Source organism: Hordeum vulgare, chromosome 4H (genome assembly GCF_904849725.1).
Source record: "Hordeum vulgare subsp. vulgare chromosome 4H, MorexV3_pseudomolecules_assembly, whole genome shotgun sequence".
Classification (NCBI taxonomy): domain Eukaryota; kingdom Viridiplantae; phylum Streptophyta; class Magnoliopsida; order Poales; family Poaceae; genus Hordeum; species Hordeum vulgare.
Window position 1 is genome coordinate 295,487,636 of NC_058521.1, and position 72,089 is coordinate 295,559,724.

The window sequence follows — 72,089 nt, forward strand, 5'->3', positions numbered from 1 at the left end:
GAACGCCTGAAACACTCTCCTTATACAATTGACCGTCAATGACAGTGAACGCCTTCGACCTGCGAACTATTTGTCGGGCTTGGACTTCATCTTCTGGAAGCTCTTGCTTTAGGATATATGCCATAATCGGCACAGTCCAATCGGGAATGATTACCAGAATCTCTGTGACCAGATCAACCATAGCAGACACATCGACTTCAGTCGGGCCTGTTGCGCTCTTGGGTTGTACTGGCTCTTCCGTGAAGGGATCTTCTTTTACTGAAGGAAGATGGAGGTGCTCGAGGCAGACATCACTCGGGACGGGTCTCCGAGTGGATCCGAGCTTCGCCAACTCGTCCGCCGCTTGGTTCTTTAGTCTTGGAACATGATGAAGTTCTAGACCTTCAAACTTCTTCTCCAGCTTCCTGACTGCATTGCAGTAGGTTGTCATAGTGGGGTTCCTTATGTCCCACTCTTTCATCACTTGGTTGACCACCAAGTCTGAATCGCCGTAGACCATCAGGCCACGGACGCCGAGTGAGATGGCCATGCGCAATCCGTAGAGAAGAGCTTCATACTCTGCCTCATTGTTAGAGGAATCAAAGTGTATCTGAAGCACATACTAGAGCTTGTCACCCTTTGGTGATACGATCACAACACCAGCGCCGGATCCATTCAACATCTTAGACCCATCGAAGAACATTGTCCAATGAGCCGAGTAGATGTGAGTCGGTTGCTGTTGTTCTACCCATTCTGCTATAAAGTCAGCCAGGGCTTGAGACTTAATAGCTTTCTTGGCCTCGAACTTGATGTCGCAGTACAACATCTCCATCGCCTACTTCGCCACTCGGCCTGATGCGTCCCGATTGTGGAGAATTTCCGACAACGGAGCATCAGAAACGACAGATACCGAGTGGTCTTGGAAATAATGAGCCACCTTCTTTCCAGTCATATAGATCCCATAGATAAGCTTCTGATAATGGGGATACCTCTGCTTGGAAGGTGTCAGGACTTCGGAGACGTAGTACACTGGCCGCTAAACTTTGTATGCTTTGCCTTCTTCTTCTCGCTCGACTGTAAGAACAGTACTGACGACTTGATTTGTAGCCGCGATATACAGAAGAAGGGGCTCTTTACTGAGCGGAGCAGTAAGAACCGGCTGGGTGGAAAGTAGGACTTTGAGGTCGTCGAACGCGACTTGGGCTTCGTCTGTCCACTCGAAGGTATCTGATTTCTTCATGAGCCGGTATAGAGGAAGTGCTTTTTCGCCGAGTCGACTGATGAACCTGCTCAAAGCTGTTAAGCAACCTGTGAGTCGTTGAACATCGTGTATTCTAACCGGCCTCTCCATTCGGACGATGGTCCCGATCTTTTCGGGGTTAACATCGATCCCTCGTTCGGAAACAAAGAAACCGAGTAACTTTCCGCTGGGAACACCGAATGAACACTTGGCAGGATTTAGCTTGATATCGTACCTACGAAGGTTGGCGAATGTTTCTGCCAAGTCAGTCAGCAGGTCGGAACCTTTGCGGGACTTGACTACGATACCATCCATGTAAGCCTCCACATTGCGACCGATCTGGTCGAGGAGACATTTTTGGATCATGCGCATAAAGGTAGCTCCTGCATTCTTCAGACCGAAAGGCATGGTGATGTAGCAGAAGCACCCAAACGGGGTGATGAAAGCTGTTTTCAACTCATCGGGACCATACAGACGGATCTGATGATAACCCGAGTAGGCATCAAGAAATGATAAACGCTCGCACCCCGCAGTCGAATCGACAATTTGATCTATGCGGGGGAGCGGAAAATGGTCTTTCGGGGAGACCTTATTGAGGTGCTTGAAGTCAATGCACATTCGGAGTGACTTGTCCTTCTTGGGCACCATGACTACATTGGCGAGCCACTCGGAGTGGTGAACCTCGCGAATGAATCTGGCAGCTAGCAGCTTAGCCACCTCTTCTCCGATTGCCTTCCTTTTGTGCGCGGCGGACCGGCGCAGGCGCTCTCGAACGGGCCGAGCAGCGGGATCCACATGCAGTCGGTGCTCAGCCAACTCCCTAGGTACACACGGCATGTCAGATGGCTTCCATGCGAAGATGTCCCAGTTCTCACGGAGGAATTGGGTGAGCTCGGCTTCCTATTTGGGATCGAGGGTGGTGGAGATGTTCGTGGGGGCAGCAAACTCGTCCGTCGGGTGGATGCTGACCTTCTTAGTCTCTCCTGCCGACTGGAACGCGGACTCAGAAGCTGGCTTCTTTGAGCGCATTAAGTCGGCAGGGTCGACTGTTTTCTTGTACTCTTCGAGCTCGAGTACAGCCATCTGCTGGTCGGCGATCCTCGACCCCTCCTGCAGACACTCCTCGGCTCGCTGGCGGTTGCCGGTGATGGTGATAACGCCTTTTGGACCCGGCATCTTCAGCTTCAAGTACACATAGCACGGGCGTGCCATGAAACTCACGTACGCCGGGCGGCCTAGAATTGCATGGTAAGCACTCTGGAAATCCACCACCTCGAATGTGAGCTTCTCCTTGCAAAAGTTCTTGTCGTAGCCGAAGATGACCTCCAATGCGATCTGGCCGAGTGATTTGGCCTTCCGCCCTGGGACGACTCCGTGGAACTGCATATTGCTCTCGCTGAGTCTGGACATTGGAATGCCCATCCCCTTGAGAGTGTCGGCGTACATAATATTCAACCCGCTGCCGCCGTCCATTAGGACTTTGCGCAGTCGGACTCCTTCCACCACCGGGTCGACGACCAGAGCCTGCCTTCCTGGGGTGGGGACATGTGTTGGATGATCCGACTGATCGAAGGTAATCGCAGTCTGAGACCATTTGAGAAACTTGGGGGCAGTCGGAACGGCCATGTTGACTTCTCTGTTTACTAGCTTCAGTCGACTCTTGCTTTCGACGTCAGCGAAGATCATGAGGGTTGCATGGACTTGGGGGAACGGATCCTCCTTGTCCTCCTCATCCTGTTCAGGATTCTTCTCACTCGGTTGCCCTTCGCTGAAACCCTGGATCAGGAGACGGCACTGCCGAGTGGTGTGCTTTGCGTATATGGGTTACCTTCCTCATCCACCTTCGTATGGATTGGACAAGGCTGGTCCAGGATGGGATTGTTGAAAGGCTTTTTCTTGGGGGTGAACTGTGCTTTCCCTTTGCCCTTGAATTTGGCGCTGGTGACAGCTGCAGCTTCTGCTTGCGGTGTGGGCGGAACCTTCGGTTTCTGCTTCCGAGTGTTACCTCCGTCGGCATCGCCGACTGTCTTGTGTTCACCGCTCCGGATGCGGTCCTCTTCTTCGCCATTTGCATAGCGAGTTGCTATCTCCATCATCTTGCTCATGGAGATGCCGCCGGTTCGACCAAACTTCAAGTACAGCTCCCTGTACCGCACGCCTGCCTTGAAGGCGCAGACTGCTTGATGCTCGGTGACGTTCTCCACCGTGTGGTACAGAGTCGTCCATCGCTGGATGAAGTCGCGTAAGGGCTCATTCGGCTTCTGGACACAGTGCTGAAGCTCCACAAGACCTGCAGGGCGCTTGCACGTTCCTTCGAAGGTTCTGATGAACACTCGGGCTAGATCTGCCCAACTGTAAATGCTTGAGGGGGCCAACTGGTTCAGCCAAGCTTGGGCCGAGCCATCGAGCATCAGAGGGAGGTGCTTCATAGCGACATGGTCGTCTCCTCCTCCGATCTGGACCGCCACTCGGTAGTCGTCTAGCCATGTTTCGGGCTTGGACTCTCCTGAGAATTTACCGATTCCCGCAGCCACTCGGAAGTTGGGCGGGATATCAGCCGAGCGGATGGCTCGACTAAAACACTCGGGGCCAGATACGATGGCCCTGCTTCCACTCGGACGGTCCATATTGCGGCCATCGCGGTGGGCTCGACCCCTGTCAACTCTTCTCTGGGAGATTCGGCCCCTTGCGTCGGGTCTTGGGTCGTAAGTGTCGCTGACTGAATGCCGATCATCATGATGCCGGGACCCGTAGGGCCCACCCCGCGGAGGGGTGCGTGAGCGACGGCGATACTGATGAGATCCAGGGCTGTGAACCGATCTATGCGTGTTTGCATGGACGGAACTATTGTGGATCCGATTGTGTGACTCAGAGACTGCCGAATTCTGCTGTTGCGCTGTGCGCAACAGGGCTCGGATTTGTTCGATTCCTCTTCCTGCCTCTGAATCAGTCGGCTGGAGGGAATCGGCAATCTGGGCAGCCGTGGCCAGGTTGAGGAGAGGTGTGCGGAACACCTCCACGTTGCTCCTCCGAGTGTGTCGGCTGGCAGAACGACGAGGCGGACGACGCGCACCGGATGCTTCACCAACTTCACCTTGGTCAGCTTGACGAGGATCTTCATGGGAGTTGGCCATGTGTACTTCTGCTGCAGGCCCACGACCCACGTACTCGGTAGGAAGCTCAGTCGGAACCGAGTCCGAGCAGTGGGAGCGTGGGGCGACTACAACAGACTCCAGAACTGCCACCTGAGAGGACGCAATCTGGCGTGCTCGGGCATGCTGCACCCAACGTTGGAGACGCGGACTGCGGAACCACTTACTGCGGCGAGTGACGAGGGTGTAATCTAGAAATGGAGCCGATTGCTGGAGAAGAAGAACGCCACGAGCGTCGGCACGGAAGTGCGTGGCCCCGCGACGGGGAAGCGCCTTGACGTCAAGGGGTGCCTCCCGAAGCCACGCCGAATCGTCGACGACGAAGGAGAGAGCACCGAAGAGGATCTGGTGACCCATGCTCGAAACTCCACCGGACGACATGACGAAAGGAAGTAGTCGCAAACTTGCCGGAAGTCGCTTAGACGCCTGCCCCAAGGTGGGCGCCAACTGTCGTGGGTATAAGCCTGACAGTAGATGTGTAGGGTACGAATGAGATGGGCAGAGTCCTAGCTACGGCGAGGTTGTATGAGTTCAGGCCCCTCTACAGTGGAGGTAATAGCCCTACGTCTCAGTGCTCTGGGAGTTTGTTACCGAGTGTAATATGGAGTACAATATTTTTCTAACCCTTTTACCAGTGGGGGAGGGCGGCTTATATGGAGTGTGCTGCCCTCCACAACGGTTCTGATTCAAGGGTGGAGTAGTGGCGATTGAATGCATGCGTTACAGGTAACGTATGCTATAAATGCTAGTTAATGCGCCCGGAAACGTACGGCAGTTTCCCTCCAGGGAGGTTACGACGCACCGAGTGTATCCAGTCGGTAGGTCCGGTGTCCTCCGAGCCTTAGTCTCCGACTGGATGATTCTGGGCCCGTTACCGACTGGATGATGGGGGCACCTTAATACAGTCGGGCATACTTAAGGTCCTGTCCCTTGCGTGGGGTAGTCCTTGGGTAGGACCTGTAGGACGGGCCTATGACCCTACCCTAGGACTATGACCCCATCACTTTTCGTGAGCAGAAAGTTTCTGTCTTTTCCAGCATGACCAAACGATCATCCCCAAGACTAATCATAACGGTTTTACTTGGCACAAACGCAAAATGAAACACAAAAAACACAATCATAACAGAATTATGAAAGTGTGGGAAACACAAAACAGAAAGAAAAAGGATAAATTCGTTGGGTTGTCTCCCAACAAGCGCTATTGTTTAACGCCCTTAGCTAGGCAAAAGGTGACGGAATCACGTATAGTCATCTTTGGTGCTCAAACCATAAGTAGCCCTCATCATAGATTCATAAGGCAATCTTATTTTTTTCTAGGAAAATGCTCCATGCCGTTCTTTAGAGGAAATTGAAATCTAATATTCCCTTCCTTCATATCGATGATAGAACCAATAGTCCTTACGAAAGGTCTACCAAGAATAATGGGACATGAAGGATTGCAATCTATGTAAAGTACAATGAAATCCACGGGTACATAGTTCTTATTTGCAACAATAAGAACATCATCGATCCTTCCCATGGGTTTCTTGACAGTAGAATCCGCAAGATGCAAATTAAGAGAACACTCTTCAATCTCATGAAAACCAAGAATATCACATAAAGACTTTGGAATTGCAGAAACACTAGCACCCAAATCACACAAAGCATTGCATTCATAGTTTTTGATTTTGATTTTGATAGTAGGTTCCCACTCATCATGAAGTTTTCTAGGTATAGAGACTTCTAATTCTAGCTTCTCTTCAAGAGATTTCATCATAGCATTTATGATATGAGCGGTAAAGGCTTTGCTTTGGCTATAAGCATGTGGAGAGTTTGCAATGGATTGCATCAAAGAAATGCATTCAAACAAGGAGCAACTATCATAATTGAATTCCTTGAAATCCAAAGTGGGAGTTTCATTACTACCCAATATTTTGATTTCTTCTACTCCATTCTCCACACCTTTATCATCAAGATAGGTGGACTCCGAATCATTGGGGCGTTTTTCAACCAAAGTGGATTCATCTCCAGCCCCTTCATCAATAGGTTTGACACGCGAAAACAAAGATTCAAGAGGAGTCACACCAAGCACTTTAAGATCTTCGTGATTTGCATCACTAGAACGCACCCTTTTAAACCATTCATGCCTAGCGCGAATTTGGGCATTTCTTTCTTTGCTCTCATTCATGGAGACACGCATAGCTTTTAAAGTTTCATCCAAGTTGACCTTTGGAGGAGCACATCTAACTTTCAAAGCATCAATATCACAAGACATCCTATCAATGCTCTTAGCCAAATCATCTATTTTGAGTAGTTTTTCCTCTATGGACGCATTGAAAATCTTTTGAGAGTTGATGAACTCTTTGATATTACTCTCTAAATTAGAGGGTAATTTTTTGTGATTTCCATAGGTATTGGTGTAGGAATTGACATAATTGTTAGAGGAGTTACTAGGAAAAGGTCTAGGAACATAGTTTCCTCTAAAAGCATTGTTGTTGCCAAAATTGTTCCTACCAACAAAATTAACGTCCAAACTAGTGTTGCTACTCTCAATCAAGGAAGATAGTGGCATGTCATTAGGATCTAAAGGAGCATTTATACTAGCAACCAAATTCATCAACTCGTCCATCTTAGCACCAAGCGAGTTAATTTCTTCTATAGCGTGTACCTTTTTGCTAGAAGGTGACCTTTTAGTGTGCCACTGAGAGTAGTTGGTCATGATATTGTCTAGGAGTTTTGTAGCGTCTCCTAACGTGATTTCCATGAACGTTGCACCTGAGGCGGAGTCCAAGATATTGCGAGAAGCAAAATTCAAACCAATGTCAAAGATTTGTATAATCATCCACAAACTCAAGCCATGAGCGGGACAATTTCTAATCATTAACTTCATCCTCTCCCAAGATTGTGCAACGTGTTCATGATCAAGTTGCTTGAAATTCATGATATCGTTATGTAGGGAGATAATCTTAGCCGGCAGAAAATACTTGGATATGTAAGCATCTTTGCACTTATCCCAAGAATCGATACTATTTTTAGGCAAAGAAGAAAACCAACTTTTTGCGCGATCTCGAAAAAGCTTCAACTTAATCACGTCATTATCCACATCTCTTTTCTTTTGCATATCACAAAGTTCAATGAAGGTATTGAGATAGGATGCGGCATCTTCACTAGGAAAGCCAGAGAATTTCTCTTTCATAACAAGATTCAGCAAGGCAGCGTTGACTTCATACGATTCCGCACTAGTGGCGGGAGCAATCGGAGTACTAATAAAATCATTATTATTGGTACTCGAGAAGTCGCAAAGTTTGGTGTTTTCAGCCATGATGACTTCAACAAACCAACAAGAACAAAAGCAAGCAAGAAAACTGGCAACGGAAAACGGCAAAAGGCAAAAGAAAATGGCAAAGGAGAAAGGTAAATGAAAACGACAAATGTGAAGTGGGGGAGAGGAAAACGAGAGGCAACTGGCAAAAAAAAGTAAATGCAAGAGATGAGTTTGTGACAACTACTTGGATAGATCTTGACTTGATCTCTCCTCGGCAAGCGAACCTCCTCCCTAGCAACGGCGCCAGAAATCCTTCTGCTACTGCGACAACAGACCTTCCCTTGCAACGGCGCCAAGAATCCTTCTGTCACGGGCTACGCTTATAGGGACTTCATTAGAAAATATGCAAAGGATTTCCCCGCAGCCTTGGAGCCTTGCGTTGGTGTTCCCTTGAAGAGGAAAGGGCGATGTAGAACAGCGGCGGTAAGTATTTCCCTCAGTTTGAGAACCAAGGTATCGATCCAGTGGGAGAATTGTGTCGAGTCACAAGTACCTGCACAAACACAAAGAGCTTGCACCCAACGCTATGAAGGGGTTGTCAATCTCTTATAGATTGTTTGCAAAGTGAGAACTGAAAGCAAAAAAGTAAACAAAGCAAAGTAAAAGCGAAAGTGGAGACGATAGTTGTGAACAGACCCGGGGGCCGTAGTGTTCACTAGTGGCTTCTCTCATGAAAGCAAGTAGACGGTGGGGAACGAATTACTGTCGAGCAATTGATAGAACCGCGCAAAGTCGTGACGTCATCTATGGCAATGATTATATCTATAGGCATCACGTCCAAAACAAGTAGACCGATACTTTCTGCATCTACTACTATTACTCCACACGTCGACCGCTATCCAGCATGCATCTAGTGTATTAAGTTCATAAGAACAGAGTAACGCCTTAAGCAAGATGACATGATGTAGATGGACAATATCATATCTACGATAAAAGCCCATCTTGTTACCCTTGATGGCAACAACACGATGCGTGCCTTGCTGCCCCTTCTGTCACTGGGAAAGGTCACCACACGGTATGAACCCAAAACCAAGCACTTCTCCCATTGCAAGAATCATAGATCTAGTTGGCCAAACAAAACCCAAGACTCGGAGAGACTTACAAGGATATCAAATCATGCAAATAAGAAATCAGCAAAGACTCAAATATAATTCATAGATAATGTGATCACAAATCCACAATTCATCGGATCTCGACAAACACACCGTCAAAGAGGATTACATCGGATAGATCTCCATGAAGATCATGGAGAACTTTCTATTGAAGATCCAAGAGAGAGAAGAAGCCATCTAGCTACTAACTATGGACCCGTAGGTCTGAAGTGGACTACTCACGAGTCATTGGAGAGGTGATGATGTTGATGTAGAAGCCCTCCAACTCCAAAGTCCCCTCCGGCAGGGCACCGGGAAGGGTCTCCAGATGAGATCTCGCGGAAACGGAAGCTTGTGGCGGCGGAAAAGTGTTTTCGTGGATACCCTGATTTTTTCTGGATTTTAGGGAATATATAGGCTAAAGAGCTAGGGCAGGGGAGCGCCAGGGAGGCCACAAGCCTGGTAGACGCCGGCCCCCCTGGTGGCGGCTACAGGGCTTGTGGGCCCCCTGTAGCTCTCCTGCCTTGGCCCTCAAGTCCCCCGATCTTCTTCTGTTCTGGAAAATTTTATTTCGGGGATTTTATTCCGTTTGGACTCCGTTCCAAAATCAGATTTGAAAAGAGTCAAAAACACAGAAAAATAGGAACTTGCACTTGGCACTGAATTAATAAGTTAGTCCCAAAAAAGATATAAAAGGTACATAAAACATCCAAAGTTGACAAGATAACATCATGAAACCATCAAAAATTATAGATACGTTTGAGACGTATCAGTGGTCATGCTCAATCAACTGGGAAGAGCTTGAGATGTGTGCGATCAATGATGCAGGGTTGGACCTGCCTTCCTTGGAGGCTGAGGTTTGGGCTGCAATCTAAGATTCCCCGATGGATAAGGCACCCGGGCTAGATGGATTATCGGCTGGGTTTTTTAGGGCATGCTAGGCCACAATCAAGGATGATGTTATGGAGGTGTTTCAATATTTTTACAACCTGTCCCACGAATATTTCAAATCGATTAACACAACATCATTTGTGTTTGTGCCAATAAAGTAGGGGTCTTCGAAAGTGGGGCATTATAGACCAATAAGCTTGATCCATTTAATGGGAAATCTCCTCTCCAAGGTACTCTCGCCGCGTCTTGCCAGGGTTATTCTAGAGATCATCTCGCCGACACAGAGTGCTTTCCAAAAGCCAAAAAGCATCCACAATAGCTTCTTATATATGCAAAACTGCGTTCGCTCGCTCCACTGCAACAAAAAGCCTTCGCTACTTCTTAACTTAGACATAGCTAGGGCCTTCTATTCGATGTCCTGAGAATACATGCTAGAACTTCTTCAGAAGCTTGGTTTTAGCTCTAGATGGCGATATTGGGTTGCCCTTGTGCTATCATCTTCTTCGTCATCGTGCTTCCTCAACAAAGTGCAGGGAATTATGTTCTCTCATGCACGGGGGATGCGACAAGGCGACTGTTAGAGCATATATCTCCATATGTGGTTTTGGTAATTGATGACAACTCCTATGGACTAATGGTTGCTTTAAGTTATATTTATAGGACTTGTCCATAGACACTTCTTGAAGTCCATCTGTTGGGTTCAAGGAGTTTATATGATGACCAAGATGTTATTCAAGGTATTATCCAAAGAATGGTCATAGAAACACTAGGTTGATCAAGATCTCTGACAAAGAGTAAATCAAGATGATCAACACACAAAGCGTACAAGATGTACCGAGAGGGATCAAGTGATCCCATGGTATGGTAAGCATTGTCCATTACGTGTTTGTGTACTAACCCATGGTCTTTGTGAGACTCCTATGTGGGGGTTAGGTGTGCTTCCATTGGGCTTGCGTCAAAAGGAAGATCTCATACAACCCATGAAGGATGACGTCAAGTGGTGATCGTCATCAAGATTGTGGTCTGCAAGTTCAAGCGGATCAGCACGAATATACCATTGAAACTATTGTCAATGATCATGTGCTGACAAGGACAACCTCATGTGCTAACAAGGACAAGATCAAGATAAGCATTCCTGAGCACTACATGCTTGATTCCTGTGGATGTACACATGGTGGACAGGACAAGATCAAGATAAACATTCTTGAGAACTTCATGCTTGATTCTCGTGGATGTTCACATGGTGGACAAATGAAGATGAATACATAAGCTAGGCTTTCCGCATTGTGTATGGGAAAGCTACTTGAAGACTTCATCATGTCTTGCTTTCAACTTGAGCCAAGAAGGAACAACAACATCAAGCTCAGGTGAAAGGGCTAACTCAAAGGTAACAGTTCCTTTGACGTTAGTGGTGCGGAGTAATGATCAGCGAATAAAAGTATACACTCAAGTATGGATCATCAGTACTCTTTTATGATTCTTGAGTCCTTAGGGATCCCACACTATTAAGAGGGGATCACAGGTTTTGTGATGAACTTGCTCAAACTACATCTTCACTTTCTGTTCAGACCACATCTCCACTGCTCTGCTGTTATCTGAAAACAGAACCAGTGCCTCGGACACCCGGCCTCCTCCGGACGTCCGAGGGCCGGACGACCGACAGCTTCGGAAATCCGGAATCCTATACCACAGAAATCAGAGCCATATAACTCGGACTTCCGGTTCTCTCCGGACGTCCGAGGCCCGGATAGCCGACCAGCTTCTGAATTCTGGAACTATGCACCAGAGAAACTTGAGCCATATATCTCAAACTTTCGACTCCCTCCGGACGTCCGAGGGCCGGTCAAGGCTCGGACGACCGACAGGCTTCGGAAATCCGGTGCCCTACACCAGAAGAACATGAGCTCTATAACTCGGATTTCCGGCTTCCTCCGGACGTCCGAGCGCCGAACGTCCGACACCCGTCGGAAATCCAGAACCTACCACCAGTAGAAGGTGAGCTGTATAACTCGGATTTCCGGTCCTCTCCGGACGTCCGGTGGCTGATAAATTCAACATAGGTCCAGTCGTATCTACAGGCCTCGGACGAGCGACCCCTGTCGGACGTCCGGTCGCTGTTTAATTCAAAATAGTTTCAGTCGTATCTACAGGCCTCGGACGACCGACCCCGGTCGGATGTCCGACCCCTCGCGGACGCCCGGACTTCCGACAACTGTCGGACGTCCGGACCCTGTGTGACTTAAAGTGTCCCCAACGGCTCTTTTTCTCTCCCCACTATAAATACCCCCTCCCACTTCGTGAGAGGGTTGCCCAACACAGCCTTATCCTCATAAGAACACATTTCCACCTCACACACATTTGCTCACTCCAAATCTTAGGTCCCAAGAGCATTTGTGAGCCCCTTTGAGAGTTGTTCCAATCAAAAGATAGATCTTCTCCCTCTCCTTCTCTCAACCCAAGCTATTTGTGATTTGATAAAGTTTTGAGCATTCCCCGTGATCTTGTTACTCTTGGAGGTTGGAGACTCCTAGGCGGTAGGAGTTCTTCGGAGAGGAATCAATCCGTGTGATTTCCCCCGGAAAAGTTTGTGAGGGTTTGGAAGCCACCTCAAAGGCTTACCACTAGTGGTTGAGAAACGCCTTCATGGTGTTATCTCAAAGGGAGAATATGGTGAGCCTTCATGGCATTGGTGTGCCTTCGTGGTAACATCCACCTCTCTAACGGTGACTAGCTTCCCTCCAAGGAAGTGAACATCGGGATACATCTTCGTCTCAGTGACCTTGGTTATCCTTAACCCTAACTCCTTACTTGTGGTTTACTTGTGTTATTTGAGCATACATACATTGCATATTTCTTGTGCTCATTATATTGTGTTGGCCATTTCTTGTACAAGATTAATCATTCAAGCATACCCTCTATATCCACACGCTCATACTTACATCCCTTGATACATCGTGTTGATATAGTGTGATCTAGTATCTTGTGTTGTTCACCTACTTGTCGTGTGATATAGCTCAAGTAAGTTTGTGTAACTTACTTGTGCTTGTTAGTAACTGTATTCTGTCCATCTTGGTAGATCGTGTTGTTGATACACGTTGCAGTGCCTAGTGCATTTAGGATTTGTGCTTGACAAGTACCCTCTTAGTTTATTTCCGCATTAGGTTCAAGCCAAATCCGAAGAAGTTTTTAAATAGCCTATTCACCCCCCCCCCTTCTAGGTGTCATGGAGGTCTTTTCAGCGACCCTCTGTCACCGCTCCTTTTCATCATCGCCATCGACCCTCTCCATCGTCTCATCGTTGCCGCAATGGAAAGGGCATCATCGCCCCCTCTCAGATAGGTGCACCAAGCTGCATGTTAGTCTGTACGCCAATGATGTGATCCTCTTCACCAACCCCACGAAGCAAGAGATCGATGCCCTCATGTACCTGTTGCATCAGTTTGGTGAGGCGACGTGGCTGAAGATCAATCCCGCAAAATACTTTGCTACAGCGATTCGATGTGAAGGCATAAACTTAGCACATGTGCTCCAAAACTTTGGCGGCTATTTACTTAGTTCCCCCCTGTGGTATCTGGGCATGCCCATTACAACCTCCAAGCTAAGACCGGTGCATCTTCAATTCATTATAGATAGGATCTGTGCCCGTCTAGCGGGATGGAAGGAGTGCTTGATGTCCATCGCCGGTAGGAGAGTGCTAGTCAGATGCATCCTCACTACTATGCCAACTTTCACCATATCCGTCCTCCGCGCGCCAAAGAATTCTTCAACGATATCGACAAGGCACGCCGCAGATTCCTTTTGGGAAGAAGAACGGATGATCAATGGTGGCCATTGCAAGGTAAACTTGAGCCAGGTTTGCCTCCCGACCCAACTCGGAGGCCTCGGGATTCAGGATTTGGGGAAGTTCAGAAGAGCGTTGCGCCTACGGTGGCCCTAGTTTAGGTGGTAGCATACGACACGCCATTGGATGGGATCCCCCACACCTTGTAATGCAAGGGATCTGGACCTATTTCCTTCCATTACGACTGTCTCAATTGGTGATGGGGAGATGGCCTTGTTCTAGCGAAGCAACTGGCTGGGGAACGAGCCTCTTTGCAATATACTTCCTCGCATGTTTCAGTACTCCAAGAGAAAGAACCATTATGTCAAGTCTACGCTGCAAAATTTAAACTGGTCAGGGACCTGCAACACGGTAATCTCACCGAAATTGCGCATGAATTTCTGACTCTCTAGCACAAGATCAGCGGCTTAAACATTAACACAAATGACCGCGAGAGAGACAAGATCCACTGGACGACGAGTTGCATAGGGACATACTCTGCATAATCTGCCTACCTGTCGCGGTTCAAGGATCACTGCCCAACCGAATCAACTCCACCATCTGGAAACCATGGGCACTAGGTAGGCTCAAGCTATTCTTCTGGATCCTCAACCCCGATCGGCTTTGGTGCAATGACAGGTTGCAGTGTAGAGGATGGGAAAATTGATACTTCTGCCATTTCTGCTTCAGAAACCTTGAGTCCTCGATGCTACTATTGTGGAGTTGCATGGTATCCCTATAAGTCTGGAGTGAGGTTGCAAGGTGGAGGGGTTGCAATGCACTCTGTCAGGATCACAAGCGCACCACAAAGTCCACACCACAACACTAGTGCAGAAAAGCCTAGCTATGACGTGGAGAAAAAGGTTGTGTTGGCGTGGACACTCGACACCACCAATATGGTGCGATAGTTAAAAAATAATGGCGGCATTGGGTCCCACGTTAGTGGTATTCTATGTGCAGATGGCATGCCACATTGGCAACACCACCACTATAATCGCTCACCTAGCGGTGTGCAATGTACATTGCACGCCAGGAACGTTTCGTGCAGCCAAAAAAAACTCACATCTCATAACATTTAGCATTTAGCATTACACACGAGGAATTAGCCTAATGGAATAATGCATTCCAGTTAATTATAAGTGCCAATCTCACAAGCAGTACTACCTAGAGCTAATACATAGCTATTATAACGACAATCCTCACAAGCACGAGCGAACTAGCTATAACATAGTTAATGAGTTCATTTCGCCCAAGCAAACTAATATAGTTAAAGGTTGTCGAAGACGATCATCATTCTCAAGTCATGGTGTTGGGTGCTTGTGATAGTGACTAAGATGGCATGTCCAACCCGGAGATTCTTACCAACGAGGAAGTTGCTCCACCCAGCCGCACTGAAGATAGTGCGCCCGTCTGTGTCCACTACGTAAGCACAGGTGATGACGAAGCCCCTTGTGGTAAGGCGTAGTCCAGCAATGCATTCTTCATCGACTCGATGCCACAACTCACACATAGCCTCTTAGGTAATTTTTGGAAAAAACATGATGATCACATTGCTATATTATAAGCATATATCACATTACTATATATACTATAAGCATATAACATTACTGCAGTAATAGGAAACATACCATGACATGGCGGTTAACCATCATCCGTGTCAGGCGGGTCAGGAATGGCATCCCGACGTAGGCATCACGTGGTGTAAGCTTTTCCCAGAGCGTGTCCATTTCACCCTTGCTTAGCGTCATCATTCTTTGGGAAAAGAGTGTCGCATCCAGTGGGCCATCATCTTCTTCCTCATAGTTGAGATAGATAACATCCAGTCTTTGAGTTTCTCTTCTGAACAAGACGTTGATCAATTCACCCCCAGTGAGATACATGCGGGCGATGAAACAACCCCATTCATCTCCTCCAATTTAGGTTATGTTCCCTCCCTTATTAACCTCCATAGTGTAGGCACCCCGAGGAGAATCAAAGATGACAGTGTCTTCAGTAATGAGCTCACTGAAATCCAATCTCACATTACAAGGGATGATTTGTGTAAGAAAAACAAAACACACACACAATACATTAGTAGAAATAACAATAAAATAAAAAGAACAAACTATTAGAGGGGTCATATAATTTGTTATCGCTTCAGGAACAAAACACGGCTGGAAGTAAATGTCGGACAACATGGTAGTTGCAAGGCTGGTTGCGCACCTTGACTTGCACACTGGACATGGTGTTGGTTGCGTCATTCTACACAAAACATATTTAAAACTAAGTATATAATTGGATTCTAGACTAGTGAACAGACACAAGTAACATGTATACACAAATAAACAAAATCCACACACGGAGAGACAAACAACCAAATTCTACTCAAAACGCTACACTACAAGTTCAATATATTTATTCAGGCATGGTAGTTGACTCAGGTGGGCTGTTGCTGGCGTGGGCCTTCATTGCAACGCCATAGCTAATGACAATCCAAATAAAAAAATACTAACTAAGTTTAATGAAACACTGAACATAATTAAATACACATAATTAGAACTCGTAGAAATAATGATCTAAAAATGTTTAAGCGGAAATATTATGTTTGGCGTAAACTAATTTGGCATGCAAGCACTAATTATTTAGCTATGGCGTGCACGGGAATCCAACACCACAACTATATTCCAAACGGTAAGTATAGGTGGGCCAACAGATTTGTGACTTGACCAAAGAAACTACGCGAGCACTAACCATTTACAGTTGACGTATCAATTTAACCGGCACGAGCACTATTTAAAAAAATAATGGTGACGTTGTGTGCAAATGGTATGCCACCAACAAAAATTGTGGCTAGCCATTTCTTCACTAGTGCAAGTAGTTCATAAGATTTCGAGGAAGACAGAATCACCGGGGGAAAGGAAGGCCATGAAGTCCCTCATCATTTTGATCATGAGAGCAATGGCAGCAGAGAAATGGATGCACCTTCGGAAACAAAACTGTATCGGTCCAAGAAGTTTTAGCTAAGATTAGAAGTAGCATCGACCTTTGGAAACTTGGAGGGGCAAAAAAATTTGAGCACCCTTTTAGGGATGACGCCGCGAGAACTTAGCCCTTAGAATCCTTGGCCAGGCCTCAAAGCCAGCCTTTCTGTCATCCACTTTGATCACTTGATCAACCTTGTATTTGCTCTCTTGTGTTAAATCAGTGAAACGCCAACAACAAGGTGGGTCTTTCAAAAAAAATCATCGTCATGGAAATTGTGGGATCCCCGACTTACGAGTCGAGATTGCCGAATGAACGTGCTCAGTGATCCGAGAGATCAATGCTCACCGAACACACAGAAATTAAATAACAAGAGTCTTACATCCATACATACCGTTTGATACAATAAATGACCATTGTGGTCAAGTCTTACATATATAGGGGCTTGAAGGCCAGCACATCAAACTTGACCAATAGCGGAAATATTGGTCGAAAGCATGAACCCATGCCATTAGCCTTAACCTACATGCATTCTGACTGGGAAGCGTCCTACCTCGCAGGAACGTCACCAAGGTGCTGTTCACCATTTCTTGTTTTCTCATACCTGGTCAATGAAATAACCAGTGGCAAGCCAATGAGTACTTTGAATGTACTCGCAAACAACCCATGGTGTGGATAATGCAGTTGGTACGATAATAAGTAATATGCAGCCTTTGCGGCAAACAGTTTTGATTGTAAATAACCATGATCAATTGCATTGAATGGACATGCATCATAGGCTAGATGGTATTCAGAAGAACAAGTTACATATATCAACATATCTATTGAGGGTTGAACACTTCGGGTTCACCCGTTATGCCAAGTCACCAAACTTGACCATATCAATTCTTCCACATAACACCTTTAAACACACCCACACACACTTTGTTTATGCAGAAACGACTGGACGTAGTTTAAGCAGGATTACCCAACTGTCCTTGACCATGGACACGACTGTTCGAATAGTTTTACACTCTGCAGAGGTTGTACGCTGTGCCCACAAGATCCGGGAAACTACCGTGTCATCCACGACTCGCGGTATATAACATGCCCGAGGTAAGTACCCAATCATTCCCTTTCACCTGACGATACTATACAAAGAGTTCCACTTGATTGGTACCCAACCCACATGATGTACGCCTTACGAGCACCAACTCTAGACCGTATCATCCATGCGGGGACCAACGGTGTGCCCGTAACACGTCAAAATGGCATAGTCGACCTACTTGGTATGACCCCGTCACAAGAGTGACCACATATCACCCCCGCCACTAGTAATGTGGCATCTTTGCTAGCACCGACCAAAGTAGTCAACAAAGCCCCGTCCCATAAAGGGGTAACATGGTCGCACATGTAAGGTTGGGACGGTCGACACATCATAAATCTATTCCCATTTCCAAAACCACTCACAAAAAACTTTACCCAGTGCACCACTGCTTCACAAGTGGCAACCTAACTCACCATCACCCTCGGGCATTAGTAGCACCCGACGGGGTTTTCCTAAAATCTTTGATATAAACTCTGTGTTACCATCATCATGCGCATGCTCTTTCTATGCGTAGCACTACTATCTACTTGTCAACATAATTATCAGCATGACCCTCATAGATGGTAAGGTCATGCTCAATGCAAGTGCTCCAGAGGAGCCATCGGTAACACCATATCGATGGTTTACCGAATACTCATGCTCATATGCAACGGGGATAATTGCTCTACTTAACATGCAATAAATATTTTGCTCAAACATGGTCAAAGCGCTGCTTGCCTTTGTTCTCATAAGTCCTCGGGGTCTTCGAGGTCTTCCGGTCCAACTCCGAGTACTCCGTCTACCCATCAACTATCGTAGGAAACAATCCTAGTAAGCGACACAGCAAGCAGAACAAAGTGCTATACAAATGAAAGTTTTATTTTTCTTGGGCCACTGTGGTCATAAGAAAAATACCTGAAGCTTGCTATAGGAGATTTGGACCATCAGGGATTTTTGTATGGATGAACGGGGAATAGGTAAATGAGTGGAGGCACTAAATAAACAGATTGTGATTTTGGAAACAATTAGGAAGTTGTTTCACTGGATTTGGAGTTGATATGAATATTCTAGGGATTTTCTAATATTGGATAAATAACAAAAGGAAGCTATTTATTTAACGCAACAGAATCATGCCAGATAAAAATGTTGACTAAGGCTTCAAAAATAGGGCATGATATTAGAAGACTCTGGAATTTGGAATGACTCCATTTGGACTTGATTTGAATCCCATAGGATTTTTGCAAGGTGGGGTTTAAAATACCCATATTTGAATTTGAATAATATTCTACAAAAAATCTCCTTGGAAAAATTGTGCAAGGCACAGATCTGGATAGGCCATGATTTTAGGAACCTGTAGGAATTTGAATCATCAAATTTGGATATCATATGAATATTCTATGGATTTTTGAAATCTACACATAAAGAAAAAGGTAAAAAGGGCCTAACAAGATTATCCTGCGCCCACTGGCGCTAGGGAGGGAATGGGCCGGCCTAGCGGCTCGGCCTGGAGGCAGCAGGTGGCCACGCCGAAGGCGCCCTGCGTGGGGCGCTTTCCCCACAGGAAGGCGGCATGTGCGAGGGGCGCCTCCACTTATGGGGCTCGGCCTGACCGGTGGAGGCTTACACGGGCCCCACCTGTCAGGATCATCTCCTACCTCCCCCACGCACATGGGAGAAGCAGGGACTCGATCCGGTGCATGCCCCCAGGGCTCCGGCCATCTCCTACGGTGGCCCGGCCACCGACAGCCGCGGGGCGAGGGCCGCACTCCCCTGGGAGGCTAGCTCCGCCGGGGAGGCGCCAGAGGAGGAGCCTCGGCTGTGGCAAGCTGCAGAGGGAGGGGTCGGTCGTGGCCGAGGCGCTCCGGCAACGGGGAAGTAGGAGGGAGCACAAGGGGAGGCCCATGAGGTTAGTAGATAGGAGAGGAACCTAGCAGGAGCTCGGGGAGGCTCTAAATGGAGGGGGAAAATACGAATGGAGCTCGGTCGAGCCGTGGATGCGCTCCGACATGGGAGAGCACGCGTGCTAGGGGCGCTTTGCAGTTGAGCGTGTGTCGGGAATGGCTTGGACCGGTCAAGGGGGGTCCCATGGTGTGCTTAGACAGGCTGGAATGGCCGGATATGGTTTGGAAGATGAAGACAAGGTGCAGAGCACCGTTTTTGCATGCCAAGGAGGTGGTCACCATGGACACTCATGTCTACAGTAGCTGTTTGACTGGTCAAGGATGTCCTACATGCAAGGCATGCATGCAGAAGGGTGACTCTGGAGTTTGGTTGCATCCGGGGCTGGTTAGGTGGGGTTTTGACCGAGGTCAAGTTTGCAACAACAAACTTGGAGCTAAGAAAAATGATTTTCAAATGGGGGGTCTTGAGGGAAAATAATGTCTAGCAGTGTTAGCTATGCAAGAACTATAATATTGCTAAGTTTCAGCTCAGGAGGAGGAGGGTAACTACTACTTGCAGTTCAAAGCCACATTTCAGCCAGAAATCAACTTGTAGATGTGTTGCTCATTTTCCCTACATGAGCATGCCATATCTTGGCTTGAAATGATGCCTTGGGATGCTAGGGACCCTCTGGAAAGAGGTGGGGGCATTAGCTTAAGCAGAGGTGGGGCAAGAGGGGTAAAAATGGTGCTGCCAAGGTAAAAATGAAGGGTAGCTAAATGGAGTCTCCCTCCAATAATTGACCAGAGGCCATGGCAAAACTACTTGAGGTAAAAGGTAACTATAGAGAGTTGTGGTAGAAATTTAAGCTCAAGGGTAATAGTGGAAGGGGCCAAAGCAACAACTTTGGTGAATGCACACAAGGTGTTTGATGTGTGTTAGGGCTACCATATGGATTCCAATTGATATGAAACTTAATAGGATAAAATAATAGATGAAAATAAGATTGGGAACCAAATTTGGAATTTGGTGGAGAAGGTTTCCAATGTAAAGTTAGAAAACCCATGAAATGGGAAGAACTGGCCTTCTGCTTACAACACTATTCAAATCGATTCCCACAAAATCCAATATTTGGTGTGGGGCATTATTTGAGCATTAAAGCATGCCCAAAAAGTTTGGGATCAATTGGATAAACTTTATAATGTAAAGTTTCCCAAAGTCAGAATTCAACAGAGAGGGTTTTGAGGGGCTTGGGACAAGTTCTTATATTCTCCTTGATGCACCACTTGGTGTGGATGCATTATTGGAGTATATCAGAACATGTCTACCAAATTTGAGCACAATTGGAGACACTTGGCAATGTAGAGTTGCTCAAATTTAGATGTTAGGGTTTGACTATAATTAGGGGAATCAAATCAACTTGGATTGAGATGAAACTTGACAAGATCATCGAATATATCATATGTGACATGCTAGAATTTTACAGGAATTTATTGAGAATATTTCTTATAGAAATATTTCAAAAACTTGAAACAGGCAGGAAGGGTTTTGAAGGGGTTTGCCCAATATTTTGAACATGACCATGTGTTGAAACTCATATATATGAAATATACATGTCCACTGAATTTTCCTAAATTTTCTCAAATATTTTGAAAGCAATCAAAATAACTTTTCTTCATAAGAGACCATTTCTGAGCTCACAGGAAGGCATTTAAATAAAATAGTAAACTAACTTTTAAAATAATAATATTGTGGTTTTGGGAAGTAATTTTGATAATGGGTTTTAAATAAAATATTTGATGAAAAATAACTTTCCTAATTTAAGGACTTGTAGTACAAATCCCAACTCAGGGGTTTTGAAGCTCAAATCAAGGAAATGCTTTTTGGTGAAAATGATATTTGGTAAAAATAGTTTTTGGTCCTATACACATGACATGATCATTATGCAAGGGTTTGGGTCAATGAGCTGAGTTGGGGAGTAGCAGGAGCATTGGATTCAAACACCAGCATTAGTCAAGCAAGCAACATCACATCAAGCATCACAAGCATTCATAAAAAAATCATTTGATCCTAATTTTTAAAATAAATTAACTTAGCCAGGACAGTTAAACACATGATGTGACAGAAATCTCATTTGTTAACTTAGAGTGGACCATAATTTTTATGCATGATTAGTGCAATAAAGGATAGCTGGTTTTTTTCATGATTCGACAATACATGAAAACTATAGCATGTACGTGCACTTTTGCTTCAGAATGTAGCAAATGTTTTTATTTTCAAGGAGTTCTATATTGTAATATTTCTTCAGACTTTTGCACATGCAAAGTAAAAAGTGAACAACTACAGTAGAGGAGAACGTGGATTCTAATTATTACTTAACATGTCTTTCGAGAAATTAAGAACGCCAAACAAAAGATCCATCCTTCCCTACATATTTATCATTGTTTATCAAAAATTGGCATGTCCACATAATATCACACCGACATTTTGTAGGAGTCAAGAGAGAAGTGGCCCATATTCAGTATAAACTAATAATGAATAGTTATCATTTTTGACCTGGATCAGTTGACTATTCCGTGTTTCGAATTAGCACCCTTCAAGAAACACTACTTTTAATTGATTATCATTTTTCATTTGATCCATAAATAAATCATGTCATTTTTTTTCTTGTTAGAATGGAAAATCATTTGTGCTAGTAAGGGCATGGCTATCTTAGTAGTGCCATGTAGGATAAATGATGAGGTTGAGAAGAAAGAACTTATAAAAAAAGTTTGTCTTCTTTTATTTAAGAGAAAACAAAAGGTGACCTTTTAGCATAATATGTCTCATCATATTTTTAAAAATAACTAGTTACTGAAGATAAGACTGAGGTGATCTATTGTAAGATATTTTTTTATCATTTGTAAATTACATGTAAAACTTAAAATATAACTATCTTATCAATCTCTACTATTAAAGGAGAATCTGCCGTCGTCGTGATGGTTCGACCTCGAGCGATTTCCCCTTCTACCGCTAGCCTTTTCACCGTTCCACCGATTTTTTTCTATCCCTCCATAAACCATGCGATAAGCCAGCCGATTAGTTTAATAAAAAACCCGCTAAAACATACCTCGTACGGTCAACAGGCAGCCAAACTAAACGGTTCGAAACAAACCCACTAAAACCTACCCACGTTTAGGTCAGCAAAGAAAAAAATAGAAAAATAACTCCCACCTCCTCTACCTTCTCCCTCGACCCGCCGATCTCAATCTACAGACCCCTCTCTCCTGAATCTGGAACCACCCGGCGGCCAACGGACTTCTCCTTCCACCGCAGGCTAGGGTTCGTCGCCTAATTTGCCCGTGCCATAGCACCTTTACGGGGACAGACTACCACCCTCCATCCTCGTTGGCTGTGTATGTGCAAGCATTGCCGCCTCCCCATTACCCCATGTCGCATACTACCTCGGCTTATCGAACCCGCCCGGCCTAGACCTCCCGAGAGGCCTTGTCTCTTGTCCCCAAATCCAGTAGATACGGCGGGGAGGTGTCCAAAGATGAGAGGCAGAGCAACCTGCAACTTGGTTGTTCGGCTACAGACGTCGGAGAGCCCAGATCGACAGTTCGCGACTAGAAGCCGTCGACACCAGAACGAAGCTACAAGAAGTGCACCAGGTAATTATTAAATTCATCAGATTTCTGTCCGTCCCTCTATTTATGTCCGGTTTTGGTCTCTTGGACCTTTTCTGATTCTAGCTATTGTTGACGTGGGATGCAGCCTACGTGGAGCTGCCCCTTGTAGCTGTGAGGAGCCCTAATTTGTAGGTGCTAAACTGCTAATCGCTCCTTTCACATGAGTACGTTCTAGATTTGGTTTGGTTCAGGAGGAAATGTTGACATCATTTTTACTTGGTCTAGCTCATTTTCAAGAGGTTTTCTTTTCTTCAGTTCTTGCAGGCCCTGGTATTGGTAATCTAGATTTTGGTTGGACGGCGCCGAACAGTAAGTGTTGACACTTAACGAGCATTAATGAACTGAATATTATTTTCCTCTTTTTGTTAAATGAAGATTAACATTGAATGGAGCACCCAATATCTATGAATTTGTGTTGCTACCTATGTCATTTTAGGAAGTGTTCAGTTTACAACTCGGACATGGTGACATGGAGTATTCTTGAGCTTGTGTAGAAATCCTAACTCTGACGTATTTGCCATAAGCTGCATATTCCAAAACATGCAGTCCAGTTTGTGCATATTGTTAATTAATATGTTGTCTTTTGTGTAATTAATTGAGAAAATTGAAGGTTGCACAAAGCTCATTCAAACCACTACGGATCAGGCATTCAGGCTCATGTTGCAAGTGACCTATGTATGGCGTGTGCAAGGACGACAGTTGGCAGGTTTTCGCCGTTACACGCATTATCAGTGGAGGTAGTGGCGATTGCATGGTCGCAATGCGCTGCATGAGTAGGCCAGTAGGAACAAGAGTGGGAAAAGACTTTAGGTGAGAAAAGATGATGCCATTGCCATCTTAACTGAAGGTCGGGTATCTGAGTATGCTGTCAATTTGAATCCTCGAGGTACATGGTTTGATGTTTGCCAAAATTATGTTGACTGAGAAAAATGTATCCAATCATTAGGAACCTGTCCTTCTCTTCTTTTGGGAACAAGTATAAACCGTCATTCTTTGACTGGGTTTATCTGGTTCTGGAAATATTGTCCGTTATATTTTGCTAGCTAAAGCCTACCTGTAATTATATTACTTGCTAAAGCCTATGAGTAACTAAGTAAGCCAATTAAGTTCAGATTTACTTGTAAGCAAACAATGGTCTTCATATCCTTGACTTCAAATTGTAAGGGTATTTGTTATTTCTTGACTCATATGTTGTTCCTTTCTTGACTTTGTACATCTCTTGTGGCTTTTTGTTGGTTATTAATGAATAAGCAGAACAAAATAGCTAAACAATTATTAACCATTTCTTTTGTTCCTATTTATTTGTGCATTTAGTCCATATATTAATAAAGAGCAATTATATTGAAGTAGGCAAGTGGACAGGGATTATGATTTCCTTGAGCATGAGAAGATTATGGACTACAATCTCCTGGTGTGTACATTGAATCAAACTGAGAGACGCTTATGACTTATGCCTGAAGTTTGTTTGGAAAACTCAAAACACTTATCAAAGAATAATCACTTCTTTATTTATACCTTACATACAATGTTCACTGCTTTCTTGCACATCGTTCTGACAATGATATGAACACACTGCTTTCAAGAGGATACATTGATAAGTGATGAAACCTGATTTTTCATATTTATGAATGATTTTTCTTCTCTACAACTTCATATGCTGTTGGTGGAGGACACATTTACTAATTCTTCTGTACGAGCTAGAACTATTTCTTGTATATGTTATTCCATTTTTATTTTTTTATTCACATTACAATTTAGATATGATGTTTGGCTTCTAGAACCATCGGGTCGTTAGATGAGCAGTGCAGATATGAGAACTGCATAATGTGTGTTATAGGTTCAGTAATTATTTGTCACTCCATTTATATGCTTCAATAGTTCAGTGTGAGAAAAATGAAAGTAGGTAACTAGAAAAGTATTGGATTTGTGTGTTGGATGATACTTGAAATAACACACTAGCCTTGCACTTAATAATTTAAGTTTTCAAAATATATGGTTCCCTTGACAGCTTAGGTAATAATGCTTGAGGCTTCATTCTCTTGTTGTGCATAGATTTAAGTTGGTATGCATGGTTGATACTTTCTATAGTGTTTAGATATGAATATGAATGTTCTGTACTAATTACCAACGTTAACATCCCCAGGATGCCGCGTTTAGGATCAACCCTTGATGTTTTTTTGTCCATCGCCCAGACTGATAGGAATAATAATGCTTGGATGGGACTTGTACATCCTTTCGTTGATGATTTGTCCTATATTGACTTTGTAATTGTTACTTGTGTTGGGTAATACATGTCTTTTTTACATAAAAACACTACATCTTTTGGAGAGCATCTTTAAAGATCAATGTTATATAGTTTTAATTTTCTAGATAGCATCTTAATGAAATTGTAACATAGAGTTGTCCTATCATATGCCTCACTAGGAAAATATTGAGGAGGTCATGTTATGTTCAGTAAAAGGAAACATAAATGATATGATAAGAAATTCATAGTATGTACAGTAAACTCGAGTTTGACCAAATGTGTGTTCTTAAGACGTAATCACATAATTGAGGCCACTGTAAATGTACTGTTGTACAACCAAAAACAAGTAAAATATATTCTAGATTCGGATGTAACAATACTTTTATATATAAATAGTAAGGAAACATTGACAATCAAGAGCATCATATTTCTAAAGTACTAGATGCTTCACTTATTTATTTATTTCAAGTAGGGGGTGACAGGATATATGGTCATAATGCAAAGTCTTTTCAAAAGATGTGAATTGTTCCTTCACTGAGATTTGGAACATTAGTTGTAGATATGTTGCATTTTGATCAAAGGTTCACTTTGCCTAGGGATAGAAATCTCAAACCTTTAGTCTTGTAATCAAAGTAGCTTATGCCTGAATCAATCTACTTTTGGAAACTATTTATTTTGTGTGAAGCTAAAATATTTAAAGCAATAAAAAAATAGATATTGGTATTCATTCCGACAGCTAAATAATTCATTGGAGCTAGGGGATACAACAGAAAACGTTAGGGAAGCAAGTTGGATAGGAAAATCTAATGCGCAGTAGGCAGTAGAGAGGACGATGATACAACAAGTAGTAGGCCGACCTGAATGACTGGGGTTCCAAAGGAGGATGAGAAAGGGATCGGTGATGGAGGTATGTCTATCTTCTCCCTCGTCTCCGTAGACATGGAGGACCTCGCCGACAAAGGTGCTTGAGGGGGCTTGATGCCACCTTGAACGGTGGACCTTTGGCCAAGTATGGGGTCGCTCGAGGCAAGAGGAATAAGTTTTCCTTTGCTGTTATCTTGTTTGCATGCTCCTTCCAGCAAGAACGTAACAACTTGATGTTTGAATGGTTCAAGGCTGATGCTTTCTTCTTTGTATCTCTCCGTCCGACAAGGTTTATGGTTTGTGTTCCAGCAGTTCCCTTCTTTTCCTATGTGAGGTTGTGATGAGGTCGTTCTTTTCTTTTGAGATTTGTAATATGAGATTAGATTATATTATTTATTCTATAATGATCAAATGCACTTCTCTTGCATGGTTCCGAAAAAATACCTCGATTTAATATTCTTACAGTTTTAATCATATATGAATTGCTAAGGAACCATACGACGACCTTTCTGTTTTACTGCTACAATTTTTTACTAGCTCTTTTACTAGAAGTAGTCGATTTATATTTTTTTTCTAAAACAAGTTGATTTATATTTATGGGCATGCACTTGCAGTTCAGTAAACTGGAGTATGGTAATTCATTCTCCATGAAGAAATGACAAAAATGTTGCACCTTAATTAGGTATTGTTTTCTATGTTTTTAAGTAAGATTTTTTGCACACATCTTTTCCTTGATATTCATATTTAAGGTCCACACCTATGTACCGCCAACTATTATTTGACTACCTTTTGTTGGTCTGAACCAATCTCTTTCAATATTGTGAGATAGTTTTGACCATAAATGATTTGTCGTAGAACTATATAGTCACCATGATTAGAATGCCTCGATTTAATATTCTTACAGTTTTGATCTTATATGAACTGCTAAGGGAGCATATGACCTTTCTGTTTTACTACTAAGATTTTTTTACTAGCTATTTTATTTGAAGTAGTCAACTTATTTACGAGCATGCACTTTCAGTTCAGTAAACTGGAGTATGCATTAGTTCATTCTCCATGAAGTAATGATGAAAATGTTGCACCTTAATTAGGTATTATTTTTTATGTTGTTTGTAGTTAAGTTTTTGTTCTCACAAGCAAGTACCATAGATGAAGCTACCGAGGACATCAACTTTGAGGTGAGTGAACTCCAAGAACATGAAATTAAATTGTTGGATCCAGCGCAGACGACTTTGGCTACCTGCTTCTTCGTCGGTAGCATGGCTTTCGTCATCTTAGAGATGAATTTTGTTTCTGACCAGGAATTTCATCATCGATTTTTCAAGATTGTTATTTTATATATGTAGAATTGTTGTTTTTAATATGATAGCTAAATTTTCCTTCTTTGTGTTGTATTTAATTATTATCAATTGGCAAAGATGTGCATTGCATGTGCATTTTGTTTTATTCTTCCAGGGTTGAATATTATATGCTACTCGGATACTTAAGGATCTGTTTATGCTGAATTTAATAAAATCTTGTCATGTCACAAGAGATTGCCTATTTGCTCACATTGCATGAAATGGTCAAATCGGTTATATGTTTAGGGTTTGATTATCATTATGAGTTAGACAATCCTTTAGAAAAATAATCCGATGAAGCTAACATTTTGTCTTGATATACCTAATAAGATTTTATCATTTTTATGCTTACAATGTACTTTATATTATTTGTTTGTTGTTTTTTCAGCTGACTGTTGCCCTGTTAGATTTAAAGGATATCAATGCTACAATTTCATTTTTATGGAGTAACTGAGCTACCGCCTTTTGCTGTAAAAATAGCTATTTTTTATCTTCTCCTTTGTTTATTTATGTAAATGGTATGTTGGTTATGCTGTCATGAATACAATAGAATTTTTGTTTGTATCTATTTGTTTTCCATCTACAATTGGCAAAGAAAGTAGATGGAGTGTTGATGCCATATTTCCCCCAGAATAATAGCTATATATCAATTGTTGTCTGGTTCTACCTACATAATCGGAAGGTTGATTTTATTACATTGCATACATCCTACTACGTTTTTGAAAGTGTTTTGTATATCCTCATACTATCAAAGTTGTGTTCCTGATTCTTCATACGCCCCCACCCCAAGGTAAAAAAGGTTACATGTCAATATCTTTGGGTAAGGGCCAGCTAGGGCAGCGATGAAGGCATGGTGCAAGAACCTAATGCTGCAAGGAGCCGCAGGCCGGTGACGTCTTTGTCGACCTACTCAGCTATGCCTTTCTCTTCGATGAGTCCCCACCCGATCCTTGCCTCTACCATTCTCCTCCGTCGCAATGGCAATCATTGATTGCTGGTTATGTTCCTTTATGAATCGCGTGTGCTGCATAATCCCCAATTCGACTCCACCCACTTCTCTGCCATCACACGTGTCACCGCCGCGTCCAGGTCAACATTAACTCGGGGGCCAATGGCCAGGACTGACACAGGACAATGTATGGCATCACGCCTATGACATTAGTTGTTGGAGTGAAATTTGTGTTTGAGTCAATTTATGGGGCCCCATGACGTGATGATGTGTATGGTAAGCCACTTTTTTGCATGTTGTTCCTTAATTCTTTAACTATACAAAAAACATGTGAGTCATTACGTAGGCTTTTACACACATTTACTCAAGTTTGATGCCATATTTTTTTATTAATTATCGTATACTAGACATGGACATAACTGATGCAATTATGAAAGAAGTACGCGAGAGTGGATACTTGTCATTATATGATTGGAAACCAAATTCAATACATTTTGTGTTCAGTGACAACGAGCGGGCACATTTCAACGACCTCACACCCCCTCCCTGATCGCTACGCAATTCCCTCGCTAAAGATTATCCATGATTTTTTCGCTTCAGCGGTTTTCATTCTTTCCCGTCGCAGATCGCACGCCCTTTCCCCCACCCGCTCGATCTGGATAGAGAGTGGTTGGTACCCATTCATTCCTTGCGCTAGCCTGAGAAAGAGATAGGGCGGAGAGGAGCTTGGTGGCGGTGACAGTCGTGGAGGAGATAGCAGGAGAAACCGAGCTACGGAGGGACGGAGAGCATCCCTCCATCTGTCTTCCTCGCTTCCTTCAGCCCGCTTGGACGTCTCGGGCGGTAAGGGCTGGTCGCCGCCGCCCGCCACCCGTCGTCGTCGCTGGCCCACTCCACACCCCATATTCCCTGCATCGGTGCCTTCACGACGTGTCCATTGGTTCGTCCGCTAATGCCGCCTCTCTCCATTGCATGGAGGCATCGAGCTGGATGCCTGGACGTGGAATCCAAGAACACAACGGCCTGGAAGCTACCACCCAGCCCGCTCATGACAAGGGCCTATAGGAGGACCTCCACCTGGTCATGTATCATAGCCGACGGCGCCACCCTGGATGCTAATGTCGCACTGATCTCCTACTACGCCACCGCCCTGTAGGGACAACTGAGGGCCTGTAGGACAGGGATGACCTAACCCTTCATTCGCATGTGTTTAAGACTGAACCGCACCAAGTCATTAGTTGAATTATTAGATGATGTACTCAACTATACCATCTACTTGTAGTTGTCGCACATTGCATATCTTGCCAGAAACAAGACCGTCGTGCTACATGTGCCTTCTCTGAATGTAGTCAATGCAAGTTCTCACGCTGGAAACAAGATCACCATGCAGGTAATATTGCTTGCAAGCATGAATGCAATTTCTCACAGCATGTTAGAGATAATATGCGATTATTCTCAAATAATTATGTGCAGGATATCATGATTCTCCCAAGTGACGCTTCCTGGTTAACGGAGGCCATGAAGATGGAGTTGAGGTTTGACAATGCATCTGTACTTCGGAATATGCAGTTCGAATTCTGATGTTGTTCATATGTAGAGCATCATGAAAAGAAGTATGACCAATATGCCACAAAGGCCGGGCATTAAGACAGACACGTTTCTATTGTGAGTGCAAGCCAGCATCTATATTTCTTTCACGAAATAAAGTAGAATCTTCACAGTATGGAGCGTTTTATGGATTATGATTTAATGAGTACAGCTAAATTTTCGGTTTCTGCAACTTGTAACAATGAACCTTGATTGTTTTCTGTTGACTTATGTTGAAGCTGGATACAAGAGCCTGAATTCTTATATATGTTTTGTTTTGATTTTAAACTCATGTAGGGAAATAAAGACAGTCTTGAACTCTTGATGACAATTATTGCTAAGGCTTGCTACACTGGCAAAGTAATTTATTTTTCTTCTGTTTTACTTAGCTCATGATTCAGAGCTTGTATATAATTGATATGTTTCGTGTATAGCTTAGTTAATATTACAACTTTGTATTAGTGTGACACCTTTAATTACATTATTTCATGGAAGAAATATATTCCAACCGAAGTCGAATTTCATTGTTTTTTGAATAGGCATGTGGCTATCTTTTTATGTATAATGTATTTTTACTACATCATGTTTATGTACGCAATGAGAAAAATAAATGAATGATCCGTGGCAACGCACGGCAGTCAACTAGTCATTATACATGTCTAATAATTAAACGCAACGCGCGGCGTTTGGGTGCCATCTGGTGCGGGCCAACCGTACCGTTGGACCCATATTAGGCCCACTGGCCCACTGGCCCACTCGCTGATCCGCCCCCAGCATGCTTGCTGCAGCAACCCAGCGCGAGATATTTTCTGGCGAATCCGGTAATTAACAACCAACCCCACGCCCCTTCTCTCCTGCGCGCATAGAAAGACAAGACTACTCTACTACTTCTACTCGGCTCTGCAAAATATCTCCCACCTTCGTCTGTAGTAGTACTCCTACTTGGCTCTGGAAAATATCTCCCACCTTCTTCTGCATCAGCAGCGGCATCTCTATTTCCATCCTACGAGCGCGTCGTGTACAGAGTGAGCGAGGCATGTTTGATGGGGTGGATCGCGGCGCCCTCGTGACGGTCAAGCGGATGAGGCTGTGCGCCATGGAGGAGGACGAGGAGGAGGTGGGGATGGAGGTGGACGGGGAAGAGGAGGAGGAGGGGACCGGTGGGTGGGCCTGGGGAGCGCCGGGGCTGGGGATGGCAGGCCAGCCTGGAGAGCAGAGGGCGGCGGCGATCGTGGTGGCGGACGCGGTGGAGCCGGACTTCCCCGTCATCTACGTCAACGCCGCCTTCGAGGCCGCTACGGGGTACCGCGCGCACGAGGTCCTCGGCCGGAACTGGTGAGCGCTCTCACCTTTTCTCTGTTCTGCCGTGGTCGTCTACTTTTCCCGCGGTGTTATCAGGGCGGACATCTCTTTCGATATTCACAACTCACAAGTGTGGGTAGCCACTAGGTAGTTTTGAATTCGGCCCTTTCATCGTAAAATTAGGACTCTAATTCGTATTCGTGCAATTTGTTTTTATAATTTATTAGAATGTCCTTGCACCGTTTTTTTTCCCGGGAAATCCTTGCACCACTTCGCCTTTGCAGCGTCTGTGGTCGTAATGCTAGTGCAAAGATAGGTACTCGCTTATCGGATGTCTCTGAAGAGACGGTAGGTACTCACTTATGGTATGTAAAATGTGGTTATCTACTTCGATTGGCCGGTTCTTGTATGTAGGGGCTCAATAGTTTCTTTTTTCTAGAATATATACAAGCATGAATATGATATATTCATAGAAGAAGAGCCAAGACGGATGATACAACACAACGTCGTGCTACCCCGAGAGGTGAGCACCCACATCCAACTAACCCTCTTTGCCCAAACTCAAGCCAAACAATGGCGAAGAGAAACACGGAGCACACAGGCCGTGCCCCTCCTTGCCCAAACTCAAGCCAAACAATGGCGAAGAGGACAAACACAGAGCACACGGGCCGCGCCCCCTGGTATCAAACACCTCAGAGCACGACAAAAACAACTAACTAAACTAGATCAATGCACTCTACACCCATGGTGCCTAGAAGATCTGCAAGTGGATAGTGGGAGCCAGCCTGACTCGATGAAGAAGTTACTGATGAGGCGTCGATGATGGAGTAGCCCAGATGCTCATGCCCACAACAGCAACCCGCACATGACAACCCGGCATCCCAAGCCTCACCGCCGAGGCACGCGAGGCAACCTACCAGCTGCTCCTCTGGACGACACCCCGAGCACCTAGATAGCGCCTCCAAGAAGGGGATGGCGCGGAGATGCCGCAGCTACATGGCCCGGCGAACCGAGCCTAGGGTTTTCCCCCGGTGCCAGAAGAGGGGATGGGCATGGCCATGACAACGCCTCCAGGGAGGAGACGACGCCCTCAAGCGTCGCCTTTGCCCGCAATGTGAAGAGGGAGGGGGGAGCCGGATGCCGCCATCCACAGACCACCACGCCGCCCATCCACCACAACCCTTGGTCAAGGGAGACTAATGCCTGCATCCACCAGCCACAACCCTGCCACCCTCACAGCTAGGGAATGTAGCATTGCCGCCGCAACACATCTAGCCCCGACGCCCGACCATCCACCTCGTTGCGCCTCCGCCCCGGGGAGAAGATGGCAACTTCGCCACAGCCTGGGCCCCCGCCCCAGTGTACCAGCACCGGACCAACGCCAACGGGAGCCCCGCACTGCTCGCAGCCAAGGCGCAGGCCTCCGTGACCTGTCCAGGCGCCAACAGGAGGAGCAAGCCACGCCTCTAGCCCGTCACCGTGCCGATGCGCCGACTAGCGCGCCGCCACCACCCACTGTAGACACCCGTGCCCGCTGGCACCGGATGTGGGAAGAAGATGTCCTGCCGCCGCCGATGCCAACTGGGCTTCAGCCCGGCGGACGCGAGGAGGGGGTAGGGGAAGGGGGGGGGGGTCGCCCGGCAGTGCTAGTGTTTCGCCCTCCCGGTCGCCGCACAGGAGGGGAGTAGGGGGGCGTGACTGCGGCAACTCGTTTTGCACTTGCGTTCGTAGTCTTTTTTATGCTCAATCATAAAGTGAAGGGTGTAGATGAGACCTAGTTTGGATCCCTCCATGGTGCAAACACATTCATGATTGTAAGGGTTGGTAACACAAAAGTTCTCACGCGCTGAAGTTGCATACAACATAGATGTTTTGTAGCGTAATGCTCATATATTCTTTGTGACTTTGCTGAGCTTTTTCGGTTTCTAGCTGGTAGGGAGTGGGGAGGCAGTATGGAGCTGTTCCTAGTTCTCTTCCTGATATTCCCTTCTTTTTTCTCTCATTCTACTACAGTGGCCGCTTAACCATAGGGAAGGACATGACAGAAGAATAAACCTGGAATATATTTGGTTTAGAGAATGGGCAGTGTGCATGTATGCATTTGAGGAGTGCGTTCTTTTAGGAGCATGTCTTTAGCTATTTACTATCTGTTAATAAGTTGGTATTGCATTTCTGTTTTATTCCATTGTTGTGTATCAGTATTTCTTGTTGGCCAGTCATTGCTCTTCCAGAAATTATCTATAGACTAGAGAGTGGTTGCAATATTCGTACATGCGAATGATATTCTTTATTATTGGGTAGAAGATTTGTTAAAAGGAAACAATGATTTAAATTGCGTACATCTGTAAGAAATTGTATTCGTGGATAGTTCAAGCCAGGCAATCAATGGCAAGCATCTTAAATTGATTCATGGGGTTTAAAATTTGTCGTTTGTAGGTTATATCGCCTAAAAAATGCAACTTTGACCACTAATTGCTCTTGCAGCATGTGTAGAAAAACTCAAATAAATTATATAGTGAAAGCACTTGCCATGATAAACTTGTACCTGTGATTTTGTATCTAATCTAAATTTTTCTAAAGATACCAGTAGTCAAAGTTTCTAAAATTTCACTTCTCTATGTCTAAAACGACTTGGCCCTAACAAACATCCAAACTTTGATAAAAGTACTAAACTAAATATCAGTGCTAGTTTTGAGCCTTATGCTTATTAATGTTGGTTGATCGATAGCAGGCCTGCCAATGCAAAGGAAAATATGCTAATTTATTCGAGTCAGGCCGGCTATTACTTGCCACTGGTATTTGTTTTATGGTTGCCTTAAATTTTGATAACCTTTTTCATTTGTTCCAATCGTTAAACTGTACTCCCTGAATATAGAAATATAAGAGTGTTTGGATCACTAAAGCAGTGATCTAAACGCTCTTATATATCATTACAGAGGGAGCATCTTACTTGAAATAAGCTAACAATTCAATGACATATTTGGCCGAGGGCGTATTAAAATTCTCACATTACTCTGTTGACTCGAACTTTATTTTCAGCCGATTCCTACAATTTCGGGAGCCACGTGCCCAAAGACGGCATCCCCTTGTCGATCCAATGGTTGTTTCAGAGATGCGACGATGCCTCAGTGATGGAATTGAATTCCAAGGTGAACTACTGAATTTTCGGAAAAATGGAGCTCCAGTAAACAACCGATTGAGGCTGATTCCAATGCATGGGGATGATGGAGCTTTTACACACATAATTGCGATCCAGTTGTTCTCTGATGCTAACATCGATCCCAGCAACATATCTTACCCAATATATAAACCACAGTCCAGCCACAGGCTCAGCATACAAGATATGAATCGAGCTTCTCATGAAACTAGTCCTAAAGTCCAATGTTCAGAATACTGCGCTATCTTCCAACTCTCGGATGAAGTTCTAGCTCATAACATTTTATCTCGCCTGTCACCAAGAGATGTAGCTTCAGTTGGATCAGTCTGCACTAGAATGCATCTGCTGACCAAGAATGATCTTCTGAGAAAAATGGTTTGCCAAAATGCATGGGGAAGAGATGTCACTGGCAGGCTTGAGATGAGCACGAAGATGTTAGGATGGGGTCGTCTTGCAAGAGAGCTAACAACTCTCGAGGCAGCCTCTTGGAGGAAGTTCACAGTTGGAGGACGCGTTGAGCCATCCCGATGCAATTTTAGTGCCTGTGCTGTGGGCAACCGCCTCGTCCTTTTTGGCGGGGAGGGGGTCAACATGCAGCCTATGAGTGACACCTTTGTGCTTAACCTTGATGCTCCAAAGCCAGAATGGTGCCGTGTCAAGGTTTCTGCCTCACCACCTGGCCGCTGGGGACATACTCTCTCATGGCTAAATGGCTCATGGCTGGTAGTATTTGGAGGTTGCGGGCAGCAAGGTTTGCTTAATGATGTCTTCGTCCTTGATCTTGATGCTCAGACTCCCGCTTGGAGGGAGATTGCTAGCGACGGTCCGCCACTGCCACGGTCTTGGCATAGTTCATGCACCCTGGACGGTTCTAAACTTGTTGTGTCAGGGGGGTGTGCCGAGTCCGGTGTGCTCCTAAGCGACACATTCCTGCTTGACTTGACGAAGGAGAAGCCAGCATGGAAGGAGATCCCGACATCCTGGTCATCCCGCCTTGGCCATACCTTGTCTGTTTATGGTAAGACTAAAATATTTATGTTTGGTGGATTGGCAAAGAGTGGCTCGCTCCGACTGCGCTCCAGTGATGCCTACATAATGGATGTTGGTGAAGAGAATCCACAATGGAGGCAGTTGGCAACAACTGTGTTTCCAAGCGGTTGTCCACCACCAAGGCTTGATCATGTCACCGTGAGCCTGCCCTGTGGAAGGATCATCATATTTGGCGGCTCAATCGCTGGGCTGCACTCACCCGCTGAGCTCTTCTTGCTTGATCCGGCTGAGGAAAAACCGACATGGAGAATCCTGAACGTCCCGGGGCAGCCACCCAAGTTCGCTTGGGGACACAGCACCTGCGTGGTTGGTGGCACTAGGGTCTTGGTTCTTGGTGGACACAGCGGAGAGGAGTGGATCCTGAATGAGCTCCACGAGCTCTGCCTCGCAAGCAGGCCCGACGAAGATGGATGATTATGTCGACGTCCCATGTAGAGTTATCATGATTTAGACCTTACCTTCATTTCATCTCCCTCTCAGCTTTTCTTACAAAAATGAGTGCAAAAGAATCTAAAAGGAGTTTGTGGACGAGAGTTTTAGTATACCTTGTTGTTCTCATATGATACGGCCATATCTTAGATAAGGCTGGAAATCCCTATACTACAGTTAGTTTGTTGGTTGTAAATGCGTGGGTATCACCCGGAATTTAATTTGGCTTTCGGGAGCATTTGCTTCAAAAATATTTTTTGAAATGTCAAAAATATTATAACAAAATTCTATTTATTTATAGTCACATTCAAATGGTACCTACGAGGCAATTCTTGTGCCTCCATTTTAAAAAAAAAATTGATACCTATAAATTTCTAGGCAAAAAGGTTTAACATTTTTGGTTGTGCAAAAATAACAAATTTAAACATTAAATATTACCCTAAAATGTCATCTTAAATCTGTTTTTTTCACCGACGAAATACTATCGCTCTATTTTGCATGAAAATTGTTATACATGCTTGCGACACTAACATAGACATCGACACTAACACGGACACCGGGAACAAATGTTGTGGGGAGCCAAAACGCCCCTCGCACATGAATGTACTTCCTCCGTTCCTAAATATAAGTCTTTGTAGAGATTTCACTAGTGGACTACATACGGATGTATATAGACATACTTTATAATGTACATTCAATCGTTTTGCTCCGTATGTAGACATCTAGTAAAATCGTTTAAAAGATTTATATTTAGGAACGGAGGGAGTATTTTGAAGACCATGAAACAATCGCTTCAGATACCAAGCAGCTAGCTTGGTAAGCTACCAACAAACACTTGCAATCAATAAAAAACAAAAACAATCGCTTCAGATGTGCAATCAGTATGGTAGGCATCCCTGATCATGCTTGAGATGTGCGATCAGTATGGTAGGCATCCCTAATCATGCATGGAATTGGGTGAACGCTTTGAAACTCTTGTCTACTTCGTGTTTGATCCATTACATCCATCATGAAACGGCCTCAAGGGAGGACCTTGGTGCTTGCGAAATTACTGCATGGACACAATCCATATGCAATACGTAAATTCCGGTTAGCCTGATTCCAGAACCCGAAGAAGATGATTTCGGTCTAAGTTCCCGATCTGTCTACGTCGGCAGTTGACCTCAGAAAGGGTCGTCGTAGCGATCATATTGATACCTTGGAATACAAAGTGATCATCCATTTGCACTCAGTAGTAAGCATATTGATATCTTGGAATACAAAGGGATCATCCATTTGCACTCGCCGCCGCCGGAAAGAATGCTCCAATGAGAGTGGCAATTAAGGCTTGCTAAGACATCGCTAACTAAAATCCTAAAATTTAGCCCCTCAAAAGACTTTTAAACCTTAACTCCTCAAATTAAGTCAAAACAAAACGGTCCCTAGCGGAACACCTAAATTTGAACTCCCTACTTTTTTTCTTCACATGATTTCACTTCAAACATAAATTTAAACTACTTGACCACATAATTAATCAAAGCATACCATAAGTTGACGGGTTATCACTATATAGCATAATTAAACAAATTTTAATTTGTTGTCACTAGCACGACTGTGACAGCCCGATGCCGAAGCCTCAGAAGATTTTCCTTTATTTTCGTTTTCATCATGTGTCTATTTTCTTTTGTCGCATCATCATCGCATCATCAGCATTGCATCGGCATCCCGTTGCCGTCAGTTTTTAAAACTTGCATCCGTTGTTAGTTGTCGGTTCTCATCGTTGTCCGTTCTGAGCCCGACCACACACGCACGCGTCCGCGGCATCATCAAATCCTTGTTTTTAAAAGTGTTGAAAACTTTCTCTGATTTGGTTGGAATTTGACGTACGGTCTTATTTTAATGTAGCTAGACCGCCTGTCGAATTTCGTCGCAATCGGAGTCCTTCTGGTACCCGAACGGTCGACCGTAGCAACACCGTCTTCGGTTATTCGTCGGACGTTTGTCGGTGTTTTAAAATACGTTGTCGGGTCGCCCGTTTTCCCTCTCGTCTCCGGAGAACTACAATACACGTCCACTTAGCCCGTCCCGCGTTTGGAATTGTCCGATTCCGACCGCGCAGTTGGATCCGGAACGAAATTTCGCTAAACCTAGCCCCCTTTGCCTATAAATAGGACATCCCATGCCATTTTTAGACACCCTACCCCTTTGCCTTGAAAACCGTGCGGCCCCCAAAACCCTAACCCCACTCTCTCTCCCGCAGCCTCTCTCTCCCCAGCCGTCGTGGGCCCGCCGAGCCCATCCAAGGCCCGCCCGGGCCCGAAACCGCCGCCGCCGCTCGCGTGAGCCCGAGGCTCTTGTAGCTCCAGTCGGAGCCCCACCGCTGCTCCTCCCGAGGCTGCGCACCTCCTGCCCCATCGCCGCTCGCCGCGCAGCCTTCTGCTAGTCGCCGGCGCACCTGCCCTTCGCCGCCAGCACCTTGCGTCGCCGCCCGTGCCCGTTCCGGCCGGATCCCGCCGCCCCCTCGGGCTCCCTGTGTCCGTGCCTGCGTCCGCCATCAGGCCGCTGCCTCGCCGTCGCTCGCGTGCCGGATCCGCTGGCCGCCGTGCCCGTCCTTCCCTCGGCTGTCGGAGCCTCGCCTCCCTCCGCCGCCTCGCCCCGCCTCGCGTACTGCTGGCGAGCTGCCGTCGTCGCTGTGTCCCGAGCGGGGTCGGGAGCGCAGCCGACCCGCGTTGACCTGCCGGTCGCCCAGGCCGTGTGGGCCTCCTGCCGAGCCGGCCCAACTCCACCAGGCCGTCACTGCTGGTCCACTCGGCCCACTCCGGCCTCTTCAGCGCCCAGGTCCACCAGCTCCACCAACCGGGCAAGGCCCATGGTAAGCCCCCGCCCGAACCGCATTTCCTCGCCCGTAGCGAGATTTAGATGTAATGCCCCCTGTTCGGCCCGTTAGATAATTTAGATCATTTTCGGAATTAATAAAATTCCAGAAAATTGACGATATTAATACGCCCGTAGTTTCTAAACTGTAAGCCGGATCGCGATGAATTACATATGGTTTATGTGTAGAATCTCGCGTAGAATTCGAATTTGCAACTTGCATAATTGTTTGACGTTGTTTGCCATACCGAATGCATAGTTTTACGTGTTGTTCCAATAGGATACGTCACGTATTTATTTTCTCGTGCGTGTTCGGATTGCCCGAATGTCGTAGATAAAATGCCCATGTTTTAGGAACCCTTTTGCCATGTATTTTAGAGTAGTTGTTGGTATTTTTGCATGTATGTTTCCGACGCTAGTTTATTTTACCGTGTTTAGGATAATATCTCGCATTTACGTGTGACAATATTTTTGTGTTGCAACCCCACATGTTTTATATGTTTTCGGGATAGAAAAATCCATGGGATTTAACTGGGTATTTAGTTTTAGCTTTAGAGCACGTTAGTTCGCGTGATATTTTGCCGTGTCGCCCTCTTGTCTATTTTGTGGGATTTATTCCGTGCGTGCTATGTAGGAGTTGTCAACTAGAGATTTGCCCTTTGATGTTTAGACTAGCCCCTGGTAATTTTGGTTGCAATAGAAATCCATGTTTAGGTGTGGTTTGTTTGTTCTTTACTTGCTAGGAAATAGTGTTGTTTTAGAGATGCTGAAATATTTCTAAGTCTGAAATCTGTTATATTTTGTTGCTGTCTTTGCTCGAGTTTATCTTGTGATCTGTAGCTCTTTTGAGGTTGGTGCAATGGAGTTAGTTGTAGACTTTGGGATTCTCTAGCATGCTGTGAATGTTCATGCCATTTGGAGTCCTGTAGCTTATGGTTTTTCTGCTGTCAATATGCCTTCAGATCAAAAACTGCAGTTTCATAAACTGTTATTTTCACAAAGTCTGAAACTGTGTGTGAGAAGCCATTTTGTGACTTCTTTTCCTAGTGATCCATGCTTCCATGCTTGGTGTTATAAGTTGTATGTTGTAGTAATTCTTGCCCTCTTTCGTCTCATGCCTTGGTTGAGCATATAAGATTTGTGTAGCTCGTAGTTGTGGGGTGTACAAAATGCTATGTGGCTGATTTTGGCAGATTGTAGTGATTTCTTGTTTTGCTCGTAGTTGTTGAACCGTAGCTTCGACTTGAACGTGTCCTATATGAAACTTGCTTAGAATCTCGTGTAGATTCATTTTATCTTGCTGGTTGTGTGTTTTGAAATGTTGTGGATGCCATTTGCACACATATTGCATTCATGCCATCATATCTTGCGGTGTCTGTATCTTTTGATCCGTAGCTCCGTTGGAGATGTTCTCTATGTGTAAAGTGCTTGTAACGACCCGTAGAATCACGTGAACCTATTTTTTTTTGCTGTTTAGCAACTATTTAAACGTGTTAGTTCAGATCTGGACAGAATTGTAATTTAACGTATGAGGTCATTTCGGAGGTGCTATATGTCATTTCCGACCTCATTTAAAATGCCTAGATAGGTAGTTTAATTGCGCTTCACCTCTTGCCATGTGTAACCACATTTAATATTACCGTGTATCTAATCGGGATAGAACTAAATAATTAAACGTGGAGTTTCGTCAATATGCAACTCGTTGCATATTGAACTTAACTTAATATGTAGTGTTTGGTTGTTGTGAGTTGCCATGATATGGCTTGCATGTATTGAGCTGCTCATGCATCATATGTGTTGTGCATCATGTGGTGAATATCTTGTGTTGATGCTTGTTTCCGGTTTGCTTCGTCTTGATAGAGTTCCGCAAGCGTGTCAGAGAGTGAGGACCCGTTCAACTACATCGGTTCGTCTGCTTCACGGAGTCATTCTTCTTCCAAGCGGGATCTCAGGCAAGATGACCATTTCCCCAGATACCATTACTATCATTGCCATGCTAGTATTATCGTTTCAGTCTCTTTGTCTCGTTGCCTACCACATGTTAAATATCAGCCTCTCAACAATGTCATGAAAACCTTCAACCTGTTCACAACCTAGCAAACCACTGATTGGCTATGTTACTGCTTGCTTAACCATGTTGTTAGCGTTGCTAGTTGCAGGTGCAGTTGCTTCCATGTGTTAACATGGGTTCCTTGTTATATCACCATATTAAATTGCTATTTAATTTAATGGACCTATATACTTGGTAAAAGGTGGAAGGCTCGGCCTTTCTAGCCTGGTGTTTTGTTCCACCTTTGCCCCCTTAGTTTCAGCTAACGGTGTTATGTTCCATAATTGAGCGCTCCTAACACGATCGGGGTTGTTATGGGGACCCCCTTGATAATTCGTTTTAGATTAAGACTGGTCTGGCAAGGCCCAACTTTGGTACTACATTTGCCTAAACACCTAATAAAATTGCATAGGGACTTTCCGGACCCCGAGGATAATTTAATCAACCCCTGGGCCAGTGCTTTGCATGAGTGTTGGTCCAAATTGGCAGACTACGGGGCCACCGCGGGGCAACCCGAGGTTTGGTTTCTCCTAGTGTGACCCATCCGTCGTGTCCTGAGAACGAGATACGCGGCTCCTATCGGGTTCTTCGACACGTCGGGCGGCCTTGATGGATTAGTTTTACCTTTAACGAAATATCTTGTGCATCGGGATTCCGGTGATGCTTTGGGTAATCTCAGAGTTGAGGTTTTCCACTAAGGAGTCCGACGAGATTGCGAGCTTCGTGATCGAGGATTTCTATGCGGCTTGTGGTAATTCGTGATGGACTAGTTGGAGCACCCCTGTAGGGTTAAATCTTTTTGGAAAGACGTGCCCGCGGTTATGTGGCAATGTGAAAACTTTGTTTAAGACTCGTTCTAGACAACTTGAAGTTAACTTAATTAAAACTTGCCAACTGAGTGCGTAACCGTGACTGTCTCTTTCTTGAGTTCCTTCTCCGATCGAGGATACGGTGGGGTTATGTCTGACGTAGGAGGTGTTCAGGATCATTCATTTGATCATCAGTAGTTCACGTCCGACATGCGTAGATCACCATCCTCTTTATTCTTGTACTCGTAAGTTTAGCCACCAAATATATGCTTAGCCGCTGCTGCAACCTCACCACTTAACCATGCCTCACCCATTAAGCTTTGCTAGTCTTGATACCTTTGGAAATGAGATTGCTGAGTGTGACAGCCCGATGCCGATGCTCCAGAAGATTCCCCTTTTAATTCGTTGTCGCAGTGTGTTTATTTTTGTTTGTTGCATTCATCTTGCGCATCATGGCATCATGCATGACATCATGTCAACTGTGTTCTTTGTCTGTGTTGCTTGTTGCTCCTTGTTGTTGTTATGTTAGTGCCTTGCGAGTGTGACATTGCTTTGATGGTGTGATGAGAGTGGGTGCAACAAGAGCCACTTCAAAACCCTTGTTGCACCATGGACACAAAACCTTCTCTCCTCTCTTATTTTATTTTGTGGCTGCTTTAAAGTTTGAGATCTAACCCCTATAAAAATGTCTGTCTTCTTTTAAAAATCCTTTTATTAAACGTGGAGGCAACCCCTATGGTTTTTCTTTATTTACTCCTTTTGTTTTATTTCAAAACAGAGTCTCATTTTTTTTTCTTTAAAAGGGTTTTAATTTTATTCTTCAAAAAGTCCCAATCTATTTTTATTTATTGGGGCATGTTTTAAGGAGCCTAAAAGTATTTTTGTTTTAGTTAAAAATTTCTTTTCCTTTTGGTTGTGGTATTTTTTCGTTTTCTTTTAAAACTGGCTATTTAATTTTGTGCTTCGGGACAGAGAGCAGCCCAGGTGGCCACTTGGGCCTCCAGCCGGCCCAAGGCCCACCTTCCCCGCTAGCCCTAGCGACAGGGAGCCTCCTCCCGATCCCATCTCCTTGTCGTCCTCCCCCATCTCCCTCCTCCCGATCCCAGCGCCACATCCTCCCCCTCGTCTCGTGCCTCCTCCTCCCCTCCTTGGGACCCCTAGCCCTCCAGTCCCGCGGCCCCATGCCGAGCCGGTCACCGTTCCCGCCAGGATGGGTTCCCCTCGTCGCGCCGCTGCCGCTGGCCTCCCGTTGCCGTTTTGCAGCCCCTGAACCCGGTCGCCGCCTAGCCCCGCATTGGCCGTCCGTCGCTCTGCGCCGCCCCGCTTGCAGGTTCCCCACGCCACCGTCCCTCGCGAGCCCCTGCCGCAAGGAGCTCGCCGCGCCGCCCTAGCCCCTCGTCGGCCCATGCCGAGCTCGCCTTCGCCGCTGTGCCTCCGTCTGCGCGCTGCCGCCATTTGGCCTCTCCCCGCCGCCGGCTTGCCATGCCCAGCCGCCAGGGCCTCTTCTTCTTGCCGCTGCCATGCCGCTTGCTACTGCTGTTGCTATGCCGCAGGAGCATGCTGCTTGCTATTGCTGCTGCTAGGCTGTTGCTGTTGCTTGCCGGTTGCTGTATGCTGCTGCCTGCTTGCTTTGTCGGGTTGCTTCCTGCTGAAGTTGCTGCCGCCGCTGTTGCCGTGCTGTCGCTGTTACCTGCTGTGCCTGATTGTGTTGCTGTAGCTGCCGCCTGCTAGTTGCTTGTGTTGCCGCTGCTGCCGAAGCTTGCTGTTGTTGATGCTTGCTGTCGCCGGTGTTGGCTACTGTTTGCTGTTGGTGCTGCCGCTTGCTGCTGCCGTTGCCTGATGTTGTTGCGGCGTGCTGCTGCCGCTGCTTGTTGCTATGCTGCTTGCTTCTTGCTTGCAGCCACCAAATGTCTGCTTAGTTGCTTGCTGCTGTTGCCTTGCCGTGCTGCCTTTTGGGACGTCACCGAAGATCGCATGCACCATCCACGCCACCGTGGATCCGACAAGTTCGCAGAGTACCACGACGTCCTCGACGACCCCGAACATCTATAGAACCGTGTTCGACTACCGACGCGAAGACCCGGTACCACTACGCCAAGTGAACGACTATCGTCGACGAGACCCGTCTACAACGACTTCCACGACGTCCACGACGACCTATGTTCACACCGCAACGACCCGATCCGCTCCGATATGCACGCTTTGAAGGTATACGTTGGAACGTTGTCGTGAACTGAATGCATGTGATGTATGAGATGAACGTATGCTTGCGCCATATATGTTTGCCCGTTGCACGTTGTCCCTCTTACGTTGTGCCTCGACACATGGGTACCCGGTTAACGGGATCACTCTATCATTATTTTGGCTTGACACGCACACGCTTCCAATTCGTTGGCACCGATATCTCGTTGAGTTACTGGGATAGGAACGTTGCCGTGGCATCATTTCCGTGTTGCCGCCATGGTTCCCTTTCGTTCTCCATGGCGACACATGCTTCTTTCCTTCTAGCCAGTGTTGTTGTAAGCTTGCATGCATGACGCATTCATGGCATAATTTCCGTGTTGCATGTCTCTTGTAACGTAGCGACTTTCAAGTCCCACGTGATAACCGATTAGGATGACATGTAGAATCATCGCTTCACCCCTTGCCATGTTAACAACATTAAATATTGCCGTGTAAATAAACGGGAGTGAACTAAATAATTAAACGTGGATTTTCGTCGATATGCAACTCGTTGCTTATCGAGCTTCACTTAATGTGTAGTGTTTGTGTGGGGTGAATTGTCATGCCATGCCTTGCATCATTGAACTGATCATGCATCATATTAGGTTTTGCTTCATGTTGTGCATCGTGTGGTGAATATCTGTGTTGATGCTTGTCTCCGGTTTGCTCTGTCTCGATAGAGTTCTGCAAGCGTGTCGGAATGTGAGGACCCGTTCGACTACGTTGGTTCGCCGACTTCACAGAGTCATTCTTCTTGCAAGCGGGATCTCAGGAAAGATGACCATTTCCCCAGATACCACTACTATCATTGCCATGCTAGTTATTTCGATGCTATCGATTATGTCTCGTTTCCTACCACATGTTAAATATCAGCCTCTCAACAATGCCATGAAAACCTTCAACCTGTTCACAACCTAGCAAACCACTGATTGGCTATGTTACCGCTTGCTTAACCATGTTGTTAGCGTTGCTAGTTGCAGGTGCAGTTGCTTGATAACATGGGTTCCTTGTTATATCACCATATTAATGCTATTTAATTTAATGCACCTATATACTTGGTAAAAGGTGGAAGGCTCGACCTTTCTTGCCTGGTGTTTTGTTCCACCTTTGCCCCCTTAGTTTTGGCTACCGGTGTTATGTTCCATAATTGAGCGCTCCTAACACGATCGGGGTTGTTATGGGGACCCCCTTGATAATTCGTTTTAGATTAAAGCTGGTCTGGCAAGGCCCAACTTTGGTTTTACATTTGCCTAATAACTAATGAACCACATAAGGAGTAATTAACCCGAGGAAATTTAATCAACCCCCAGGCCAGTGCTCCTCATGAGTGTTGGTCCAAAATGGTCTGCATGCGGGGCCACCGCGAGGAAACTCGAGGTTTGGCACTCGTTGCTAGTTCCATCCGTTGTGTCCTGAGAATGAGATGCGCGGCTCCTATCGGGATCATCGACACGTCGGGCGGCCTTGCTGGATTAGTTTTACCTTTGACGAGATATCTTGTGCATCCGGATTCCGGTGATGCTTTGGGTAATCTTAGAGTTGAGGTTTTCCACTAAGGAATCCGACGAGATCGCGAGTGTCATGATCGAGGATTTCTATGCGGTTTGTGGTAATTTGTGATGGACTAGTTGGAGCACCCCTGCAGGGTTAAATCTTTTCAGAAAGCCGTGCCCGCGGTTATGTGGCAACATGGAAACTTTGTTTAACACTGGTACTAGATAACTTGAAGTTAACTTAAATAAAATATGCCAACTGTGTGCGTAACCGTGACTGTCTCTTTCATGAGTTGCTTCTCCGATCGAGGACACGGTGGGGTTATGTCTGACGTAGGTAGGTGTTCAGGATCATTCATTTGATCAACAGTTGTTCATGTCCGTTATGCGTAGATCTTCCCCCTCTTATTTCTTGTACTCGTAAGTTAGCCACCATATATAGTGCTTAGTCGCTTGTTGCAGTCTCACCACTTAACAATGCCTCACCTAATAAGTTTTGCTAGTCTTGATACCTTTGGAAATGAGATTGCTGAGTCCCCCGTGGCTCACAGATTACTACAACACCAGTTGCAGATACAGGTAAAGGTTACTTGACGCGAGCGCGTTGCTTGTTCATTTGGAGTTGCTTCTTCTTCTTCTTCTTCATCAATCTAGGATGGGTTCCAGGCCGGCAGCCTGGGATAACAAGGATGGACGTCGTTCTTCTTTTCTCGTTTGTTTTTCGTCCGTAGTCGGACCCTGCTCTTCTTCATGAGGATTATGTATTGTACTAATGTGACTGATGTAGCTTGTGGCGAGTGTAAGCCAATTCTATATATATATCTCTTCTTTTCAGTACATGTACTTGTAACGATATCCATTTTTGCGACACGACAAGATGCGCTTCTATCCCTGACGAGGCCCTCGTGCCAAATTGAGGATAGGGTCGCATCTTGGACGTGACAAGTTGGTATCAAAGCAGTACCGACCTAGGAGCCCCCTTGATTGATCGAACTTGGCCGAGTCGAGTCTAGTGAAAAACTGCTTTGAGTCTAGTTATATATCGGAGAGTAGGATTCTTTTTTCTCCTCTTCTATGCTATGGTGAGGAATCCTGACGTAATATTTTAATTCTACTCCTCTTCTCACTCAAATTTTTTTTAGGATCACGCGGATATTTTTGGAATCTATATGATGCCGATGTGACGGAGTTCTGTCTTGGTGCCTCCTGTCTGACTTGATTTCTTCCGGGGAGTTGAGCTCCAGGGGATTCTTGAGCACATCGTTATCATTCAGATTTCTTAGTATCTCAGAACGAAGGATGTTCGTAATTGCTTCAATACTAGTAGTGGCGAGATAACCCCGATGTCCCTAGTACTGGTGCAGATTGTTGAGGAGTACTGCCATACTTTGTATCGTTGTGATCATGAGGGTCTGTAGTAGATGAAGGTCCAAGATTCTGGTCATGTGTTGACGGATGTGATACATTGGACGGGTTAGTATAGGAGTTGTGTGACATATTACTCCTTGTATCCGTGTACCAGATTGCATGACCAGTTATTTCGGGAATTCTTAGGTGGGAATTCAAGTAGTTACTTATAGGACAATCTTCCAACAAATGCATGATGTTAGGTTGGGGTTCGACATCTAGTGGATTCGTTTGTTGACGGTCGACTTACAGCGGTCCTCGTTGTGTCTTAAAGAGTCCTTGTAGCTTGCTACGAGTCGGGGACGCTTCGTATGTCGGGTGCACTGCCTTGCACTTGATGGCTACTGTAAGATCGAGCCCGTGCGATCCTGTCCACGAAAACATCGATCGGAAATCTTTCTCATGAGTTTGTTCTGGCTTGTTTCATAAGCCTCTCCCTTTGTTTTGTTGAATATGGTAATTCGAGAGTCTTCAATGTCAGGTGGTGATTTCAGATCTTTCCTAAATAGTGTTCTCATATTTTTATGAGAGTGCTAATCCTTTTCCTTAATCTATTGTCTTATCAATTCTTGTCAATTGGAGTTGGCATATCATTTCTTTTCCAACTGTTGTGTTTCTCTCCAAGTGAATTCAATCCTCTCCAATTCTTGCAGATCATTCTCTCAATTCTTTCCAGAGTTTGTCTCATCTGCCTCAAGTTGCCTTTGTTTTTCCCCGCCGTCCTACCCTTTTTCTTCAGTGATTCAATTTTCATCCAAGAGTTTTCTTTTCATTGTGCTTCCGCTATCTCTTCTTCCTTTTGTAGCCGGTGATTCATTCTGAAGTTTGTCAGGAGCTTCATGTTCATCTTTATACAATCGTGTTATCTTTTCCGTGAATTCAATTTAGTTGTCCGTGTTCATTATATCCTATTCATCCTTGTAATTCTTTCCTATGTTGGGAATTCTTATCAGCCTATGTTGTTTATTTATTGTTCTCTTTTCAATCCGGAGTGTTGAAGTTATCTCAGTAGTTCTTGTATCCAATCTTGTCAATTATTTCAAGGTGCTAACCTCATCTAGTTCTCTTCATACCGGTGCAATATCTCTCTTCTAAGCAATCTTTTCTAACGGTGGTTTCTTTGAGTGGGCCCATAACCCACAGGTTCTTTCCTAGGATCTTTCCTGGCGCTTTTAATCAATTTCCGGAGACCTCTAATCTTTTCAACTATGACGTAAGTATGATTTCCATCAGTCATATTACTTCTTCAAGATCTATTTGAATTATTTCTCGTCTTTGGCTCAACTTTTCATTCTTCCTTATTCCGGAGTGTCTCAGTTATTCTTGGTGGTCTTCTCCTGCTCATTTTCAGCTTAGAAGACCGAAGGAGTGTTTCTCTCTAATCTTGGTTCATTCACTTGAAGATCCATCATTTTAGCTTTCTCGCATCTTCTTAGTTGTTGTCAATCATGAGCAATCCCTTTCTTGCTATCCGGTGCTTTTCTGAATTGTTTTTCATTCTCGATCCTCCGAAGGCCATCATTTCAGAAGACTTCTTCGTTCTCAGCTTTCAGCTTTCGTTCTGTAATTCTTCTCAATTTTTGTCTCTTCGTTCGTCTCTCGATTATCCGGTGCCTTGTTCAAGTTTTCTCTCAAGTGGCTTATGATCTCTTCCTTCTCATGTATCTCCATTAATTCGTGGTGTTCCCATTCAATTGTGAATTCTTGCCGGTGGTTGTTTCAAGACTTCTTAAGTTTGTGCTTTATCTATCTCTCTTTAATCTTTTCAAGAAGATTAAGTCGTATGCTAAATCCGTTTATTGTCGTCAATTTGATTTGGTGAAGGATTAGCACAACATAATTCTTATTCTTGTTTCATCAAATGATTTCAATTCTTCTTCCGGAGTGGCTCACGGTATCAATTCCTTTTTCTCAAGTGTTCTTATCTTTTCTTTTCCGGAGTTCCAAGTTCTATCAAGTATCTCTTTGTGAGGCTCCATCTAAGTCTTTGCAAGGCTTCAGTCTTATTCTTTTCTACCTTCTTATCTTTGCATCATCCTTTTGCTACGGTGGCTCGTCATGCTGATTCTTCAAGGATGTGATTTTTTCTCAAAGTGTTCTTCAAGATTCCTGTTGGAGTACCTCAAGTATTCTTTCTCTTGCATCTCCAGTGCATTTGTTCTTCCGTCATCCTTTGAGGCGGTATTATAGCATTCTTGTTAGTGTAGGAGCCTCGAAGAGTTTCCCTTTCAAGAATGAGATAATTAAATCCACCAATTCTATGTTTATGAGATATTTTTTCAACCCATGATTTCTTCATTGAGCTATCTTTGTTTGGATTTCACCTAAAGCTTTTCCTATGGATTGTGCTATCATGGTGCTTGTCATTAATGCAAGTTCTCAATGTATCCTCTTGGTGTAAGAAGATTCGATATCTTTGCTTTCAACTATCCTTGTGTGGTTGGTTGTCATCTCATAAATGTTGATATTATTTTCATATGCCCACTACTATCTTGTTCTTCGTTGTTGATTTTCCAACTACTACGTCAATTGTCTGACCGGAGGCTCTTCAATTCTATTGTGATGATAGTTGTCATTCTATTCTTCATTCTCTTCTTCCGTGTGAGCTAGTTTCCATTCTATTGTTCCGGTGGCATTGTGATGTTGCTCTTTTGGGTCTAGCATCTTGTTTTGTCAAGATAATGGTGTTCCCTTGTTCTATTTAGTTGTTTGTTATGAATATTGTCTAATTCTCCCTTCTTATCGAATTTTTGTCCCATTTTCCTACCGAAGTGCTGCCAAAATTTTCCGTGAATTCTTTCCTGTTTCTCATATCATTCCTCATCTCTTTGCAATCTTCAAGGATTGTTGGTTTCACTCGTTTGTCAAAGAAGTAATTAATTTTTACCTCTTGTTCTTTCTCACCCTCTCCCCTTTCATTCTTGGATCTCGGGGCGAGATCCTCTTGTAGTATAGGAGAGTTGTGACAGCCCGATGCCGACGCTCCAGAAGATTCCCCTTTTAATTCATTGTCGCAGTGTGTTTATTTTTGTTTGTTGCATTCATCTTGCGCATCATGGCATCATGCATGCCATCATGTCAACTGTGTTCTTTGCCTGTGTTGCTTGTTGCTCCATGTTGTTGTTGTGTTAGTGCCTTGCGAGTGTGACATTGCTTTGATGGTGTGATGAGAGTGGGTGCAACAAGAGCCACTTCAAAACCCTTGTTGCACCATGGACATAAAAGCTTCTCTCCTCTCTTATTTTATTTTGTGGCTGCTTTAAAGTTTCAGCTTTAACCCCTATAAAAATGTCCGTCTTCTTTTAAAAATCCTTTTATTAAATGTGGAGGCAACCCCTCTGGTTTTCTTTATTTACACCTTTTGTTTTATTTCAAAACAGAGTCTCATTTTCTTTACTTTAAAAGGGTTTTAATTTTATTCTTCAAAAAGTCCCAATCTATTTTTATTTATTGGGGCATGTTTTAAGGAGCCTAAAAGTATTTTTGTTTTAGGTAAAAATTTCTTTTCCTTTTGGTTGTGGTATTTTTTTCTTTTTCTTTTAAAACCGGCTATTTAATTTTGTGCTTCGGGAGAGAGAGCAGCCCAGGTGGCCACTTGGGCCTCCAGCCGGCCCAACTCCCACCTTCCCCGCTAGCCCTAGCGACAGGGAGCCTCCTCCTGATCCCATCTCCTCTTCGTCCTCGCCCATCTCCCTCCTCCCGATCCCAGCGCCGCATCCCCCCCCTCGTATCGTGCCTCCTCCTCCCCTCCTCGGGACCCCTAGCCCTCCAGTCCCGCGGCCCCATGTCGAGCCGGTAGCCGTTCCCGCCAGGATGGGTTCCCCTCGTCGCGCCGCTGCCGCCGGCCTCCTGTCGCCGTTTTGCCGCCCCTGAACCCAGTCGCCGCCCAGCCCCGCGTTGGTCGTCCGTCGCTCCGCGCCGCCCCGCTCGCAGGTTCCCCGCGCCGCCGTCCCTCGCGAGCCCCTGCCGCAAGGAGCTCGCCGCGCCGCCCTAGTCCCTCGTTGGCCCACGCCAAGCTCGCCGTCGCCGCTGTGCCTCCGTCTGTGCGCCGCCGCCCTTGGCCTCTCCCCGTCGCCGGCTTGCCATGCCGAGCCGCCGGGGCTTCTTCTTCTTGCTGCTGCCATGCCGCTTCCTGCTGCTATTGCTATGCCGCAGGAGCATGCTGCTTGCTATTGGTGCTGCTAGGCTGTTGCTGTTGCTTGCTGGTTGCTGTATGCTGCTGCTGCCTGCTTGCTGCTGAAGTTGCTGCCGCCGCTGTTGTTGTGCTGTCGCTGTTACCTGCTGTGCCTGCTTGCGTTGCCTGTAGCTGTCGCCTGCTAGTTGCTTGTGTTGCCGCTGCTGCCGAAGCTTGGTGTTGTTGATGCTTGCTGTCGCCGGTGCTGGCTGCTCTTTGCTGTTGGTGCTGCCGCCTAGTGCTGCCGTTGCCTGCTGCTGTTGCCACGTGCTGCTGTCGCCGCTTGCTGTTATGCTGCTTGCTGCTTGCTTGCAGCCACCAAATGTGTGCTGAGTTGCTTGTTGCTGTTGCCTTGCCCTGCTGCCTTTTGGGACGTCGCGAAGACCGTGTGCACCATCCCCGCCACCGTGGATCCGACAAGTTTGCCGAGTACCACGACGTCCTCGACGACCCCGAACATCTACGGAACCGTGTTCGACTACCGACGCGAAGACCCGGTACCACTACGCCAAGTGAACGACTACCGTCGACGAGACCCATGTACAACGACTTCCACGACGTACACGACGACCTATGTTCACACTACAATGACCCGATCCCCTCCGATATGCACGCTTCGAAGGTATACGTTGGAACGTTGTCGTGAACCGAATGTATGTGATGTATAGGATGAATATATGCTTGCGCCATATAAGTTTGCCCGTTGCACCTTATCCCTCTTACATTGTGCCCCGACACATGGGAACCCAGTTAACGGGATCACCCCATCATTATTTTGGCTTGACACGCACGCGCTTCCAATTAGTTGGCACCGATATCTCGTTGAGTTACTGGGATAGGAACGTTGCCGTGGCATCGTTTCCGTGTTGCCGCCATGGTTCCCTTTCGTTCGCCATGGCGACACATGCTTCTTTCCTTCTTGCCAGTGTTGTTGTAAGCTTGCATGCATGACACATTCATGGCATAATTTCCATGTTGCATGTCTCTTGTAAGGTAGCGACTTTCAAGTCCCGCGTGATAACCTATTAGGATGACATGTAGAATCACCACTTCACCCCTTGCCATGTTAACAACATTAAATATTGACGTGTAAATAAATGGGTGTGAACTAAATAATTAAACGTGGAGTTTCGTCGATATGCAACTCGTTGCTTATCGAGCTTCACTTAATGTGTAGTGTTTGTGTGAGGTGAATTGTCATGCCATGCCTTGCATCATTGAACTGATCATGCATCATATTAGGTTGTGCTTCATGTTGTGCATCGTGTGGTGAATATCTGTGTTGATGCTTGTTTTCGGTTTGCTCCATCTCGATAGAGTTCCGCAAGCGTGTCGGAATGTGAGGACCCGTTCGACTACGTTAGTTCGCCGACTTCATGGAATCATTCTTCTTCCAAGCGGGATCTCAGGCAAGATTACCATTTCCCCATATACCACCACTATCATTGCCATGCTATTTATTTCGATGGTAACGATTATGTTCGTTGCCTACCACATGTTAAATATCAGCCTCTCAACAATGCCATGAAAACCTTCAACCTGTTCACAACCTAGCAAACCACTGATTGGCTATGTTACCGCTTGCTTAACCATGTTGTTAGCATTGCTAGTTGCAGGTGCAGTTGCTTCCATGTGATAACATGGGTTCCTTGTTATATCACCATATTAATGCTATCTAATTTAATGCACCTATATACTTGGTAAAAGGTGGAAGGCTCGGCCTTTGTAGCCTGGTGTTTTGTTCCACCTTTGCCCCCTTAGTTTCGGCTACCGGTGTTATGTTCCATAATTGAGCGCTCCTAACACGATCGGGGTTATTATGGGGACCCCCTTGATAATTCGTTTTAGATTAAAGCTGGTCTGGCAAGGCCCAACTTTGGTTTTACATTTTCCTAATAACTAATTAACCGCATAGGGAGTAATTAACCCGAGGAAATTTAATCAACCCCCCCCCCCGCCAGTGCTCCTCATGAGTGTTGGTCCAAAACGGTCTGCCTGCGCGGCCACCGCGAGGAAACTAGAGGTTTGGCACTCGTAGCTAGTTCCATCCGTCATGTCCTGAGAACGAGATACACAGCTCCTATCAGGATCATCGACACGTCGGGCGGCCTTGCTGGATTGGTTTTACCTTTGACGAGATATCTTGTGCATCCGGATTCCGGTGATGCTTTGGGTAATCTCAGAGTTGAGGTTTTCCACTAAGGAATCCGACGAGATCGCGAGTGTCGTGATCGAGGATTTCTATGCGGCTTGTGGTAATTTGTGATGGACTAGTTGGAGCACCCCTGCAGGGTTAAATCTTTTCGGAAAGCCGTGCCCGTGGTTATGTGGCAACGTGGAAACTTTGTTTAACACTGGTTCTAGATAACTTGAAGTTAACTTAAATAAAATATGCCAACTGTGTGCGTAACCATGACTGTCTCTTTCGTGAGTTCCTTCTCCGATCGAGGACACGGTGGGGTTATGTCGGACGTAGGTAGGTGTTCAGGATCATTCATTTGATCAACAGTAGTTCACGTCCGTTATGCGTAGATCTTCCCCCTCTTATTTCTTGTACTCGTAAGTTAGCCACCATATATAATGCTTAGTCGCTTGTTGCAGCCTCACCACTTAACCATACCTCACCTAATAAGCTTTGCTAGTCTTGATACCTTTGGAAATGAGATTGCTCAGTCCCCGTGGCTCACAGATTACTACAACACCAGTTGCAGGTACACGTAAAGGTTACTTGACGTGAGCGTGTTGCTTGTTCATTTGGAGTTGCTTCTTCTTCTTCTTCTTCTTCTTCTTCTTCTTCTTCATCGATCTATGATGGCTTCCAGGCTGACAGCCTGGGATAGCAAGGATGGACGTCCTTCTTCTTTTCTCGTTTGTTTTTCATCCATAGTCGGACCCTGATCTTCTTCATGATGATTATGTATTGTATTGATGTGACTCTGATGTAGCTTGTGGTGAGTGTAGGCCAATTCTATATATATATATATATATATATATATATATATATATATATATATATATATCTTCTTTTCAGTACATGTACTTGTAACGATATCCATTCTTGCGACACGACGAGATGCGCTTCTATCCCTGACGAAGCCCTCGTGCCGAATTGAGGATAGGGTCGCATCTTGGGCGTGACACTGAGTCCCATGTGGCTCACAGATTACTACAACACCAGTTGCAGGTACATGTAAAGGTTATTTGACGCGAGCTCGTTGATTGTGCATTTGGAGTTGCTTCTTCTTCTTCTTCTTCATCGATCAAGGATGGGTTCTAGGCCGGCAGCCTCGGATAGCAAGGATGGACGTCGTTCTTCTTTTCTCGTTTGGTTTCCTCCGTAGTCGGACCCTGCTCTTCTTCATGATGATTATGTATTGTACTGATGTGACTCTGATGTAGCTTGTGGCAAGTGTAAGTGTTAGGTCATATTTATGCCTAAGTAATTTTGGTGATTGATGACAGTACCGTAAAGGACTAATCCTGTGCATTAAGCTTTGAGATAATACATGTCAATGGCACAAGACGATTCGGCACCCTCCATGGAACAGAAGCACGGTGTCCTCTACGATTCTCTTTCTTTGAGTCATAGGAACGCCGTACTATTAAGAGGGGACCCGTAGTGGAAAGGTTTGGGTGGAATCAACTTTGCACGCACACACTTTATCTCCTTCCCCTTTCCCTGCAACTTTGGAGCTGTTCCCGTCTCTGGTTTATCTCTTCTTGCAAAAAGGTCTCCTAGCGGTAGTACCGCTGTCCCTAGTGTTGGAATTATGCCCTAGAGGCAATGATAAACAAGTTATTATTATAATTCCTGTATCAAGATAATCGTTTATTATCCATGCTATAATTGTATTGAATGAAGACTTAGATACATGTGTGGATACACAGACAAAACACTATCCCTAGCAAGCCTCTAGTTGGCTAGCCAGTTGATCAAGGATAGTCAGGGTCTTCTGACTATGTACAAGGTGTTGTTTCTTGATAACTGGATCACATCAATGGGTGAATCATGTGATGGACTAGACCCAAACTAAGAGGGCTACTGTCAGGGTCTTCTGACTATGTACAATGCTGTCTCTCAATTCCCGTCTGCAGCGCCTAAGAGGGCTACTGGTGCCAAGGGAGGTTCAAAACGCAAGGGCAAGCAAAGTAATCAAGTCGATGCTCCCCAGTTATCCAATGCAGAACTCTTGGAGCGTCGCGCAGCCAAGATTGCGAACAAGCTGAGAGTCAAGTCTCATCTTATGAAGAATGTGCTTGGCAGTTTGAAAAGGGGAGTATCCACTCATCAACAAATTTGGAATTATTGTGAGCATCACGCGTTTGTTTCGTATTGTGAACCTCAACAGGTACAAGAAGCGCTCGATGATGAGGATTGGCTTATGGCCATGCATGACGAACTCAACAACTTCGAGCGTAATCAAGTCTGGGATTTAGTGCCAAGACCAAAGGAGGAACTTAATGTCATCGGGACCAAATGAATTTTTAAAAACAAGCAAGATGCCAATGGGATTATGATTCGAAACAAGGCAAGATTGGTGGCTCAAGGCTACTCCCAAGTCGAGGGTATCGACTACGGTGAAACCTTTGCCCCTGTTGCTCGTCTAGAATCTATTCGCATGCTGCTTGCATTTTCTTCTCATCATAATTTCAGATTACAATAAATGGATGTGAAAAGTGCTTTTCTTAATGGTCCTTTAAATGAGTTGGTCTATGTCAAACAACCCCCGGGATTCGAACATCCCAAGCTCCCCAATCATGTGTACAAACTTAATAAGGCACTCTATGGCCTTAAACAAGCCCCACGTGCGTGGTATGAGTACCTTACTGAGTTGTTACAAGATCGTAGGTTTGAAATTGGGAAGATAGATCCCACTCGTTTTACTAAGAGAGTTAAAGGGGATTTGTTCATATGCCAACTATATGTTGATGATATCATTTTTGGTTCTCCTAACGATTCTTTCAATCAAGAATTTGCTGCACTAATGACCGAGAAACTTGAGATGTCTATGATGGGTGAGTTGAAGTTCTTCCTCGGATTTGAGATTAAACAAGGTTTAGAAGGGACCTTCATTAAACAATCCAAGTACACTCAAGACATGCTCAAGAGGTTCGAGCTAGAGGATGTCAAGCCGGTCAAGTTTCCCATGCCAACAAGATGCAAGCTTGACAGTGATCCCAATGGTAAAGTGAAAGTGCGTTATATCGACTAGAGGGGGGGGGGTGAATAGGAGATTTTTAGAATTTCATCACTGAGGAAATTCCTTTTGAGGAAATTCCTCACTGATGACTAACTTACAACGGAAACAGTTAAGAATCAGTTGTGCAATTGTTCACAGCAGCAGTATTACAGAGTGAAGATTATGAAAACAGATTGCACAGCAAGCAGGCACGCAGAATACAGATGATGATTTACTCAAGTGAAGAATTTGGGGTTGAGGAAATTCAGAGAAAGTCTTCAGCAAATTCTTCAAACAGTCACAGTGAAAGTCATCAACACATAATACAGATAAAGTAAAGAGTTGAGGAATTAGAACCCGATTCTTGGTGAAGACTGTTGTTGATGACCCAGTTCCAACTGCTGTGACAGTTGTACATCTGGTTTGGAGCGGCTTGGTATTGAAACCAAAGGACACCCAGTCCCGGGACACACAGTCCCTACCGTATTTTCCTTGAGCTAAGGACACACAGTCCTCGCCCAACACTCGTGGTAAGTCTTCAGGGCAGACTTCCAAACCCTCACAAACTCGGTCACCCGGCGATCCACAATTGACTGCTGGATTGCTCTAGACCATGACGCCTAACCGTTTGGAGGATGCACAGTCCTCAAAGGTAAAAGGCTTCAGTCCCACACAGGAACAACTTCTTCAGTGATGCTCAATCACTAGATTTGGTTTGTGGTTTCGGTGGGTGGTGTATTTCCTCACTGATGATTTACTCTCGAAAGCTCTGAGGAATTGGGTTGCTCTTATGACAAGTGTCAGTTTCTAGCGGAGCAGCCAACCAGCTAGTGGTTGTGGGGGGCGGCTATTTATAGCCTAGGAGCATCCCGACATGATTTGACATTAATGCCCTTAAATAATATGACCGTTGGAGTGGATAAGATCAGTGACTTGGCATGGCTTATCGAAATGGTCGGGACTTTCAACTGTGAGAGTCCACATGTCACTCATATTCCTCATTTGAGGCTTTTGGTAGGATTTGGCTTGGGTTGAGCATCATGAGGAAATCCATTCCATAGTGTTACTTTGACCCCCTTTAACAGTACGGTGTTCCTATTCATCAAATGCGAAGAAAGTAAAACAGAAAGCGAAAATCTTCACGCTTCAATTTCTTCAGAACGATTTTCTTCTCGAATCACCGATCTTCTCAATATCAATATCTTCATGAGGAATATCAATTTCATCGCAGATTCTTCGCGATTCATTTCTTCAGCTTCAGACCCATTCCTTCAACTGAAGACATATATTTTTAGGGGTCGATATTCTTCAAATATCTCAAACTCCTCAATGACTTATAGATCCTGTGTACACTTATAAACACATTAGATACTTAACCTATAAGTCTTCAAACCACCAAAATCACTAAGGGGCACTAGATGCACTTACAATCTCCCCCTTTTTGGTGGTTGATGACAATTAGGTTAAGTCTTCAACAGGGATCAAAAATATGAAGTGTAAATGCTCATTTGAGGAATTTTGAAAACATGATTCACAGAGACTCCCCCTGAAGATGTGCATACCTTGAGGATTTTGCTTTTATAGCATATGCACATTGATGATTTATATCATGGAGATCTCCCCCTGAATCTTGTAAATCATGCATACATATAACATATCATATGAAGAAAATGAAGATGCATGATGACAAATGGTATCTGACGAATTTCAGCATGCGTGCATTAAAACTTGAGGAATAAGCATGCAAAGAAAAACGTTCAAAAGCGTCAGAGCACCATCGGGCTTAAGTTACAACTCATTACATAAGCACTTCAGAAGAGCCAAGAGTTTGTAACTTAAGTATAGTTCATAAGCCCCAAAAATAAATCCCGTTTGAAGACTAACTCTCAAGCTTCTCCCCCTTTGTCATCAATGGACAAAAAGGGACAAACTGAGGACTAACGCCCGTGAAGACTTCATTGCTTGGCAGTTGATGAAGATTCTTGGCGCTTCTTGGGTGTAGTCTTCTTCCTTGGGCCGGTTGCGGTGTCAAGTTGTTCCTCATCAGATTCGGCGATGCGGAAGGACGAGAAGGAGCTGTCTTCAAGATTTGGCACTGGAATGGGCCTGAACTTCTTCTTGGGAGGCCACGACCAGTCAAAGTCCTGCTCAAAGTTCAATTCTTCAAGTTCAGTCTGGGTCTTCAGATGTGCAAGGGTAGCCCAGGTGCGATCAAAAACCTCATGCAGATAGTGATGATTAAGCTTCACACTGTTCTATGTCTCAGTGAGGGTTTTCACAATGGCACCAAACTGGCGTTTGACCCATTTGTGGTTGTGATCCACCTTCTGATGAAGACTGAGAAGAAGTTCTCTGGTGGTTAGCACGCGAGGAGGAACTGGGCTTGGCGGACGAGTCTCAGTGTCGTCCCATGAGGTATATGCATCTGGTTCTTTGAACTGGCCATCAAGGGGCCTGCTTCCTTCATCAATCACAGACTTTCCTTTTCCCTCAATGGGCTCGAAAGTCTTCTTGTTGACCCGGATAGGAGGCATATAACCAACATGGTTCTGGAAATCTGCGTGAAAGTTGATGCCTGTCCTTGTCCTGAGGAATCTCATGATCCATGGTGCATAGATTTTGTGATCATAGGGGCACATTGCATTGTCAGCCAAAGTCCTCAAGAAGAAATCATGGATATTCATGGGGATACCGTGAATGATGTTGAAGAGGATATTCTTCATGAGGATATTCATGTTGAAGAGGATACCGTGTTCCTATTCATCAAATGCGAAGAAAGTAAAACAGAAAGCGAAAATCTTCACGCTTCAATTTCTTCAGAACGATTTTCTTCAGGAATCACCGATCTTCTCAATATCAATATCTTCACGAGGAATATCAATTTCATCGCAGATTCTTCGCGATTCATTTCTTCAGCTTCAGACCCATTCCTTCAACTGAAGACATATATTTTTAGGGGTTGATATTCTTCAAATATCTCAAACTCCTCAATGACTTACAGATCCTGTGTACACTTATAAACACAATATCTCAAATTCTTCATGAGGCCGACGACATCTTCGTCATCATCATGGCCTTTGATTGGCGCTAGCACACTGCAGAGAATGCGGTAGACAGACCAGGGTGTGTACTTTAGCTCATGGACGAGGAATGTGGTTCTTGAGGGTTTTCCTGCAGCCAAAGGCTTCATGAGGACTTCCATCATTCCATTTGGCAGCTCACGCTCACCATAAAGCTTCACTACCCCTTCTGAAGGAATTGGTACGAGCAGTTCTTTGAGGAGTTCAGACGCTGGAGCCTTGTAGTGAGTATTTTGGGTCATCCAGTCGAACACCCAAGTGTTGATGTCATCAGCATTGCCCGAGATGTGCAGAGTTTAATAGAACTGAAGAATTAGCTCACTATTCCAATCTGATATGTCTGAGCACATAGGGAGCAAACCCGCATCATGTAGTACACTGAGGACTGGTTCCATGCAGGGAATCTCTTCAAGTTCGTCATGAGGAATGTGCCTGTGCTGGAATATCTTGTTGCGGCCACAGAGCACAGAGGTATAGTAGTTCATCTGAGTCCTTGTCCAAAACTTCAGATGCCTCATTTGAGGCCTGTCATAAGGATTCTCGCCGATGAAATACATGCGTTCCTCAAAGAAATTCTCTTTCTGAAACTTTGGCCTCTTCGAGAATGGCAGGCGCTGAACTGGATTGAGATTGTGCTGAGGAATGGGAGGGGAAACAACCATGGCAGATTCTGAGTTGAGGACAATGAATTCATTGTCAGGGGCGGGAACATTTTCTTCAGCAGTTTCCTCATGATGAGGAATTTCTTGTTCTAGCTGAGCATCAGGTTGAGGAATTTCTTCATCCTTCTCAGCTTGAGGAGTTTGATCATCCTGTTCAGTGGGAGGAGCCTGCTCAGACTGGACATTTTCTTCAGCTTGATTTACATCAGCTGACTTTGTGGCAGAAGCAGATTCATCAGCTGCTGCAGCTGAGGCTTCAGTAGTCTCTTTCTGATGAATATGAGGTTGAGGACTGTCATCAATCTGTATTTCCTCATCAGTATGCTCCTCAGAGGCAGCATCCTTCATTTCCTCATCTGCCCTCGTAGTGTGGTCACCAACGACTACCATTTCAAATGATGGTGCAACATTAAGAGGCACCGGGTCCAGTGGGGCAGATTCTTCAGTTTCCTTGAGGCGTTTTGCCTCAATCTTTTGTTCTGCTGAGGAAGCTTTTCTCTTCTTCGCTTCCTTCTCAGCAGCCCTTGTCTTTTTCGCGTCTGATGCAGACGGGATTAACCTCTTCACCTTTGAAGTTTTTGGTGAAGGTGATTTCTCAACAGATTCTTCAGCTGGCAGTGAGGAACCAGCTGGAACAGAGTCATCAGCCTGCTTTGGTGAAGTAGCTGGATCAGTAGCAGTTTCATCAGGAGCGGTCTCAGTGATGATCTCTTCAATGGCCGGCTCATCAGCACGGCGCTCTTGGTGTTGTTCCTCAGCTTGAGGAATTTCCTCCTCAACAGGAGATGCATCTTCTGGCTGTTCAACCAGGGGCTGAGGAGTTGGTGCTGGTGGGGGGTGACGTCTGTTGTAGTCATCAACAGCACTAGTGGCTAGCTTGATGAAATTGCGTTTGATGCTTGTGCGGTCTGACAGTTTCTCACACTTGTCAGTTAGGACTTGCAGTTCTGCCTGGGTGGACACCAATGCTTCAGGCGTCAGTTTGAGAACATTTTGCCTGAGGAATTTCTCCTTTCTGGCCTTTGCAATCTTTGCCTGCTTGGCCTTCTATTCCTTCCACTTGGCTTCGTTTATGAAAGTAGCCACCATGTGGCTTACACCAGGAGGAAGTTTCAAATCATCAATGGGTGTGTTTGGGTCTTCATACCACACGTTGATGAAATCGAGGAGGACCTTGGGATCCATCGCCAGAGGAATAGCACTGCCTGATGCTTGTGCTACCCTTTCTTGTTTGTTCCTGATGATGGCTTCCAGAGTTTCATCATCATATTCTTCACTTCCCTCGGATGCAGACGGGACTGTGATGATTTTGCTTGGGCTGGGCAGAGGTGCAGGTTCAGTAGTAGCCAAAGTCTTCACATGGGGAGTTGAAGACTTTGTCTCCGAGCTAGTTGCAGCTGGGAGTGAGGAGCTGGAGCTGGCAGTCGTAGTCTTCACGACTTTCTTCTGTACTGGCTTTGGAGGTGGAGCTGAGGACTTTGGTGTGGATGCGATTGGTGCTGAGGGTTTTGGCGTGGACGGTTTTGGAACCGAGGGTTTTGGAGCTGAGGGTTTGGTGACAGAAGCCTGTGCAAACTTTTCTTGGGGTTTTGAAGCTTTTGCCTTTGCTGGCACAGACTTTGGTTGAGGAATCTCGGAGCCTGAGGTTTCTGCTGCTGAGGAATGAGCAGCACCGGAGGCAGCAGCTGAAGATTCATGAAATTTCTTTACTGCTGTTTCTGCTTGCTTCTTGAGCTTGGCCAGATGCCTTTCTTTTTCCTCTGGGTAGTCATCAAGTGTCATGAGACTTGAGGGATGAGCAACTTGATGATCCTCAAGTGGGGCCCTTTTGCCAGGAGGCTTCAAGGCGAATTTCTTCGCATACTTTGGAGTCACAAACCTGTACTCCTTCCACTCCTTTGCCCATCTGCGTTCAATTTTCTGCAGCCTAATCTTTCTTTTAGGCATAGTCTCAGGTTCATCATCAGGCGTGCAATAGTCCAGGTATATGTCATCAGGAATGTCCACAGCTGTGTTCTGCTCCAGTTTCTTTCCTCCCCTCTGTTTCCTTTCTTCCTCCATTTTCTTCAGACGAGGAACTATCTGAGGATTTTGAACTCTTGAGGATTCTGATGAGCCTTGAAGAGTTTCTTCCAGAAATGCTGCAAATGAGTTAATGTGATGAGAACCGAGAGATTCATCAGCTGACATGTGTGTACCTGTGAACAGAGTATAGTTGCGAGGAATTTGGAGAAGTCATATGCGTTCTCAAATTTGAAGAAAAAGGAAAGGTTTGACAGTTTGAAGAATATAACCAGTGGTTGAGGAATTTGCTTAAGCATTCTGTTCTTGGGTTCCAGAGTTGTACAGATCCGAAAATTCGCACAATTGAGGAATCTCGTGAAAATCTTAGATGCTTAGCTAGTTCATCAATGATTGTGGTGATGGATAGTGTGTGAGGAATCATGTGCGCATCGTATCTCGATGAAAAACAGATTTCACAAGGGAGAGGTAAATTTTTAGATCTAATCTGTTGTAAAAATGGGATGTAATTACCCTGGAAGGTGCGAACGAAGAACAAAAAAAGGTGGTGTTGGAGAGGTTCTTCGGTCAAGTGTCCAATGCACCCTAACTTGGCAGCAGAGGACGTCTACGGCGGCGGCGGACGTAGATGTTCCGTCTCCGGCGTGATCCTGGCGGCGAGAAGGTTGAGGCAGTGAAGCTCTTCCTTGCCGGCGACAAGACTACCAGCGGTGGCGCTAGGGTTCGTTGTGCTGTGGCAGGAGAGCGATGTGGCGAAGAAGATGATACCGAGGGGGTTAAGGACATATTTATAGCCCGAAAGTTACTGTTTGGCGCGAAAGTTTCGGACCGAATAGCCCTTGCCTCTACGTCTCCGCAGGACACGTGTAGCTCCCGTACGATGCGGTGGAGATGGTGGAGATCGTGGCTATCCAATCGTGGGAAGTGGGGGTTCAGTTACTGTTCCTTTGAAGAAAATAATTTTTCGAAGATTTGAGGATTTTCATTATAAAATCATCAGTTGACAAGGATGCAGTGAGGATTTTGAACAAAGTTTCAAGTAGAACGCATATGAAGAATTGAATAGACTGGATAAGTATAGCATAGAGGGGAAAATAGGGTCCGATCACATTCACTTAGCAGAAACATCAACTTGAAGAAATAGCAATAAGTGAATGCTGTTGAGGACTAGAAATCACAGTCTACCTAGGCAAATGAAAGTCATCAAGTGTTTTTGAAGATTTTGCAATAGATCATCACAATTAAGAACAGCTGTTTTGATGAAAAATGTATTGTGAGGAATTTGATCATTTGAAGAAAATCAACTTGAGGAATTTCACATTGGGCGGTGGCGTTGCCCACCATATAAGAATGTTGATTACAGACGCCGCGTACCATTGTCGTAGGGCCCTGAGAATCAATTTCTTCGTTAATTTCTTCACATTCAGAGTGATTTTCTTCATTGGTTGAAGAAAATCGTTTCATCATGTGTTGCACATCTAAGTCATCAACTTTGCATAAGTGTTAGGATGTGTGCATGTTTTTACAAAACATTTGAAGACTCTAAGATATTTAGCTCACACCGCAACTTGCAAAACCTTTTCTCATCCAAGGGCTTAGTGAAGATATCAGCCAGTTGATCATCAGTATTCACATGGTCGATGAGGATATTTCCCTTGAGGACATGGTCCCGAAGAAAATGATGACGAATCTGGATGTGCTTGGTCTTCGAGTGCTGTACTGGGTTGTAGGCAATCTTGATAGCACTCTCATTGTCACAGTAGAGAGGCACATTCTTCATGTTGATGCCGTAGTCCTTGAGGGTTTGCTTCATCCATAGTAATTGAGCACAACAAGAACCAGCAGCAATGTACTCAGCTTCGGCAGTGGAGAGTGATACGCAGTTCTGCTTCCTTGAGGACCAACAAACAAGTGATCTTCCGAGGAAATGGCATGTGCCAGATGTTGACTTGCGATCCACACGATCACCAGCATAGTCTGAATCAGAATACCCTACCACATGAAGATTGGAGCCCTTGGGATACCATAATCCTAGTGTTGGTGTGTGAGCTAAGTATCGAAGAATATGTTTCACAGCCTTATGGTGTGATTCCTTCGGTTTTGCTTGAAAACGTGCACACATGCAAACACTAAGCATTATGTCTGGCCTAGATGCACATAGATACAATAAAGAACCAATCATAGAATGGTATACCTGCTGATCGAAATCTTTACCATTTTCATCAGTGCCGAGGTGACCGTTGGTAGGCATTGGAGTCTTGGCACCTTTGCATTCATGCATGTCGAATTTCCTCAGAACATCCTTGAGGTATTTCTCCTGTGATATGAAGATTCCATTGATTTGTTGACGAATTTGAAGACCTAAGAAGAATTTCAGCTCCCCCATCATAGACATCTGATATTCTTCACTCATCATATAAGCAAATTCATCACTGTATCTTTTGTCAGTACAGCCAAATATGATATCATCAACATATATTTGACATACAAACAGCTCATTATCATAAGATTTTGTGAAAAGAGTTGGATCGAGTGAACCAGGTTTGAAGCCTTTCTTCATGAGGAATTCCTTCAATGTATCATACCATGCCCGAGGGGCTTGCTTGAGGCCATACAGAGCCTTTTTGAGTCTGAAGACTTTGTCTGGATTCTTTGGATCCTCAAAACCTGGGGGCTGAGCAACATATACTTCTTCCTCAAGCTTACCATTGAGGAATGCACTTTTCACATCCATTTGATATAAGATGATGTTATGATGATTAGCATAAGCAAGTAAAATTCGAATGGCTTCAAGTCTAGCAACAGGTGCAAAAGTTTCATCGAAATCTATTCCTTCAACCTGGGTGTAGCCTTGGGCTACTAGTCGTGCCTTGTTCCTCACCACTTGACCGTCCTCATCTTGCTTGTTTCGGAAAATCCACTTGGTGCCGATGATGTTATGCTTGCGAGGATCTGGTCGTTTGACGAGCTCCCATACATCATTCAGCTTGAATTGAAGAAGTTCGTCTTGCATGGCTTGGATCCACTCCGGTTCCAGAAAAGCCTCAGCTACTTTTGAGGGTTCTGTGATAGATACAAAAGAAAAATGCCCACAAAAGTTAACTAAGTGTGAAGCTTTTGAGCGAGTGAGAGGACCTGGCGCGTTGATGTCGTTGAGGATTTTATCAAGTTCTACTTCATTTGCAATCCTCGGATGAGCTGGTTGAGGATTTTGTCTGGGCTGAGGAAGTGGTGCTGTTGCAATTTCCTCAGGAGCATCTTCTTGGTTTTCATCAGCGATGGGAATGGTTTCTTCACCAATTTCCTCAGTGGGGACAATGTCTTCAGTAGGCTTAAGCTTTATCGCTTCCTCAGGGGACAGTTTATTTGGATCAGAAGGCAATTGCTCTCTTTGCGAGCCATTAGTTTCATCGAACCGCACATCTACAGTCTCAACAACTTTGTTGTGAAAGTTGTTGAAGACTCTGTAGGTGTGCGAGTCCTTTCCGTAACCGAGCATAAAACCTTCATGTGCCTTAGGTGCAAATTTTGAGCTATGATGAGGATCTCTAATCCAGCATTTTGCACCGAAGACTTTGAAATAACTAACATTGGGTTTCTTGTCAGTGAGGAGTTCATATGAGGTTTTCCTGAGGAATTTGTGAAGATATACCCTATTGATGATATGACATGCAGTGTTGATTGCTTTAGGCCAGAAGCGACGAGGAGTCTGATATTCTTCAAGCATAGTTCTTGCCATTTCAACCAGAGTCCTGTTCTTTCTTTCGACGACACCATTCTGCTGAGGAGTATAAGGAGCAGACAATTCGTGAGTAATACCAAGTTCATCAAGATAATCATCAAGACCAGTGTTTTTGAACTCGGTTCCATTATCACTCCTAATATGTTTGATCTTGATGCCGAAGTTCGTCGAGGCCCTTGAAGAGAATCGTTTGAAGATTTCCTGCACTTCAGTTTTATACACTATGATATGCACCCAAGTGTATCTGGAATAATCATCAACTATGTCAAAGCCATATAAAGATGCAACATTTGTTAGAGTGGCATAATGAGTAGGTCCAAATAGATCCATGTGAAGCAATTTAAATGGACGAGTAGTGGTCATGATAGTCTTCAAGGGGTGCTTGGATCTGGTCATTTTCCCGGACTCACAAGCACCGCAGAGGTGGTCCTTGAGGAATTTGACCGATTCGATGCCAATGACATGCTTCTTCTTTGCAAGTTTATGCAAATTCCTCATGCCTGCATGACCTAGTCTTCTGTGCCATAGCCATCCTTCTGAGGTTTTTGCTAGTAAGCAAGTGGCTGGTTGAGGACCTGTAGAGAAGTCAACAATGTACAAATCCCCTCTTCTTACACCTTCGAAGACTTTGGATCTGTCAGATTCCATGATAACTACACATCTATATCTACCAAATATAACAATCATATCAAGATCACAAAGCATCGAGACTGACATGAGGTTAAAACCAAGGGATTCAACAAGCATCACTTTGTCCATATGCCTATCCTTGGAAATAGCTACTTTGCCAAGTCCCAATACCTTGCTTTTACCTTTATCAGCATATGTGATTTGCTTCAGAGGTGATGGAGTTAGTGGCATATTCATCAGTAGGCTTTTATCACCAGTCATGTGATGTGTGCAGCCACTATCGAGAACCCACTCAGTATTTTTGGGTTTGTCATCCTGTAGATGAATTAGTACAGCTTACCATCTCATACCCTTCAAGTTTGAAGAATATGATACTAATTTCATCATAACAGAAATGCAAGGACGTGTGAAATATTTCCATTTCATCAATCATTAGCTTGCGTCCTATCAAGCATTTTCTCAGGTCTGCAGCAAATTCTTCAGATGATGATTTTCATCTGGAGGCCTGGCCTGCACAAGTGATTAGTTTGATTTCTTCACCACCCACATCTGAAGGGGTGGCAAAGCGTTCAACATCCTGCGAGCACCATATGAGAAAGGTTGCATTGAAGCTAATGCACTTCTCTTAACAGTAGGGGGGTTAAAGTACTCATATGAGTATGCAGAGAACTGGTTTAAGGATTTATGAACATAATAATTTGAAGAATAGCGCTCATAATCATATTCCTTGTAGTTTCCCTGCATGTTAGACGCATAAGCACGGGTATGAGCATAGTTTTGACCAGTTGAGGATTTTGATCCTCTTGAAGACTTTGGTCCTCCTGAGGAATTTGATCTGGGGTTCAGATTCTTTAGAGGTGATGTCATGAGGACATTTACTTGAAGATTTTCAAGACAATTTTTGGGAACCCAGATTTTCCTCAGAGGAGGGCCATTCCTGTAGTTAGTTCCAACTTATCAAGCAAATACTTCACCAGATTGATTTTTGAACAGTTTATAGTTGGAATCAAATGACTCATCAGAGGAATAGGATAATTCACATGAGAAGCCAGTTAGATTAGATGGATCAAAAGGAGGCCCAGTAGCAGCAACCCATGAGGTTTTGGGATACTGCTCAGGTTTCCAATAAGATCCATCAGCATTCAGTTTCCTCTCAAAGGCAATTCCTTCTTTCCTTGGGTTCCTGTTCAAGATCTGCTTTTTGAGCACATCACAAAGGATTTGATGTCCTTTGAGGCTTTTGTACATGCCTGTCAAGTACAATTCCTTCAACCCTGCATTTTCATCAGTGACATTTGTGTTTTCCTCAAGTGAGGAAATAGACACAACAGGTGTAGTTGAAGAATTTGTAGCAGTGGTAGCATTTGAAGATTCTGGTGAAGAATTAGCAGTTTCACGATCAATGCATTTAAGACATGGAGGAATAAATTCAACTTGACTAGCGCTGATCTGTTGAGCTAGTAATGAATCATTTTCAGTACGAAGATCATCATAAGACATCCTCAGCTTCTCAAGATCAAGCTTCCTTTGAAGAAATTCGTAGGAAAGCTTCTCATGATCAGTGAGGTGTGTATCATAACGATCCTGAAGAATATCAAATCTAGACTGAAGATTTTTCATGTCATCAGCAAGGATTTGATTAAGATTCATTTCATCATTCAACAGATCATCACTTTTGTCTAGCAGTTTTTGAAGCTTTTCCAGAGCAGTTTGTTGTTTAGTGGCAATGATGGCAAGTTTACTGTAACTGGGTTTTTTGTAATCATCATGTTCACAGTCACTTGAATCAGACGAGGAGGCATTATGTGATACCTTTGAACCTTTTGCCATGAAGCAATAGGTTGGAGCGAAGTCATCAGCATAGTCATCAGTATGGATGGTGCACTCATTTTCTTCATGATTGAAGATTGACTTGCTGACGAAATTGGTTGCTAGTGCAAGACTAGCCTGTCCGGATTCTGAATCTTCTCCAGAGTCTTCTTCATCATCACATTCTTCTGATTCTGCCTCGGAATCCATTTCCTTGCCAATAAGTGCCCGAGCCTTTCTGAAGCTAGTCTTCTTGTGTGAGGAGGACTTTGAAGATGAGGATTTTGAAGATTTCTTTTTCTTCTTTGAGTCATCAGAATTGTCATCCTTGTATTTCTTCTTCTTTGATTCCTTTCCCCAGCGAGGACAATCAGCAATGTAATGACCTGATTTCTTGCACTTGTGACAGGTCCGTCTCTTGTAGTCCTCAGATGCAGATTCTGATTTCCTCATGTCTCTTCTTGATGATTTACCGAAGTGGCCTCGTCGTGTAAATCTTTGGAATTTCCTCACAAGCATTGCAAGTTCCTGACCAAATTCTTCAGGGTCACAACTGCTGTCATCTGTGTCTTCTTCTTCAGATGAGGAAATTGCTTTTGCCTTCAGTGCACGTGGTCTGGAATAACTTTGTCCATATAGATCTCTCTTTTCTTCTAGATGGAATTCATGAGTATTTAGTCTTTCGAGGATATCAGCAGGATCTAGCATCTTGTAGTCTGGTCTTTCTTGAATCATCAGAACTAAAGTGTCAAATGAAGAATCCAAAGATCTCAGCAGTTTCTTCACAACTTCGTGATCAGTGATGTCTCGAGCTCCCAGTGCTTGCAGTTCATTTGATATGTCAGTGAGGCGATCAAAGGTGTCTTGACAGCTTTCATTGTCATGTCTCTTGAAGCGATTGAAGAGATTGCGAAGAATATCAACACGAGAGTCGCGTTGGGTTGATACTCCTTCATTTACCTTGCACAGTCTCTCCCAGATCAGTGTTGCAGAGCCTAAGGCACTTACTCTTCCAAACTGGCCAGGGCTCAGATGACCACAGATGATGTTCTTCGCTTGTGAATCGATTTGCTTGAATTTCTTCACATCAGCTGCAGTGACACTGGCAGAAATGATGGGGACACCATTTTCCACAATATACCAGAGATCATTGTCTATAGCTTGTAGATGCATTTGCATTTTGTTCTTCCAGAAGGGAAAGTTCTTTCCCTCGTAGGTAGGACATGCTGCAGTCACCTTAAACATGCCTGCAGTCGACATAACTAAAACTCCAGGTGGTTAAACCAAAATCACACAGAACAAGGGAGTACCTTGCTCTGATACCAATTGAAAGTGCGTTATATCGACTAGAGGGGGGTGAATAGGAGATTTTTAGAATTTCATCACTAAGGAAATTCCTTTTGAGGAAATTCCTCACTGATGACTAACTTACAGCGGAAACAGTTAAGGATCAGTTGTGCAATTGTTCACAGCAGCAGTATTACAGAGTGAAGATTATGAAAACAGATTGCACAGCAAGCAGGCACGCAGAATACAGATGATGATTTACTCAAGTGAAGAATTTGGGGTTGAGGAAATTCAGAGAAAGTCTTCAGCAAATTCTTCAAACAGTCACAGTGAAAGTCATCAACACATAATACAGATAAAGTAAAGAGTTGAGGAATTAGAACCCGATTCTTGGTGAAGACTGTTGTTGATGACCCAGTTCCAACTGCTGTGACAGTTGTACATATGGTTTGGAGCGGCTTGGTATTGAAACCAAAGGACACCTAGTTCCGGGACACACAGTCCCTACCGTATTCTCCTTGAGCTAAGGACACACAGTCCTCGCCCAACACTCGTGGTAAGTCTTCAGGGCAGACTTCCAAACCCTCACAAACTCAGTCACCCGGTGATCCACAATTGACTGCTGGATTGCTCTAGACCATGACGCCTAACCGTCTGGAGGATGCACAGTCCTCAAAGGTAAAAGGCTTCAGTCCCACACAGGAACAACTTCTTCAGTGATGCTCAATCACTAGATTTGGTTTGTGGTTTCGGTGGGTGGTGTATTTCCTCACTGATGATTTACTCTCGAAAGCTCTGAGGAATTACGTTGCTCTTATGACAAGTGTTAGTTTGTAGCGGAGCAGCCAACCAGCTAGTGGTTGCGGGGGGCGGCTATTTATAGCCTGGGAGCATCCCGACATGATTTGACATTAATGCCCTTAAATAATATGATCGTTGGAGTGGATAAGATCAGTGACTTGGCATGGCTTATCGAAACGGTCGGGACTCTCAACTGTGAGAGTCCACATGTCACTCATATTCCTCATTTGAGGCTTTTGGTAGGATTTGGCTTGGGTTGAGCATCATGAGGAAATCCATTCCATAGTGTTACTTTGACCCCCTTTAACAGTACGGTGTTCCTATTCATCAAATGCGAAGAAAGTAAAACAGAAAGCGAAAATATTCACGCTTCAATTTCTTCAGAACGATTTTCTTCAGGAATCACCGATCTTCTCAATATCAATATCTTCATGAGGAATATCAATTTCATCGCAGATTCTTCGCGATTCATTTCTTCAGCTTCAGACCCATTCCTTCAACTGAAGACATATATTTTTAGGGGTCGATATTCTTCAAATATCTCAAACTCCTCAATGACTTATAGATCCTGTGTACACTTATAAACACATTAGATACTTAACCTATAAGTCTTCAAACCACCAAAATCACTAAGGGGCACTAGATGCACTTACAATCTCCCCCTTTTTGGTGGTTGATGACAATTAGGTTAAGTCTTCAACAGGGATCAAAAATATGAAGTGTAAATGCTCATTTGAGGAATTTTGGAAACAAGTTTCACAGAGACTCCCCCTGAAGATGTGCATACCTTGAGGATTTTGCTTTTATAGCATATGCACATTGATGATTTATATCATGGAGATCTCCCCTTGAATCTTGTAAATCATGCATACATATAACATATCATATGAAGAAAATGAAGATGCATGATGACAAATGGTATCTGACGAATTTCAGCATGCGTGCATTAAAACTTGAGGAATAAGCATGCGAAGAAAAACGTTCAAAAGCGTCAGAGTACCATTGGGCTTAAGTTACAACTCATTACATAAACACTTCAGAAGAGCCAAGAGTTTGTAACTTAAGTATAGTTCATAAGCCCCAAAAATAAATCCCTTTTGAAGACTAACTCTCAAGCTTCTCCCCCTTTGTCATCAATGGACAAAAAGGGACAAACTGAGGACTAACGCCCGTGAAGACTTCATTGCTTGGCAGTTGATGAAGATCCTTGGTGCTTCTTGGGTGTAGTCTTCTTCCTTGGGCCGGTTGCGGTGTCAAGTTGTTCCTCATCAGATTCGGCGGTGCGGAAGGACGAGAAGGAGCTGGCTTCAAGATTTGGCACTGGAATGGGCCTGAACTTCTTCTTGGGAGGCCACGACCAGTCAAAGTCCTGCTCAAAGTTCAATTCTTCAAGTTCAGTCTGGGTCTTCAGATGTGCAAGGGTAGCCCAGGTGCGATCAAAAACCTCATGCAGATAGTGATGATTAAGCTTCACACTGTTCTATGTCTCAGTGAGGGTTTTCACAATGGCACCAAACTGGCGTTTGACCCATTTGTGGTTGTGATCCACCTTCTGATGAAGACTGAGAAGAAGTTCTCTGGTGGTTAGCACGCGAGGAGGAACTGGGCTTGGCGGACGAGTCTCAGTGTCGTCCCATGAGGAATATGCATCTGGTTCTTTGAACTGGCCATCAAGGGGCCTGCTTCCTTCATCAATCACAGACTTTCCTTTTCCCTCAATGGGCTCGAATGTCTTCTTGTTGACCCGGATAGGAGGCATATAACCAACATGGTTCTGGAAATCTGCGTGAAAGTTGATGCCTGTCCTTGTCCTGAGGAATCTCATGATCCATGGTGCATAGATTTTGTGATCATAGGGGCACATTGCATTGTCAGCCAAAGTCCTCAA

The 72,089-nt window shown here is 44.7% G+C and overlaps 1 protein-coding gene across 1 annotated transcript; it reads left to right on the top strand.

Moving 5' to 3' along the window:
* The first annotated feature begins 30,897 nt into the window (after positions 1 to 30,897).
* LOC123448527 (adagio-like protein 3) lies at positions 30,898 to 36,175 on the top strand. Its single transcript, XM_045125450.1, has 2 exons — positions 30,898 to 31,376; positions 34,383 to 36,175. Exons 1-2 carry the CDS (start codon positions 31,078 to 31,080, stop codon positions 35,962 to 35,964), a joined length of 1,881 nt encoding a protein of 626 aa, XP_044981385.1. The 5' UTR covers positions 30,898 to 31,077; the 3' UTR covers positions 35,965 to 36,175.
* Positions 36,176 to 72,089: the final 35,914 nt, after the last annotated feature.

Excerpts from the sequence above, each read along its gene's own strand:
- LOC123448527 (XM_045125450.1), top strand. The coding sequence starts at position 31,078 with ATGTTTGATGGGGTGGATCGCGGCGCCCTCGTGACGGTCAAGCGGATG. Across the intron at positions 31,377-34,382 it reads GAGGTCCTCGGCCGGAACTG|CCGATTCCTACAATTTCGGG; the intron begins GTGAGCGCTCTC and ends CTTTATTTTCAG.